Source organism: Gasterosteus aculeatus, chromosome 9, assembly GCF_964276395.1.
Source record: "Gasterosteus aculeatus chromosome 9, fGasAcu3.hap1.1, whole genome shotgun sequence".
NCBI classification, from domain to species: Eukaryota; Metazoa; Chordata; class Actinopteri; order Perciformes; family Gasterosteidae; genus Gasterosteus; species Gasterosteus aculeatus.
In genome coordinates, this window is record NC_135696.1 from 8,158,902 (window position 1) to 8,219,849 (window position 60,948).

Here is a 60,948-nt window from a genome sequence, read left to right on the forward strand (position 1 = left end):
GGCTCTTAATACAGTATTGTTTTTAAAATTCTGTTAGCAGTTACAGGCCAGATGTTTCCCAACGCATTTGATTTAAGCCAGGCTAAAACACTATTGTTCAGGATGTAAAAATAATTAAAATATATATTTTATTTGACATGCACATGCTTATTTCTAAAGATCCCACACGGAATAACTTTATCCATTGTTCACCGGTGCGTGGTCATTTTACATATTATTAATTACATGAGGATTCCTTTGCTGGGAGCCATAGACTACCTTTTCCCTCCCTTTATCAGTCCATGGGAGCACCGTGTCGTCTTAAACTACAATCTGCACTTCACATCTATCACTCAAATCATGCACCATCACCCAACCAAACTGCTATAACTCAATACTACTTAGCAGGACGCTTCATCCCCCGCACCTCGGTGCTCAGGTTCATCCCAGGTCCGTGCACTGTTTGCTGGGAAGCTTCCCTGAGGATGTCCAGGTCCAATCTCCAGCTTGCCATTGATGAATATAGTTTGGCAAACGGGCCTCTGAGGTCGTGTGTGGGAACTGCAGGCTGGACGGAAAGCAACGCACTGGCTCGTTTTCTCCGGAAAGATGAGTGTGGGGTTCTCTTAAAGCCGGGTCGGTCTCGAAAGGGGATTTTTAGTTTGGAAACAAAGTGTCAAAACGTGACCGGAAATTTATCACAATTAGATTTGGTTGATGTGAATTTTAGTATCCGCCACTGAGGGTGATTAAAGGTCAGCTCTGGTTTCTGAAGCGCTGAAAGTGCTGCTGCTGTGAACTCTGGATATAAGGGACGAGGAGGAATGATGCAAAATCTTCACTGAGATAAGGTTGGAACTGTAGAAATCGCAAAAGGTTCATGTTGGAAATTACACAGCTGTGTACTTCTGCAGAATAAACATGCAAGCAAGCTGAACTCCAAAAGGACATCAAGTCTGTCTGGGCTGTTGTCCAGCTGTTTTTAAAGTATGCAGGTCAATCAATAATGTGAGTCAGTGCGTTGATTATAGGTCATTCAATATATTTTCTCTTTTTTTTAAATAATTTCAAATAAGTTATTGCCAACTGTTTTACGGAAAATGTATTATAATTTAGTTCCCCCCCAAAACCTCTTGACCATTTGGTTCATATTCAGCACACGTCAAAAAACAAGTTTCTAATTTCACGTTGTTTTGTTGATAAAATGACACAGTTAATAAAGAAAGGGAGAAAAGTTCCAGTGAAAGAGTTTTGAGTAGCAGCTCTCCACAAAATGTCCCCAATGACGGATGTGGTGGATGCTGTGTGAATGATGCTTGACTGTAAACTACCAGAAGGTCGGACTTTAGTTCAATACATTTAGTGTAAAGATGACATCCCCCATCCCATAATGCCAATCGCTCTTACTCGGGCACATACAACATGAACAAAAACAGAAAAGTTCCCATGAACTCAGACCACATCCCTCTCTCCCTCTGCCTCTTTACTACACAATGGGAACAAAAGGATTCCAACATCGCTTCACTTTAGCCTCAAAAAACACTTTTCAATATAAATATCCTGTCATTTGAACAGACGGAGGCTGAAGGAGAGGATCTGATGATCTGTGTAAGAATTCACCTAAAATCAAAATGCAAGACCAAAGAGTGCTAATCTGATAGTTTTGATTATGTATTAAAGTATAAAATGTATAAAAGTCTTATTAACGTTGCCAAAACACTTGCAAGGTGTTGAACCAAAAGTCGTGACGGCTTAATGAATGTATCCAGACATATAAAGTATTTGGTCCTTTGCAGAGTCCCCGTGCAGCACACACACACACACACACACACACACAGAAGGTGTGAGATCCAAACAAAATGTCCTTTCAATGAGAACAACATCACAGTGCAATGTTAAAGATGTGCATGTATTATGTGTGTAGATCCCTCAGCGTCTCCAAAGAGTCAATTACGTTATCTGAACAAAGTCCATCAGACATCTATTTATCTTGGTAAGTGTGACAAAGCAGACAGGGGAGTCGTAGTTAAACAGCTTCTTCAAAAACATACTCCTCTCCTGCAGCTGCCGTTGGCCAGAGGAAGCCTGAAGTGGAGTGATGGGAACTGAGGCCAAAGAGGAGCAGAGAGACATGTTTGACCATCGGCTGGGCTCAATTTAGAAGGAAGACATGAATCGTAGAAACATGTGTGACAAAGGTCTCCCATCTCAAAGCCTCCAGAACGTACAATCTTGTTACTTTCCTTCTTCCCTGAATTATTCCCGGACCCATTTGTTACATTTGACAGAAGCATATTTAAGGGCAGCATTGCCTCTTGATCTTCTACGTACCGCAAACATCGTAACATGTATGAACCTGTGGACGTGATAACAGGGCTACTATGTGCAACCCATCAAGTCAAACCTGCTTGTCTGTTGTTGAACGCTACCAGAGGAGATAGGGCCCTTGTGGAAAAGCAGCACTGGAGAATGTACAATGGCGGCTGTCACTCGATGAAGCAGCCGTCCAAACAGCACTGGTGTAGATTGTATCTAGATTAACGAGCCGTTCGCCGTGAAGCTGAAGAAAGATAAATGGGTGGTGCACTTTGTGAGGTAATATGTTGTTAGCTGAATTTCCTTGATGACCTTTCAGCAACCTGTTTAATGTGAACGAAAGAAAATGTCAAGTTAAATCTGCCCCATTCATTGAGACAAATATTATAAGACTTTAGGAAGCTGTTTGTTAGTGACACAAATTAAATTATTCCAGTTGTGGCCTTTTACAAGACACATTAGTGTATTTACATTTGTTAAATGTGCATGCGGCATAACAAGTAGTGTTAAGAGAGACTAAAGAGCAACTGGAAATGGCAATCCGTTTTATCCTGGTGCTTAAATAATTTGTGTACTTTTCCATCGCCGATTATGAATTTAAAGCCTTTCAGTCTGTACTATGTTCAGGACTATGCATTAGTAGTCCATTACATATACGTCTTATCTCACTGTGATGGATGAGTGTGTGATATTGTGGCTAGACTGTGGTTCTCACCACCATTGTTGGGTCTAACATTGAGTGTAATTTCACTCTTAACCTTTCAAGATCTACAGAGTCTGAAATGTTGGTCTATGACAGTAATCAAGCTGTGATTCAGTGTTGCAGCACAATCGGTTTATTTCTTTTATTTGGTGAGTTCAAGCCTTTGGAAACCAAGGAGAAGGTGTAATTGAATTAAAAAGGAGCAGCATGCACATATAAATGTGGTGGAAACGGCTGAAATTAGATTCCACTCCCAGTCGATGCAGCTCCTTTAACGGCGGCAAAATCCTGGTTTCTCAAATTCAAACTACATCAGAGTCAATACACTGTTTACACAGATTGACGTATCCGTCAAGTTTTAACACTTAGCAGAGGTCAATGCCACTTGACCCACCTAAGCTCCATTCAGGCTCCAACAAGTTTACTAACTCAGGATTTTCTGTCTCTAGTTACTGTCAAAGATGGAAGTGAATGGTAGATTCTACAGAACTGAGACAGAAACATAGACGACACACGCTGGCAGAGCGTCTTCAGTGAGAAGGAAGCATCGTGGATTCCTTCCTTCCTTGTCCGGCCTAAAGGCTCAAAAAAGACTATTACAATCGCAGTTGATGCAACAGAGGAATTAAAAAGGTTTGTGGTCGTCATAGACAGTAAACTGTTGCACTAAATAGTGACTGACTGCTTTTTGACACAAGAAGTTATTTTCCTTCCACTCCTTTGTTAATAAATGTCTGGACTTGAATCAGCAGGCGAGCTGAAACCTTATTTTTAGTCAGGTGATTGTTATTAGTGAACATCGTCTCTTTTTGATTTATGGATCGTTTTCTGAAAAAACACTTTGTACTGTCACATCCGTAGAAGATCATTGACTGTGTTAACATTCCTCATTGCATCGTCACGGGCCTTTAACGCGGTGACGGGAGCTTTGTTGGTGACAGCGGTCCCAGGAACACACGTGTTTTACTGCTGTGAACACGTACGCTAAGATAAGCCTTTTCCCACTTCTACAGTCAGTGCTGTCACACTGATCCTTCCTGTGATCACAGTCACTGATGAAGAACTACTGCAACGGATACATGTTTGCTTTACATTTTTTTTCATTTTAGATATATTTTAAATAGTAGTGGAGTAGTAGACTAAGCGTCAGAAGTTCGTGGTACAACTGCTTCATTTTATGTGATTTTGCATTGAATTCAACCTGATAAATAAACATTAATATAGAACACCTACTTGCTGACGGTCTTGTTTACTTATGATGGTCGTGTAGAAGCATTGGTATTGATATGACACAGTTTCATAACCGCAGTAACTTAAAGTAAGTGTACTTTGCTTCTTTCCACCTCGAAGCTCCAATTCACACCATAACTTGTGACTCGGGGGTAACCGGATACATCAATTTCTATATACTGTATATAAGTGTGTGAGTTCCTCCTTCAAAACATTTATAAGCTGAGTAATTAGTGCTACCTGACACACAGCCACATGATCATCCTGCACACAGATGTCCAGTGAAAGGTGTGTGTGCACAGACACGGTTGCAGCAGGCTGGTGGAGGTCAAACACTGAAGCCCGGTTCCTCTAAGATGTTAAACAGAAAGCTTCTGTGTTGCTACACAAATGCTTTATGACTGTATGTGTTCAAGTGGGAGAATCTCTCAGTGTACAGTGAACCTGGTAAATGCACATTAAACAGATTTATTTGTAGTCTGTGTAATCATAAATTTGCAGCCCTGGTTGCGGCGGTTTGGTCCCTCCATCTTTTTTCACATTTCACAGACACAACAAGTGACCAAATGATGACTAACTCCACTCAGAGGGTTTGTTTTCAAAAGCGAAGGGTCAAACGTAGGGTTGTGAAGGCTAAATTCCTTCCTCCAAGTTCATTGCTGGACTGGCCGAACGTCATATTTGAAACCAGGATCAGTCATGAATCCACGTGTCAGCATATAGACTGTGAAAGGATACGAGAACAGCTTTATTAAATGTCTCTCAGCCATGTACAAATGGCTCCAGATAGAAGGAAAGGATGACGGAACATGATTCATTCTGGACAAGTGAGCAATCGCATGGATCCCCACCTCCCCTGAACACAATGAAGCCTACACATGCACGTTTGGTCCAACACTAAGCAGAAGTGACCCTCTGCCTTTAAGGGCCTCACTCCCACCACATCTTTCAGATGCGTTCTCGCACCGGGTAAACTAGGACTCTTACAACGACAGAAAACACTTCACTAGTGCTAAATTGTTACCCATAACATTTTTCCAGCGTCGTGCTAAAAGCCGTGATCAGCTTGGGGGCTGCGTTAGCGTTATCTCCCCTCCCCCTCGGCCTAATAATAATTATTATTATTTCTACTCAATTAGAGCTCAATCTGATACTCAGAACGCCCCTTTCTAGCTCCACACCTAATACAGAAATAGAAAGAATGAAGGCTCGTTAATTACTCACTTAGCACTGTAATAGGGAACGTCATCAGAAGGACAGATGGCTGCAGCGAGTTCTCTCTGCAAAGTACAAATCCACTGGGTGTGATGCTGCAGAAACATGTCTCAAACAAACAATCACATTAATAATAAGAAGTGTAGAACATCTTGAAGCCTTCTTGAAGTGCAATATCGCAGTTCCCATGAGGCCTTTAACATCTTGCATTCGTCATTGGAGCAAAGCCATCATTAACTGTCATGGTATTTGGTCATGCGGTATTGATTTTGTCCTGTTTTGCAGACGTTTGTGTTTAAACAGAAAACCAAGATGACATAAAAATGGAAACCAGCTGAGCTCCCTGCACAGTTGGCACTTTAAAGCACACATAAACCTTGTGGCGCTGCTAATAAATTGAGCAGCAGTGATTAACGGAGAGGTGTAATTGTGATCTGCGGCTCCTCAGAGAAAACAGTCAGTGAAGCCAGAGCTTTGATAAAAGCAGGACATAAAGATGAAGTTACGCAGATGAAACCACGAGATATGTTTTAGCCTCTGAATAAATACTCGCGTTCAATTCAAAGGCAGCCCAGTGGCGGTCTGGAGTTAGTCTTTGAGATGTTGGAAACACCTAAACAGACAGCTGGTTCTGGAGGCAGTAATCCATCATCATCCCATCCGTCATGTTCCAAAGACGTTTATTCAAACAGATTATGATGTGGCTGTTAATCAAAAGTAATATCTATTGCAAAAATGCTATTTATATAACATTCAACTTCTAACGCTCGCAGGGTGGGTATACAAATGTATTGTAGCTACGTTAAATGTTTATTGTATCCATTAATTCTCTTCATTTTTATCAGAAAGTCTCTGCTTGGTCATTTATTTGTTTTCACCAATGTGATCTTGTCACTAATGCATTTATTTTGCCTCGCGGCAAGAAGCCCTCTGCGTCTTTTTGCAAAGTCCGAATGGAGAAAGTCTAACATTGTAAAACATTTTAACATGTGAAACACAGCTGGGTGGAAGCCAATACATGTGTGTTATGTATTTTAAGGGCGAGTAGACTCAGAGTACAGGATTGATTTCTATGTTTTCATTGGTGCATATCACCTGAATTGCTGTGTTTTTGTAGGCTTGGAGTAATTCATATCTACATTGGGAGCAGTCCTCTCTTATAAGTTTGTCCCGCTTATGAAGCCATGAGGCGCAGAACCGTGATGCCGCCAGCCGGCATCTGACTCCAGCTGCTCCTAAAGTACTGTTAATAAGAGACTCCTGGAAAGAGGAGCGAGCATTGGGAGTCTTCGCCAGATCGCACATTCTCTTCCTTTGAGCTGCGGACCTAACATCATGATCCACTGACGTAGCCTTTTATTTTCGTGAGGGACATCAGGTGACTCCCCTTGGTGAGAGTCCTGTGTTTGTTAGTGTCTTAATACCAAACCTATGTTTCTTTTTACAAGTGTCTAATTATGACGCAGATTGTTTTACATGGGAGTTACATGAAAACCTGGTGCATCTCTACGGGCGCTGAAGGGTGCGGTCGGCTTCTGCCCAAACATACAAACACAATCGGACACAGCTAGTAGAGAGATGCAGGTCCGATGTACGGCGGCCTGAGGGTGTGTGAGGGTGTGTGAGGGTGCATGAGGGTGTGTGAGGGTGTGTGAGGGTGTGTGAGGGTGCATGAGGGTGTGTGAGGGCAGGTTGGTTCCATCAGTGACGGCCTGTAGATCTTTAGCAGGGCAGAACAGCCATACTAAGGCAGACAGACAATGGATGCATTGATGGAAGGAGCAGCCACGGGGGATTTGTTGGCCTTTAAATGCCCGTGAAGGCGACATGGTGGTGATTTAGATATGAGGAACTTTTGCACAACTCACTATCTCTCTTATTGTCTTAATTGACGTTGCAGTGACACACTCTTATACATCTTTTTTCAGTTTCCGTCCTAGAATTCCACATTATCAAAATAATGGCAAGCCAAGAGGGAGCAATATATTCAGACTTTGAAATAAGCCACCGGGCTTCTCTTATTGCCACGGTTAGATTTCGTGCAGTGTTAAATATACTAAATAAACGCGCCCCAGTGTTTGTCCTGCCTACCTCATTCCACTGAAAACAGGCCACACAAAACCTTCAACACACACACACAGACACACACACATCCAATCACGCTCAAACACAAACACACTAAAATTAACACGTTCACTTAAATCCCCACCGGAAGCCCTCATTAATTCAAACACACCCTGAATACCCCGCGTGACTGCAGTGAGATAAAAGATAAGATAAAAAACATTAGTTAAATCACAATGGTCCAGAAGTACATACATTTGATTGACTTGATAAACATGTGTGAGTTCTGAACGAGGGCCTAGCGGACGCTGCTTCGGAGGGCCGTTGGTTTAAACGTCGTTCTTATTCAGTACGCAATGTACATTCAACACAATGTGCCACAACCGCTTTTGTGTTCTGGAGGCTGCTCGGTTTTTTGTTTGTTGCTCCTTTCAAATCCTTGTCCTCCTGCGAGAGCAACGCTACCCAGAGACCTCCTCGACTGCGGAGTACGGTGTCATGATGTCTCTGCCCTTTTGATAAATGACTGTCTGGAGCGGGTTCCCTCTCTGCAGTGTGTCCTCTTGATTACCGCCCAAATACTCAGCAGCTGGCTATCAACAATTCCTGTCCCCAGAAATCCCCCGTCGGACTTCTTTTTTTTGTTGGTTAATTATTGCAAAACCAAAACGTGCATATTTTCTATCCCGACGGCTTGGCCTCAAAATAATTTTGAAAAGGAAACAAGATGAGTTATCAAGATAACATGGCAGTTTTTCCTCAGTCTGATCATTTTAATATTTCTTCAACTTAATTTCCCACCGCATTGACATTTGCGTGCGCCTGGTTGTTCACAGCGGTGTCTTTTGGTGTCTTTTCTGTGCCGCTTTGGCTTCTCTCTCAATAAGCTTCCTTAATTCATGACTCATGGGTTTATTCAAAGTGCTTGACTTTTCAAAACGTGCTTCACCACGACGGCGGACAGTGAGTCAGTGGCAGACAAGATCAGATCTGAACCATAAATCAGACAGAACAGACAACAACCCAAAGAGGTGGAGCGCCACGTCCGCCTAGAATAAATAGACAGATCTGAGCGGTGGAGTGTGTGTTAACGCCCTGCATGGTTTGCTTTACAGTCACTGCTCCACCTAAAAGCTCACAGACACCAATCTTGTGTTGGTGGAAGTAGATCTGTCCCACGGATCGTCTGTAGAGAGTTGCTTCTCTGTATCAAAGAGAGACTATGTACGAGCACCTGCTATTTTATGATTGCTATGTAAGACTTCGGCTTCGGTCAGTAGCCAATTGTTTTTGATCTAAATGAGTCTCAAGGTTTTTCAGCTTCTTGAAAACACCGGCGGATAAAAGCATAAATGAGCTGAAGATGGCGGCAGCATTCTCAGTTAGCAGCCGTCCCACCTCATTCATGTGAATCTATTACAAATCTCTGTACATTTGTTTTCCGTCCAGGACACCTGGACTAAAAAAGATCCAAGAAACGCTATCTGACAGCCATCGTAGGCTATAAATCATCCTAAACGGTATTGTTCTTCTAAAGTGAAACAGATTCCTGCGGCTAAATCACTTCCATATGACATACTGTGTGTAATAAGGACACACACACACACACATGTACGCGTGAATAGGTGCTCAGTAAATGCTGCACGTCCTTTTCAAACTAAACCACCACCTCACAGATGCAAACACACATGGCAGACAGTGGCGTTGGAGACCGGCTGGCGTTCAGATTGAGGTCAGCGTTGTTTGATTTCCTTCAGGTGATGGATCGTTCACCGCCGCATGGACGCGCTCCATCCAACTGTTCACGTCTCCGGATGAATCCAACGTAGCTGGATTTCATTCTTTATCCACTCAGCACCTGACAGAGTGCTCTAACAGCCATCGGACGTGTGCAGAGCTGAGGAAATCCATCACGGTCAAATCTCTCACTGTGTTGCTCGTGTCCAAGAATCCACTTCCCTCTGTATGAAATGTCTCCTAGGCCCCGGTAGGATGGGGCATGCTCCTCTGCGATGTTGAACATTCAGTTCAGTGCACATTGCAGTTTGTAGCTTGAGAGGAAGAAGTTGGCCCGGACTTGTATTAAATCGTTTTTTGGCAGGCGTCTTGATCAACGTAGAAATGAAAGTATTCTTATCTGTTTTCCACAGAGAACAATTGTTTGAAGCCAGTTGCTATATAATATTATAAAACACACATATACATATTCAAATGCAGGAGTGTGTCAGGTATTTGGCTGATACTCCCTTATATATTGAAACTTAATCCCGTGCTTTAGGCTGGAGCTGAACACATTTTGGCCCGTTCTTGTTTTGAGGAAGACCCCCGCGGAGTTTCCACAAAGACTTAATATTGTCCCAATAAGATGTTTATTGCTCTGTATAAGAAGCTTAAGCGTAAATCCTTGGTGCAATATTAAAGTAAATACTAAATGCAAAGGATAAAGACACGCAGGTTTATCTTTCAGCTTTGAATGAGCTATTAAACCAAATATGCACTTTTAAGTGCTTTTTCTGGTTGTCTTTATTACAACAATAACTCACTCGTACATCCTACACATTCTCATGAGCGCCTCTCCTCTCCATTGCGACAGCAACTTCAGTCGTTACATCACCGCCAAGAGCCGCTTCGCCCCGCTCGCTGCTCCTAAACCCTCTTCGATTCATTTCGAGTTCCAGTGGGTGTAAAGCAGACTTTGTGATTGGCTCACACATACAGGGTGGTAATTAGCAGCTTGCAGAAGGGCTTTCCATTAAGAGGGCTAAACTTGACCTCTGACCTCTTGGGAACTGTTAATAACACTGCTGTTAGTACCCCCGTGGGGTTAAAAGCTCAGTTAGTTGATAGTTGTGATGACCACACGGTGGGGGTCAGAGGTCAGAGGTAAAAGGAAATGAGGTATCGGGAAGCCCATACATGGTGTTTCCCCTGTATGTTTTGTAACTCAACGATCATGTGGGAAATTTAAAGGCTTCTGACGCTATCAAAATGTTCACCGTCAGACGTAATGCTACACATGTCATTTAGGAAAGCCATGCTGTGTTAAATAAGGATTTTGGTATCAGGGATTGTGATGCCAGATGTTTCAAATCTGACATTTTTGGAAAGAAAGCAAGAAAACACTGGATTCTTGCAGAACATTTTCACATTGTTTAAGAAATTGACTTGAGATAGTTTTAAGACACCTGAGTATGTCAGTATGTAACTACTTAAATGGGCGGTTATTTTAGACTCAAAGGATATGTTCATACTATAATTAACGTATTTAGGGTATTTTTTCCAACATCAGTTACCAGTTACCAGCAGTTTATAGTTGCCTGTCTTCGTTTTCAGAAAACTGTTATCACATTATCTTCTCCGTTCCTCCCCGAACCTAAACATGTGGCTGCATGTGCAAACACACATGTTAACACACTCATTTGCCGACGTGCCTGACACACACGTCACCCTCCCGGGTCACCAGCCATCACTCATCACCTCATGTGAAGAAGTTCAGCGTAACTTTCTCAACATAAAAAAGGAACTTTCTCCCTTCTTTCTGGGATCATCTTTAATAACGTCTTCATTCAGCCGGTCTTTAACACTTCCGAAGCCTGAAGGCTAAATAAGCTTCAACGTGGAAACAGTCCAATCCAAAAGTCCTCCCATCTTTTATTTTTTTTAGCATTTCTCGGACTCTGCACTGATTCCTGCCCATGAACAGGATGGCTGTAAGTGCTCTTTCTGAGTAACAGAGGACATTGGGGCCGCAGTGCTTGTTTTATTCTGTGTATCAAGTTTCCTCTACTGAGCGAGAAACAAAGCAACACGTCCTCCGCCCTGCAGCAGCAGCAAGGGGAAGTGAATCATTTTATTGATGTAAGTTGTGTGTTTCACACTTCCATCAAATAATCATTCACAGAGTGGGAAGCCGGCTCACTTAAAAGCTTATTCAAATGCAGGATTTTTTTGTGAAGTTCAGTTGCTTCTGCGTTTTTCTCTTCGGGACCAAAGCGTGGCCCCTGTGTTTGAGGTGACTGAGTGAGAGATTGATAAATGAGCGCTGCGTGGATTCGCCAGCTGAACGACTCCCGAGTTAAAGGTTTTAAAATCATTCACCACGGTCGGTGGCCTACACACGTATCACACTTGGATCATCTAGATAACAGATCCATTAGCACCACTTTGACACTATTTATTTATACACTATTTCCTCCTTTCATTTGTGGTAAACAAAGGTGCTTAATGTTCGTCCAAGTGCAACATCTGGGCGCTGAGAGGCGACGGGGACGATGGCCAGGGAATGAAAGCACAGGGTGGGTGAATGTGCCCAATATTGTACATTAAAAGCAAAAACATAATAACAAAAGACTTTTTTCAGTGAAACCCGGGATTTTGGTTTACAAAAAAAAGGAAGCAAATAATTTTGTGGCATAACAAGCCATGTGAATCTGTCTGGGCTTCTTCTTAATTAACCTTGCTGACAAGCCGACGGTGTCGTGCAGCCGTGTGAGGACGTAAACACACGGAGCGTCTCCCCCCCTCTGTCCTCCCGAGTCCATCCGGAGACCCACGGCTCGCCACTTCTCCTGCAGCTCATTGGGCTGACACCAGAGGAGCGTTGATCCCCACTTGTTCTGGTTCACCGATGCCTGGAATTCCCCTGTCAACAGGAAAAGCATCCTCTCCGTCCTCTGAGACGGCTAAAAGCCCGTCTGTTTTAAGAAGGGGCGGGGGTCTCGTAAAGCTGTCGGCCCTGACGGTGTCCTTTTACCTACCTGGCTTTAGCCTCGGCTCGGAGCATTCCCGGACGCTCTTAAATGGCCTCAAAACCATCAGAGGTTTACGGCGACCAATAAAAGCTCTGCTGCGGTTCGGAAGCTCCCTAACTCATCTCACGTCTTAAACCCCAAACCCCCGGTTCACTGTTCCTGGTACAGAGGATTAGAAGAGACCCCAGTAAACTCCCCACACTTTTTCCACCAGTCCCCATTCATTCATTCATGTTGTCTAACTTATATGTGATGTGACGACCTCAGCTTTTCTGTTTTTCTGTTTCATTGCAAACTGTCAACACTCGCGTTGTGTAAACCGATTATTATCTGAAGTTTATGAGGTTCTGTTGTTAGGGTCCGGATTTTATTCCAATGACATCTTTTTTTATGATATTTTGTAAATATGTTTATTCACAGTCCTATTCCAACACTTTCTGCTACAAAATCGTCTAAATTACATTTCGCTCGAAAAGCGAACATGCGATTAACATAAAAATTTCAAACATATTTCTATCTGGCAAATATGTTTAAAGTAATACGCTATGATTATGTTAGCTTTATAGGTGGTGGCATGCTGATTTTTGTTACCTTCAAACAGTCAACCTAGTTGTTTCCCACGGTCCTGTCTTCATGCTAAGCTAAGCTAAGCTAACCATAAACTGTAGCTTCATATCGTACAGACACCAGAGTCAATATTCCCATTTGGAAAGAAAGCGAAATAACCTGTTTCCCAAAACAGCGAACATTCCTCTGTTGCAAAATACTGAGTTTATTTCTATGTGTATATTTTTCTGTCCGAATTCCAACTAAGTATAATAGACAAAGACGGAATAAAGGCAAAGAATGGCTTTTCCCAGAGGTTAAATTTAACGGTTGAGGATGTGTTTTATCAGATGGTTGACTTGGTGATGAGAACGATTCAGAAGCTCCAAACATTAGTATTGAGATCGTCACACGGCATCTAAACAATGTCTCGTTTTCTGTACTAGAAACAGCTGGAAAAATACGCAGCCTCATTTTAAATGAAAGACTCATGTCAAGTGAAGCTCCAATGGAAAGAGTAAAGACGGGGTATGTTGCTGTACTCCCGTGAAGTTTTCTCCATGAAAGACAAACAGTAATTTTCCCTCAGAGAATTTCTCCCTCTTTGGTTCTTTGTCTCTGTCTTTCTCGCTCGGTTTCAGTCAGCTTTTCTAAACACATAAAAAATCCTTTCCTGACCACATGGCAACATGGTCTTTCTTGACTCTCTTGACTTTCTCTATTTTACGTCTTTTGGTGGTCAAGATTTACAGCGGCTGACCTTTCCTTGCTAATAATGTCCATCAAAGCAAACATGCTTCACTATTTTCTTACATGCACAGCCACAAATTGGAGGTGACAGTTTTAGACGAGATCGCTAAACGTGGTCAGGTCCATAAAACCAGCGGCTGGGGGTCAGTGACACGGGTTTACATGGCGGTGCCCGGTTATAGTTTACCTGACAGATGGCTCAACAGTTATGGCTCAACTAACATGCATCCCTCTTATATGTAATGTCGCCTTCAGTATTTTTGATGGATGGGTCTTGGAATCGGGTGGAGGAGAGTTTGTGTCTGCATTTATTCATGGTTATTCATCTGGAGCTAGAATTATTCTCCTTTACTGAACTGTGTGTATATATTTAAAACATTTTTTTAATCCTCTAGGTTTGCTGTATGTATTTAATTGATATACTGAAATTTTATTTTGATTTACAAAATTATCATTTTGGATGTTTAAATCTTGACTATTTTGTAATTATATACATTTATATTTCCCAAATCTTTTGTTGCAGATTAGTTCAGTCATGATCAAACTTCTCCTCCACAGACTTGCATTTAGTCTCAGCTGCATTTATCATATTTATAATCATATTTCATGTGTCAGCTTCATGGAGTAGATCACTTGATTCAGCCACTACCACACAGGTGCATGAAGCCACAACTACACCCAAACTGGACAGTTTGAGTTTTGTAGGGTTTGAAAATGAGACACTTCTCTTGAAAAATGATTCCACAGGAAGTCCAAAAAGAAACTGTAATGGAAAACAGCTCAATCTAAAACTTTCCGACCACAGATCATTTGCTGTCAAAGTGAAAGATGCACTTTTCTGCACTTCTTTCTTACTCTCTCAATAAGGGTTAATGTGTTATTATAACAAGCGTTTATGCTGCAACATAACTCAGGATCTATTGGTGGAAGTGGGACAGTTTCTACACTTACTCCGTGTGAGGCCTGAAATAATTAAACGATAGCCGGCTGGTGCTGAAATAGGAAGTCACTTCATTGAAAAACAAGTTAATTCTCCTCAAAGCAGACGTCGATGTTCTGGGCTTTTAGTTAAGCTGCATGCAATTGAATGTTTTAATGAACTTGTTTCACTCGTTCATTCCTTATCCTCTGCACAGCTGTACAAATAAGTACTGGACTCCTCTGAGGGACTAATTATTTCAAATTGTATTCAATCTCCCCGAGAAACAGAGGGCGGATCGGTCCTGGAGGTGGAGAGATTCAGTGGTTTCTGTCCCAACATTTATTTATGCAACAAGCTTGTGCCTTTTTTAATTGTGCACACATACGACACAATGACCTGATTTATTTCATAAATAAGCATAAAATACGTTGTGTGTCATCCTCCTGCTGGTCTTGTTTAACCTAGTCGTTCCACTTCTAACAGTCACTGTCTCTGGTTTGGTTCAAGTCTTGATACACAAGTTAACACTAAAAAGCAAGTATGGCAGACTTGGCAAATTTGATCATAAACAGATGTGAAAAACCTTTGAGGTGAAACATTAATTAAGTTAAATCGGGTGAGAATTCATGAGAATTTAACAATAATTTGTTGCACTTGCATCAATATACATTAGTCATAAACAAAGCCGCAGCGAGGATCATCCAGCTGGTAGGGATGCTGAGGTCAGACGTATTCCCCCTGGTGTCCAGACACTAGTGTTGGCGGTACTGTGAACTGGAGGTGTCTGTGGGAACGGAGGGTCGCGGCTGATCTGACTGCTGGCAGCAGCAGAGAGGAGAACAGTCTAAAGATTGACATCCATCCATCGTGTGATCGACCCCGATCAGCGGATGGAGCGAGGCTGATGAGTGGACAGGAAGGCCCAGCTTGTCTTCCTGACAGAACTTTTGCTTTGGCTTTATTTATTTGAACATATTTCCAAATTGGGGGACAGGAAATAGGTTGTTTGAATAGGACCGTGGGTGTTTTGTAAGAGGAAGGATACATAGATGCATCCTTGGAAATTTGGTAAACGAAGGATTCAGTCCTCGGTAGAATTTGGTTGAAGGGGCTTCTTGGCAATGAGGAAGCATCCTGGAAGTTTGGATGTTGAAAGATTGTCAGACTATGAGAAACACCCACTGTGTCAAACCAAAAGCATCCATTAATGAATCATAAAATGTGCAGTGTCACATTGAATCAAACCAGGACAGAATAAGGATGCAAACTTGAATAAATCATCCACTTAGTCAGTCAAATTACTAACTAAATACTTACTTACCCGGTGTATACATCCATATCCTATACACACATTATCCTTCAAATGTGGGACTTAAAACCATATATTTGAGTCGTCCTTGTGAAATAACTCACTTATTCTAAATGTATAACTAAGAAGGACAGAAAAAACATCTGCAGCAGCTCAGCTTTCAGAGCTACATACTTCAAAAGGACGTACATTTGATTTTGCATTTCAATGCGAAACATATATTAAAAGCACAGGCTGCTCTGCTGCTGATGAAATACCCCGTCCATGAAACCCAGCTGCCTCTGGTGCCACGATACCCTCAGAACACAATCCACTCAACCATTGACTAAATCCATGATAAACAACTGCCATCGCCGTAGTAACACTTTCCCTAAATGCTCGTGTGTGTCCCAGGGCTGACCTTTTACTCCCTCTAAGTGGACCATAACTCTCTACTTAAAGTCATCTGGTCCGGTTTACAGCCTGCAGGGGCTTTGCCTGCATCGCTCTCCGCACCAAAGCAAGCCGCTCTGGAACACGTATTAATTGTGCGCATTAGGGACGACACGAAAGAGGTGACAAAGTGAAAGCGACAAAGTCAGAAAATCAATGAACATGTGGGTTTTGTTATTATAATGAAGCTCAAATTCTACAAAACATAAATCAGGCCTGACAATTATTGTTGGATAGCAAATGAAAGGCCTTTGTTGAACAACGGCGATTGGTGAAGACATTTTAAATCTTTCAGCTGTGTTGAAATTTTGAGGTTTGGTTTTGAGAGAAAAAGAGCCATGAAAGGAGATCCAGGCCGGTGTTGCCTTTCCCCAAAGTGATTGTGGGGATCATTGTCTGCCAGCACAGTAAGGACACTCGCATGGACTCGCTGACAGGATGTGACAGAGCTGTCCACCTGAAAGAGACACAGATTAATGTACACGTTGGAGAGTTGATGGAGGGAGAGAAATAAAGAGAGAAGCAATATTGAAAGACAGATTGGGGGAAAGGGAAGTGAATAACAGCCCTGAGAAGAGCGGTTTGAGAGCCGATGAGGACTATTTATGAGGTGATGAGTTTGTCTATAAATCTCTCTTGCGAGGAATGACATGTAGTTTTTTGAGCAAAAGCAGATAAAGGGAATTTGAGACCAAGTTAAGACTGGGACCAGAGCATTGGAGTACAAATCAGTGATAAACTGTCTGGTCTCATATAGTCCATATGCAATTAGTCAATCAAATCATCCAGATTTATTTCTATGCAATTCTATTTGTTATACTGTTCCTCAGCAAGCACATTTAAATAAGAAACACAAAGCACTTAATAGACTTCTTCTATTCTCTTGTACAGAGTTAGATGTGATTTACACCAGATTTATGAAGCTACAAACAGCAGCTGGTTGCTTAGTTTAGTATTAGACTGTAAACACAGGTAAGAAAGACTGCCTTTTCCCGCACACAACAGGAATATCAACCGAGTGAAATCCCCCCATTTCTTTAGATGCTCTTCGCCTTCTCGTGGCCCAGGTCCTGAGGTACGACTGGGACGCTGGTCCTTAAACGTTGCAGCAGATGTGTTACAGAGCCCATTTTCTTAACAGAAGCCACACTTTGTGCATTTTTACTGCAGCCCAAAGCTCGCCGTAATCTTTCAGGTTTACCTTTGACGGGAGAGAGGTCACAAAAGGACATCTGTGCATTGAAGACACAGTTTGAGACCCCGAAGCCAAAGCGTGTTTTGTAGATTTACGGATGAGCTGCTTTGATTCCGATTGGCATTTCTGAGGTGCAAGACTGAGAGGTTTGTGAATTAGAAACAAGGCAGCCAGGGGAAGAATAAAGATATATCCTTCTAAAGACTGAATGGAGGTGGCCTTAGCCGGCCTTTGGACTCTGCTGTTGCTCAAGATGTTCTTAACGACATTCATCAAAAGCCTCAACGTCCCCAAAAGGCTCATTCACAGTCCGACGCTCAAAGGTTGACCGCGGATTCAGACACGTGAAAACGCTCCTCCCTCCCTCAATGGAAGCTTCTCGGGCTTTTGTGGGTCGGCCACTGGAACGAGATGTGTTTTGAATGACGGCTGTCCGTTTGTGTGAAGTGAAAATGTGGAATGAAAAGGAGGGCAAAGGAGGACCCCTGTTTGCGATTTGCCTGGAGACTTCACAAAACTAACATCCTGTAGAGTGGTTTCTAAAGAGGCCAGGGTTTTTGTCTGTGCAAGTCACGGGGTTAACGCTGTTCTGGAAGAAACTGGGTTCCAGTTGGTTCCTCTATGTGGTGAAGTGGTCCTTGTTGACTCGGTGTGTTTGTGTGTCGGTGTCCGTGCATTTTCCTGGTGCGCTCATGCAGGTGCATGGACATCTTGACAATCAATCGACGTGTGTGTTCGTGTTTGTGCAAGAATTGAACCTGGTCCCGTAATAACTACCCAACAGTTGGTCAAATGAAGGCTATGACACACAGTTGTGTGGCTATTAAGTACTTTCAGCCTGAAATACATGTGTGCGACAATAGCATGAATTTAAATGCAACTTTCGTTTACTCACGGTGGACAGGAGAGTGAGAGCAAATTTAGCGTTTTTGCTACAACCAATTGTATTGAATTTAGAGAAGCCACTGTTTCCATATCATTTAGTTTTTGCTTGAATTTAAATCTGTGCAGAGATGTTTCCACCGAATGTATGTTTTGTGAAAACTTCACCGTTATGTCCTTTGAGAATTTAATTTGCACAAGTTTGAAGCTCTGTCATCGCCATGGTAATACCAACCGTTAGAGAAATACGTATCGTTTGCCTAAAGTACTGATGCAGTGGGCAGGTGCGTCCATTAAGTTATCGAAGAGAAAAAAAGGGCAGCGATGGGAGAACAGAGCGGAGGCTCATGACGGGGGCATTTAGCTCTAAGCATACTGGCCTTTACGAGGTGTGAAGAAGGAGGCTATAGAGGACTATAGGAGTATAGAGCCTATATGCCAACAGACCCCTTAATCCTCAGATTGGAGGCATGACAAGACTGCCAACGAGTTCAAACTCAAACAGTGTGATTGAGACGTTTAGATTTGGTTTTTGTTTGGGTGTCTGGCATTAGCTGCTTTGGGTGTAAATGCTGTGTTTAAGTACAACGTGTACGCCTGGGGGAGTTTTCTCTGACCGAGGGCATTTGGGGAGTTCATTTCCAAAACACTGGAAATCCTTTAAGTAAAATATCTGCAGTCGTTTAAAAACAGGAAGGTTTCAGGAACAGTTCTACAGTTCTAATGTGCATAACACAAATATTTTTTTTTTTAATGTATCACCTTGCAACAGTTGGTATTTTTTAATTGATTCATTTAGTTTTCCCTTCAGTAGCACAGCGTGAGATGTTTCACCTGGAGCAGTTTGTGTTGTGTAAGATACGCGAGTGTTTTCAATTAAAGCCACAAATGGTTTTGGCACAGCAAGGAGATTAAATAAATCCTTTTGGACACACAATAACAGTGTCGGTTCATTTATTCACCGTAATGTAGTGGATCCATCTCCAGTGCAGCGGCTGCATAAATTCCATATTCCCAAAGCAGCATTTGAATGCTAATCACTGAAGCTCTGGGCTGATTAAAGCAAACATTAGAGAAAGGGAGAAATCTGCTGTTTACGTAGGAAGTGCCTCAGTTATCTTGTACAGAATCAGAACGTCTGGTTGAGTTATACTATATACTATATATATAGTATATTGTATACTATATACTATGACTACCTGCTTGTGTGTGAATGCTTCCTGGGTGGGTTCAATGTGATATATTTTTTTATATCTTGGGGGGTTGCTTTAAATACCCTTGTTTCTATTGTAAAAAAATAAAATGATCAACTTGATCTTTGTAACCATTATGGATTAGGAACTGGTGTTTCAGACTTTACAAGGCCAGTTATCTGATACTGTAAGTGAAAACCAGCACGGCTTTAATTTTTATGCCCTCATGATGACAGAGGAAGAGGAAGTGAAGGGGAAGTGATGGAGGAAAGATTGGTGCCAAGTGGATTGACCCCCAGGCGTCGTGATTAAGGCCAAGAGGTGGGTTCTGGTCTGAGGTAATTAAAGGATTATAAAAGGATCTAAAGGGTTATAACGGACAGGTCTGGAGAAGATTAACCCACGCCGCTCCACATTCCACACCAGTTTACACACTGGAGAGACTTGACGTTTGTTTAGCTGACCTGCAGATAACTTTCAATCACGGCTTTGTTGTTTCCATTTCAGACACCAGCATATTCATGGCTGTTTATGGCTATTCAAAAAAGCCTCATATTTATGAAATTAGAAGGTGCCACTTTAGTTTTATTTTAGAAAACTGCTGTCTGCCAGTGAGAGTCATGTATTCAGGATGTAGGAACAATTCAACAACTTTGTGACCATTAGGCTTTAGACGTGTCTCTCATAAAGGATTTTGCTTCATAGTTGTCATCTCTTTTACGGTCAAGCTCAAATTTAGAGTAAAAATGAGGCACACCAGCGGCCTCATGCCTGCGTTACCCCGGGTGCCCCCAGATCGCTAACTCCGCCCCTTGTACCTGAATCCTCCTCCTTGCTGAAGACAGGTCCAGTGGGTTGACTCAGAGCTGCACAACCCGGATAGTCGCAGCCGCCAACACGAACAGCTCTCTCCCTGCACCCCTCCACCTCTCTCTCTCTTTGCTCTCCTTGAAGGGCCGAGGCTTTACCCCACAATTGAGGCCCCTGATGCATTCACTGTCCATCCCTCTTATGACTTTACAGCATTTAATTCCGCTTATCGTTGTTGAAAGCCCCCTTGAACCTGTCAGTCCTGCCCTACGCTCCTACTCTCTCTGCCTTTCTGTATTTCTTTTCTTTCACTCTCTCTGACACACACACACACACACACACACACACACACACACACACACACACACACACACACAACCAATAAGACGTGTGTTGTAGTCATTCATCAATAGCTAATCTCACTTGTCTGGTTTAAGGTGTTTTGGGGCCACGTGCACAAAATGAAAAATAGCTTATGGGTAGGGTGAAAGACAGACCACTGTGTGTGTATACGTGTGTGTTTGTGAGTTTCCGCACTGGTGACCAGAGGTCTAAATTACATAAATATTTGGTCACATAAAGGCCGTTAGCAGTGGCTTATGAATCAGAAAGGTCGTTTAACAGGAGTGTAAATAAACAATAAAGCGAGCCCTGGCGCCCCGCCGAGCTGCCTCTCCTCCCATAACTCAGTCTGGGCTCTGCCTGTGTGGACGGACGGGTTCTGCTCTGCACCCGGGCGACGGCTCACACTGTTGTGCCTGTTGACCCGCTCCGCTTTGCTGAGTCGGACGGAACGGCAAATTGGCCGAAGGTGGGTGTTTGGCCAGCGGCTTGTGGCGCAGCTCGCTGCAAGTTTTCTCAGAGGGGGTTTTCCTTTACAAGGTTGGTCGTGAGGAAAGAGTCAAAGTTTATGATGCATGGACGATGCCGTCATAAACGTCGACCAGACGGAGTGTGTGTGCGCGCTTTTGTGTGTTGAACTTGTACAAAAAGCAAGGGTTGTGAAACACTTATAATCACCTGAGGATTTCAGATCGGGGTGCTTTATGAAAAGACATGATGACCTGAATTCCATTCATCGAACCAAACATCTGCACAGATGAACTGGAGCAGAGATTCAAGCTCAGGTTAATAAAACGGCCGCGATGTCACTGTTGAGACCAACGCCCTCAACTTCCCTTTTCTTTATTGAATTTCCGCACCACTGTAGAATACGTTTATTCCATTTGATGTTTTGAATTCTTATTGCCAGCGATACAATATATTGCACTTCATAAACCATTGAGTCATGCTTCACTCTCCCACGTCGCCTTCCTCTACGCGCTCTAATGCACTTCGTCTTGACAAAACAGTTTTTCAGGGCATTACTTTCCCTGCAGCAGCAGAAGATGCAGGGTCTTGCTCGAGGGCACTTCAGCCGGGTAGACCTTTACTGATACTGGTTTTCACGCAGCTAAACCCCAAACATTTGTGCACCTACTCAGCATGAATTATAATAACTTTGTGGATTCTCTGACTTCCATTAAGTTTCCCTGTCAAGTGACAGTGTGTCAGCCCCTCGTGCACTTTGCGGCCTCACGGAGCAGGAAATGGAGCACATTTATCTTTCGAAGTAAACATCTCTGGCCGCAGCTGGATGCAATGGAACATATATTTCATAATTGAAATAGAAGTCAGTAACGTTCTTACCGCGCTGCAGTCCGACGCTGTAACTAAAACGGTGAAAAGAACACTTTCCATCCTAAATCCTACAACAACAACAAGTAGTTTACCGCTCAGAATGCAAACCCTCTTCTCAGCTGGACCGTGTGATCCTGGCAGCTATTTTCTTTTTCCATTCTCCGGTCATCTGTGTAGCTGGTGTCCACGGAGCTACGGTGCTCCCGTGCAAACCTCCGACATGCTCTCCTTTTGTTTGCCGCTGCACGGTTGATGTGGTGACCTCGCAAACCTGGCGGTTATTGTCTCACGCCGTTAAGTGCCTGCTGATTGTGGGCAGAGCTGAGTGGTGATAATGTCTACCAGATTCTCCTGCTGTCTCACACGTTGCGCATACGTGCAGGAGCACGTAGGCATGCATTTCAGCACACACACACACACATGTACACACCGGCAGATCTTTGCTCTCGATCCCCACGGCAAACAGTTTAGTGATTCACTGACGCTTCAGAATGTTTTCAGACGGCGGAGGAAGCCACGTCAACGCGCAGATGACATGTTGACGTGCAGATGTTGAAACATGTGTTTGTTTTGGAGGTTGTTTGGAGCAGATCCATCCCCTAATTATCCTGACTTTCTTATAATGTTCGTATGTGTAGCACCCGTATCACCACTCTGTGAGTCACTCACGTGAGAATGGGGGGTGCTTGGGTTCGATGTATCGTAAAACCTTTTAGCAAGAAGCTATTTAAAAAATAAATGAGACCCAGAGATGGATGTTCTTTTAACAAAAGTAAAATAAATAGGGCAACGCCCTTGTTTATTTAAATACAATAATTAATTTCCCCCAAAACCCAATATTACCAAATAGAGAAAAATAAATAACCAAAACTTCCCCAAAACATAAATAATAAACTCCAAATTCAGTGATACAAACCCAATAGTATCAAGGACGTTACATCAAAATATATGTTCGAAATGGTCCCGTTCCTCAACTCGGAGAATACCAGAGTTCAACAATAACAACAAAAACTTTCCCCTCCAAGTGTCATGAAACAAGTATCAGCCGATGCGGTGTGGGGCCCAATCACCACACACAGCCACACATGTTCCAGTTACTCACGGCAACGATATGTACGGAAAGAAAACACGTTGCAGACCTGTTTGGTCTGGCAAAACATTGAGAGCGCCGAAATCACTTTCAAAACATTGAGAGCGTGGAAACTCGGGTCCGCGATGCGAGTCACCGACACGTCCGCCCGGCCACGCCCACCGTGGCTAGCTAGCTCGGCTCCCCCGATGGCGACCTCCGCTGCTTCTCCCCCGCTCTGTCCGACGGGGTTTCAGCTTTGGTTTCTCCTCCGTTTCCAGGCTCACAAACACACCGAGTCCGCGGTCCACTCCTTCCAGCCTCCCGCGCCGGTTTATTCTGCCTTCTTGTCTCCTGCTAGCGTCTTTTTCTCTTCCCCAAAAACGCCGACGTCCCGTCTCTTCACGACTTCTTCTCTCCTCCTCGAACCCCCAAAACTTCCAGAACTTTCCAGTCACGTGTCTTCCCCGTTGTTTTCCCAACCAATCACCATTGGCTATACAGCGCGAATACACCACTGACCAATAATACGGTAACAAACAGTAAGTACTAAAAGACTAACGGCCTAAAGCCTCTGGAGATAGTATTTAACTAAACATGAATTTAACATTAGTATTCATCACTATGACAAACATTACTCCATGCACAACAAATAAACATCTCCCCACTTAGAAATCAGGTGTCCCCTATTATGTATTTAATGTAAAATAAACATTTACTTTTTCTTTTTATAGGCAGGCACCTAGTTTTGAAAGTATGATTATAGTCCTAAGGTCACCAGGGGACTACATATGGCTGACCCGAGCCTCCACTTTGCCTTGATATCCCTGCAATTTGCGTTGCTATTATACTGCTCTCAACAAGAGACATTTATTCAATTTCCCACTAAATAAAACGCACACACACGCACACACACAGACACACACCGACACACACTCACACATGCATGCTTCTCACCCTGTAACCTCAGCCTCCACAACGGTGAGTCCAGCTGTCAACAGATGGCCGATCCCACACGCTGAGTGTTGATTTAGTCGAAGATGTGAAAACAAACCAGGTGTCCTCTCTCCTTCCTGTCTCTCCTGCAGCTTCTCAAACCCGGCTTGAGCAGATATTATGTTGTCTTTTGAAGGGAATTGTGGCTTTATTTATTAGTATTTATTTATTAAGTGCAAATTAAAGTTTTATTTGTCTTCCAAAAAGAGCAAAACAGCCAGTTAATCTCACGTCTGCTCCGACCGAATCTGATGCTTCACCTCTTTACCCATTTTAGTGCTGTAACAGCTGCAGATAATCAATGTATACTGAGACAAATGTGAGGACACGCAGTTAAGTCCTGCACCATGAATCTGATAAGCAATGCTGACCATAGCGGCAGACGTCTGTCACACTATTCTCCTGTCGGAAGTTGAGATGCACACAACCAGATCCCGTTGAGGCCTGAGTGAGGCCAGAAGCAGACTTCTCTCTGGGGATTCATGCATGCTGCACAAACACCGTTGTATTAAGTTTCATTAGCGGAGCTTTAATTGCCTGCTGCAGGCTGGAAAGATACAGAGCGATACTGACTGCTGAGTGCAAACACATACAAAATACACAAACTTGCACACACTCACAGTCCCACACACACACACACACACACACACACACACACACACACACACCTGTGTGTCTTAAAGCGTCTTTAATCTTTTCTTGCACTCTTTTTTTTCTTTTCTTTCTCAGTTTCCATTGAAGCCACCTTTCAACCATCTGCTCTTCCATTCAGCAGGGTCCTCGGTCCCGGGCTTGGCACCGAAGGTCAGAGAGTGTGTGTGTGTCAGCGGACAATGACCCAGTCGAACAATCCCCCCACCACCCCACACACACACAGACACACACACACGAACTTCAAACACTGCGACTTTACACCGCGACCAGTCCGTCGGCATCTTTCAAGACGGGTGTTAGGTGCTCGGGGAGGCGAGAGAGGAGGATGGAATTTAGGTGTGTGTGTTTTTGAGTGGATGTTAAGTGTGTGTGCCTCACATCCAGTCATCTATCCATGAATGTTTCATGCACAAGAGGATCAGACTCTTAAAAAGCAGCACAGATGAGCATCCGATCGATACAAACAGTCCAGAAGTGTCAAAGTCTGCCCGTCTCCTGCGGAGTAACACTAGCCTTTACTCTCATTGATTTCTACAGGGCAGATCGCTACGGGTGGCTGAGCTGTAGAATATTTCAGGTCTGTTTTTTTAGTTCCTTCATGGCTCAGTAGTAACCATCAAGGTATTAGAGAATTGTTTTTATTCTTCACAGGGATGAAGATAAAAACCTACGAGCAATCCGTGCCGCTGTTGGAGAGAGCAACATGTGGACTTTGATCTGTCGTGTCACATTTACTGTGAGGATTAATAACTCTCTTCCATCTGGGAACAATCTTGCAAGGTCTGCCATGGGCGGGTGAAGCTCTCCTCCTGTTTTCCCTCCGACGAGAGAGAAGGAGATGGAGGAGAGAGAATGTCTTGTCATGTTGTAACGGGCCGCTCTTAAATTGGGGATATCGAGAGGAGGGGACGCGTGTTGCCAGTCAGTGCGTCTGCAGTAAAAGCTGAGCGGCAAAAGAATATTTGAGGAGGAGCCCGTTTTTTTATCTTGAAATGAAACTTATCTCAATGTCTAATAGGGAAATATTTATTGTAGTAGATCCTGTGATTGAGATTAAGCGTGGGATTAAAAGGGGGGATGTTTAAAATAAAACGCAGCAAGATTTACAGTCAAAATACTTTTTCTTTATAACTAACGCCTTGTTTTGAAGTTCAAAACCTCTCATCTATATTGGAACCAGTATCGTCACATTAGTCATTCTTGTTTCTGCAGCCTAAAAACATTTGCTACTATATGGTTGATCATTTCAATGATATTATATCCTCCTCTGTCTGTATTTTTACAGCAGTAACTTTTTATATTTAACTTATTTTTTATAATTATAAACAGGTCATCGTTAAAAGCACATGCAGGGTGGAGAACAGCTTGGTTTTGGTAATTAGAAATAAGTTGTAAATTGAGAAGCTCATCTCATTCCTCAAGAACGGCACCCTGTGATGTCACCGTGATGAAGAAGTATTCTGTAGTTTGTTGTTTACTGCAGCTGCTGCTGATGACATGTGGAATCATCTATGGTCCTGACATGTCTTTGGATCCACAACGCTGTACATCGACAGCGATCCTTATGGTGGGATTCTTAGGTGATCGCCGTACTGACACCAGGTGAAACTAACAACTATCAACTCCACACTCGCTGAATCAGCAAACAGAACCAACAGGCGGTTCCTTACCGTACGTAGGAAAGTCATACTGTTGTTTCTCATTTTTATGTCAACATTGGCTTTCTTGATTATTGCACAAAATGTTGATAACTTTTGGGGCTGAAAGAAGTCGTTCGGCAGTCTAGAGTTGAATATATAAGCGTGTCTGTTTCAAATGAGGCGCACAGTAAAAAGTGCTTGTGTGTGTTGGTTGCTGACGGGCAAAATAATATTAACAAGCATTGACTTTGTAGATGTAAAATAGCCCCCCAAGGTGATCCTAATGCCTCCAAACCAGATTGCTGATTCTACCCCTTATGATTCGCGGACCCCACTCAAGTGTGTATCCCCTCTCTTGCCGCTTGTCAGAGTGACTTCAGTGAGTTTCCTGAACTGCTGCTGAAGGCCCAAGCTTACTGTGGTCACCAGTGACCGTTAGATCAAGAGGAATCTGGCTGTTAATAATAACGTTCATTGTGTCTAAGCATAAATAGTGTTACCGATGGCACAGAAAGCAAAAAGTACACTAAATGCATGGCTATGGATGGCTTGCAAATAAATGCGTTGGATGTGTGCGTGGATGCATGGTGTCAAGCTGTGGGTATTGTGTGTCTGTGCGTGCATCATGCAGTCTGGCCGGCCTGACTTGGTGCACTTAAACTTTCCCTCTGTTGGCAGGACGGCCGCTGAGTTCCACTAGATCCCCTCGACTCCCGCTGGGTGTTCTCTGCCGACGGGGAGAACCGGCTCTAATTCTCTGTAAACAAGCCTGTGCGTTTGTAGATGGACGGAATAAATGACTGGTAACATTAGACGAGGCAGAGCCCAGCGTGGATGGGAAAGGAAAACATGCAAGGGGATGAGGGGCGAGAGAGAAGACAAGTGAAGAGAGAAAATCGGGGGAAACGGGGCAACTGAGAAGTGGAGCAGCTGGTCATGAAACGGGAATCAAAAAGACGAGGCCGTTCAGGACGTCTCACGTAGTCATCGGCCTCCACTTGCTGCCTGACGCTCGTCTGAGTGAGACGATTGACACAAATGGATTCAAGATGGTGCTGGTGATATACCACACAAACGTTTTCTCATACATAGTGTGAACTGATTGATGACCCTGACCCTTCAGAACTAGCTGGATTTGATGCATTTGCTGAGAAGTTTGAAATTGAACAGATTCCTTTTTCATTTTCTTACGTGTTTTCAGTTTACACAAAATAAATTCACAATTTTCATGTCAATTTACTGTCCTCATCCCCGATTATGATGTTAGAGCTTTGAGTAAGATCCGGTTGTATTTAGAATCTTGGGGGGTTTTCTTAGATATCGTAGTTATTTTGCCAACCTTTTATGAGTAAACAATATTAACAAAGACGCAAATGTACATGATGTGCAGCGTGAGTCAACTTTCTGAAAATGCATTCAAAATGCTTATGCTATGCTAAGAGGCAGAAAAACTACATGGATTTTGATGATAAAATGTAGTGTAAAAGCATTGTAGTACAAGTACAGTCCATTTACTCTTTACTGTCAACAAATTTATCCAAATTCTTATGGTTGGTAATAGAGGTTTTGGAGTGTTCGTCATGTACTTTACTCCAGTGGTCCCCAACCACCGGAACCGGTGCGCGGGCAACTTGGTACATGGGGCACTGAAAAAAATAAAGTTATTTTTTCATTTTTATTATTTTTTTAACATTTCTGTTTTTTGCTAAATGAACAGATTCTCTCCCAATAACATGCACATTTTCCCCTTTGACACAAGCATCTATTTGACCAGTCTGCAAAATATTGTTTAACATGAAACCGGCAAAAAGGTTGGGGACCGCTGCTTTGGACCCTTACACAACACTAAATATAATATTTTTTCCTAGAGTTGGTTAATCAAATGTTCCATCTTAGTTAGTAGTGCTGATAGAAGAAATGGTCCAGTCTCACATACAGAAGAAATTCAGTTATTTTGAACTATTCTGCCACATGCAGATTCCATCCAGTGCCACTAGGAACAGGTATGATGTTAAAACTAGACATGGGGGGGCACAGTAAAGCATCCCCAGCGTGGGCCTTTGTTAATATCCAACCATGGCAACAGTCCTAACCTAATTTCAGCCCAGTCCTGTTTGACTGGATTGAAGTGGATTGGAATGACACAAGACTCTTCTGGCTGTTGAAACGCAAACACTGTCCACTATTGTGTCTTTAATAGTTTGAAAAGAGAAAGTCCTGCTTGAGCCCCACCTGCCAGACTTGTGACTTCTGGCCAAGCTGAGAGCAGAGAGACGGACCCACTCTGATACTGCTCGATATGCCGGGGTCATGACCTCGGCTCTGTTCAGGCCCTCTGAGGGCCTGGCATCAGCTCTGGACTCCATCCACGGCGCTGCTTTGCATGTATGTGCGTCAATCTGTGTGTGGTGTTTAAATGAAAGTGATGTGTGTGCCAAAGCCAACAGTTTTGGTCCCGATGTGCCAGACGCACACATCCCATTAAGCCTTCGGAGCCCGTAAGTCATTTACATTACAAAGGCAGCACCCTTTCTCATTTGTCTGGTCAGGTTGTATAAAGTGAATTGCCTCAGAGCTGAACAAAATGCGGATTTAGCTCGATATGCTGAGTTGTTAGGATCATACAATGCCCGAGCCAAATCAAGCTCAGCAGAGGAATATGTTCTGTAAAACCCGGCCATGTAACCTGGTGTTTTCAATTGCTCTCCTTTTCTCTCTGACTCCTCTTGGCCTCCGTCAGATTTGGCTTGAAGACAAATTTGGGCCAAATTGAACTTGTCACTTTGAAACAGAGCTCTCAATCAAGCATCGCCTCGGGGCTTCTGGGGGACGAGGGGCAAACGGCGGCTGCCATTAGTGAGTCTTTTCTACCAAGAATCTCAGACGTGATGTCACGAAAACATGTCACATCCAGATGAATCTAAAATGAGAACACCCACATGTTCTATGTAGCATGATGTCAGTGCACACTCATGCATCTGCAGACACACATTATGGACTATCTGATCGATCTGTGAAATAACATAAATATATTGCAAACCAGCAGTGGATCCATTTCACTTGTTTCTACATTCCAACATTCATGCTCATTTTGTCGTCCCGAATATCTGCATCTAACATTTTTTTCCTTTTTTTTTTAATGATCGTTTCTCATGCAGCTTGCCAAAGTTCTCTGCAAATGAATTCTGTTTACTGAACTGTTTCCTGAACCAAAACCTCTGTCCTCTATCTCGAGTTCCCAAAACTGAAAACCTTTATTGTGTAAAAATGCTATCTTTGAAAAGGATGAATTCAGAAATGACTCAATGCATTCATCTGCCTCAATATTTAAGACTTTGTGAATTTTCAGTAAACTTTTTCATGTCCTTTATTTTCACCAGCAGCCGTTTACAAACAACAGACGCACACAGTAATATACAGAAACAGGCCGCGGCCCCTGAGCGCTCACAGGACATCCCATCCAATTAGAGTTAGAGTTGTGATGACCATCCCTTCCTATGGCCCTCTGCTAAGAGGCCACAACTGCCTCACATTAAAACAACACAAGTCTTGCACACTTGAATCTGCCACCAAAGGGCACCAGCACTCCGCTCCGCCCTCACTTTTCTCAGCATCCCATAATATATACACACATGTTCTGCCTCATACAGAAGCTCGCACCATGGCAACAGGGTCAGATAAAAACCATGCTCTTGACAAATATATGAAAGACGAGAGGGATTCAATGTGCTTGTCAAGCAGGAAATGAGGAGCGAGAAGGGGAGCGCAGGGGAGGGGCGGCCATTTTTTTGCCTTTTGTTTGGAAAAGCATCCATTGAGTGGCATTTGGTGTCATGCCAGATGCTCTCCTCCACAGACAGGCACAAAGTAAACTGGATTAGTCGCTGAGGGGCCTTTCTCCCGTAACTGACAGCCAAGGAGAGCTGGAAACTTCAAACGCATTCAGGACGTTTCCACCTAAAGACCAGACACTTATTCAAATGGAAATGTCTTTATCATCACCCTCAGCCGGCGTCCACAGCTTCCTGACTGTATGTGCTGTACACGTGAATGGCCGAGAGGCCGACTCAATGAGGAGCGCTCTCCACGTTTTGTTCAGCCGAGACCTCTCCGCTGGTCAATCCTTGTTTCCGCTGGACTGCTGCACCTTTGAGTGCTCATATAACTCTGTGCTGCTTTCTGTAGTTTACTTCATTTAAACACTTGCATTGTCTGCGCCGAAGTACATTTATTTTATGTCATTGTTTCTCTTTCCTTTTAGTGCTGCAAATGTCAACTTGTTAGGAAGCTAATCTAATTAGCTCCAAAATTATAAAGAAATTAAACTTAAAATTGTTAACCCGTACTATATGTTATGTACTAAATGCTTGAAAATTAAGTTATATTTGAAATGTACCCTAATGGCTCTTTAGTACCTAGTATCTTACATGTTTTATAGGGGGAAAAAAGTATAATTTAAAGGTGCCATTTTATTTCCACCATAACTTTAGTCTATGACATTTAATTGTAATTAAAATATTACAAAAGAGGAGGGCTAACTAACTGACTAACCAAATATCAACATTTCTAGACATTGCCAATATTTTTGAAAAAAGAATGTGTGTGTGTGCCGCGAGCAGATCAAAACCTGTTATATATAATTATCATTATTGCACATGATGCCTGTTTTAAACAGCATCCCACTAAATTATACAGTGACCCTTTTTCAAATACATAATGAATGAATCCACATTGATGCTGTGGTCCATACAGAAAAATTATTTTGTCACAAGGATTGTCACAGGCGATTTAATGAATCACTGATGGAAAATAATTAGTATTTTAATCGGAATCTGACTTGTTAACAGAATATTTGATTCATTACCCATTAACAGGTTTATCATATCGCCACATTTACCCTCAACCAGAAGTGTGTGTGTGTGTGTGTGTGTGTGTGTGTGTGTGTGTTCTGCTTGAGACGCCAGCTGCTGAGGATCAGGCAAAAACGTGCCAACTGATAACAGCCACATCACACACATGTCCGACACACACAGCCCCCTCTTTAACCACCACACACACCGTAAACCCCCAAAACCTCCTGTTTATCCTGTTTACAGAACCCCGCTTCAAATTACCACCATCAACACACACACACACACACACACACACACACACACACACAATGTTAGTTGTTTTAAAATCTAGACTCATAAGACTGTAAATCTCTCACGGCTCGACCGTAAGTAGAAGAGTTTGTCATAGTTTGAACCCTTTTTATGATCCGGCTGATACATTTGGTGCTCTTGAGAATTCCTCCACGCGTTGATTAATGTGTGTTTACGTGGCGCGTTGTGAGCCCCTCGTGCAGCCCCGGCTGTGATTGTGACCTACTGTTTATTTTAGCCCAGAGGAGGGAAACCTTTCATCTGCCCTGCCACCATAAAATAAAACTGTGCTCCAGACTCAAACTGCTGGACAAACACAATAAACTCACGGCCGCAAAGCAATCCGCACACAGAGATCCCGACAGGAAAGTCGGGATCTTCCGTCGCGTGGGAGATTACCCAAAAGATTAGTCTGTGTTTATTGGGTTTCATTTCTACATGGAGGGGCATTAAATAACATTGGGTCTGTGCGGGTTTGGTTTAAGTGCTATGACCCACCTGCCGATGAAAGGTGATTCTTGATTCCTGAGGTGGACATAATGTGCCGATAACACAAGTGTATATTATTTCAGAAAGGTTTTAACTTTAATGTACTTCTATTCTTTTGTGCAATTCCACTACAGAAGACCAATAGAATGCAGGAAAGGAGCTTTTCTTCTTTCATTGAAAACCCCATCAGTTGTTTATCAACCACATCCTGATACGTCCTGTTGTGATCAAGGTTTTGCTTTACAAGAGACGTCGCGTTTATAGTATAAATGAAAACCTTTATTGCACCTCATATAACCTTTATTTGGCGCAATTACTCAATTCGAATAGGAAGCCGCTGCACGTGTGGAACTGATGCGGACCATCCCTCACAGCACGTACCCGTCTGCTCTCCATCGCGTCCCTCATCGAGGCGGCCATTTGTGAGAGCTCGTCTATCAGGACTGGTCCAGAACAAAGAACTGGCAGCCTGTAACTCTACACGGGGACGTGAAACGCTGACCTTTGACCCCACGTGTGATACAAGTGGCAGTGTTGTCCCACAGGTCAGCGGTAAACGTGCCAAACACATTCCCGGCCGCCATTGCTGCCGCGCTCCTGCGACGTGTTAGCACTGGAGCGACTAAAACACTTGTGACATTTGTTTTTGTGTCTCAGTAAATACAACTCTGAAAGCTGTGATGATTAGACTGACAAGGTTTTTGCTGGTTGGGGAGTTTAAGGGTTATCTGAGATAACTTGTAAATGTTAGTGTTTGCATGAAACATTAAACGTTAAACATCTCGTCATAGAACGTCGGATCCAAGGAGGAAATCCAAACATTTCACGTCGAGGGTGTGCAGCACAGAGGATTAGCTTCATTGTGAAGCACAGCGTTTTAATGAGATCAATCCTTTCAAGCACACATCGGTCTCCCAGGCGGCATTGAGAAACTGGCAATGTGGTCCGAGGCTGAAGTGCAATCTTTTTTATACTTTATAATAATGGGTTGAGTGGCATTGTGTGAAAAATAGGATTTTAACAAACCGAACGTCCTGGTCACTCTGGGTTTTTTTAACGTTTTGTCCTCTTATGCTCAAAAAACTGATCGCAATTTTGGTACCAAATGAAATTGCTCATTTTGACGTCGTTGCCTATTTTTTGAAAAGCCAGGATTCAAGAGGACAAACTCTTCAATGTCTTCGCTCTTGACAAATCGCATTGCACACTGGACGCTTTATGATGGCCAATTCCATAATATCCTCAATCATTCATGTGCCACTTGGGCCACAAAACAATAAAACATCGAATGTGTAAAAGTAAATTCCCCAAATGAATTTAACGTTTGTCTCCTCATAGCTCAGTTTCATCTCCCTGCTGTTAACTATATTGCTCCGCGCTCTGGCTAACAGTAAACACCCTCTCAGGTTTACGGCGTGCAGCAGCCCGGCACGCCGCCATGGTGCGGGCCTGTAAACTGCAGGGGACGAGGAGGAGTGTATGAATTGACAGGCAGTGTTTAGCGGTGAATGGTTGTATTACTGTTGCCAGTGGTTGGGGGGCTGCAGAGGAGGGTGGGCGGGTCGAATCACACCCGAGAGCTCTGACTGGGAAGGCGTCAAGTTCTGGCATGAAGACCTGTTTCAGTTTACCAGCTGCAGGATTCAATGAAGCAGAAAGGACGGGAAAGGAGGCTAAAACCTGTGTAATTGTCAACATGTCTTTAGTCACACACATGCACAGACAAGCACACACATGCTCTAACTAACGGCACAGAAACATCTACACACATCTGTGTCCCTTTACATTGTTGCTCACCGGATGTGTCCATTTTTCCAGATGGAGGTTGAAGTTCTCCGTCAGTGAGAAAAAGTGCGTCAGAAACATGTGGGAACTTCTGAGTCCCTGAAGGCATCGATTCACCTCCCACCTGTTATAACACCCGCGCTGTCTTCGCTGCATGTTTGTCACGTCTCCAGCAGATGTCGTCTAAAGTCACATAGTCACGCGATAACATGGGAAGGATCAAATAAACACTTTTGTTAATAACAATATATGTAGTTTTACCACCAACACTCACTGCCTTCATCCATTACTCCTTGTGTGTTTAGCTTAACATTTGAGTGAGCGTGTTTGTTTGTCTGCAAGCTAAATATGGACATGTATTTACTCTAATATTGAACTGTTCTTTTAATGACATCACTTTAGCTTTTGCAGTTGAGTGATTACGAAAATACCCAATTTTTGGGGTTAATATCCTGCGTCAGCAGGAATGATTTTTTAATGTTAGAATATTTCACTTTCGCAGTCATCATATAAACATTGCAAAATCTATTCTCTATTTATTATTTATTTATTTATTAAGTTTTCATAATGGAAATGTTGAATGAGTCATGATGCCGTGTAGATTCACAGAGGGGGAAAGATCCAAATGCAGTTTGCTTATGTGAATTAAAACCATCTAGAGATGATGGTTGGATTGACTTGACGCTGCCAACCTCATATCTGGTCAGATACACAGGTTTCCAAAAGGTTTCTTACAGTATAAAAGAATATTAAACCGTCATGAATGAATAGATCATGGGAAGCTTTGGAGAATTCAATCCAGATTTGTTTCTCATTTTCATTCGTTATTTAACAAACATCACAGAAGCTTTGTCTCCAAATATCCGCTTGTTTTACATAAACCTGGCCTGGTGACTCACATTTCCACACGACTCTCCCTTTTATTCAACATGTTTCTCCATTTAATGATACAGATTCGGCAGAGTCTAAACAGCCCTTCAATCGTGCCATTAAAGAGGAGACAGTGAAACTGACATGAAGTCCAGAGGAGCCCAATAAAGACATGAACCAGGCGTCATGGATATGAGGCGAGACGGATGACATAAGAAAGCTGAAGTATACAACAATATTAGTGTAACAGCAGGGAGCTCTGGCTCTGGAAAGTAAGCACTGCCTGTGTGTGTGTGTGTGTGTGTGTGTGTGTGTGTGTGTGTGTGTGTGTGTGTGTGTGTGGGCCTGTTTTACCGGCCTTGTGGGGACACATACCTGTTGAAAGAGACAGACATTGTGGGGACTTGCCCTCCTTGTGGGGACAAAATGCACGTCTCCATAATATACATCAGTCCATTTTAGGTTGTGGACCTAACGTTTAATACAAGAGCACAGGTTATGATTTAGGCCTAAAGTTCAATAAGGCTCAATAAGTCTCTTAGAAATGATTTAATGTCAATTCAACATCCTCAGAAAATGACATTAACACATCGGTGTGTGTGTGTGTGTGTGTGTGTAGAGTGCATGTGGGGGTGAAGGGGTGGGGGGGGGCAGAATTCCCCTCAGACTTTCTCCTTGATTCCCAGCCAGCAGATTTACAATCGAGGAAGTCTCCATGCTGAACTCACTGCTGCTCCCTCCTTGTCCTCCCCTCCTCTCATGCTGGGACCCTGCCCCCTCCCTCCTGAGAAAATGGGACTCCCTTCTCCCTCCCTCACTCTCTCTCTCTCCCATCTGAAGACTTAACACAGTGCAGAGCAGAGCTGGCAGTCACAGTTGCGCCCTGGATTGTAGCAGAGAGCGAGCATCCCTCTCAGCCTGTTTGCCCCCCACCATGGATGTCAAGCTGCTGGCGCTGATGGCCCTGATGGCCGTAGCCACACATGTACCGACCTCCAACGGTGAGTCCGGCAGAGGGACGGGAGCCTGTGGGCCGGGTTTGTAGTGCTGCAAAGGCGTTGCTGGTTTTGGTCACGTTGGAGGGTTTTTAACTGAGTGTTGGTCGATAAAACGTTGCTCTGTTTTGTGTCTCCACATTGAGGCATTTGGCATTCGGATTATTTCAATCTTGGCTGTGTGTGAAGTAACGTTCCTGGAATCTCAATTTAGATTCCCTTTGACTTCATGTTTGAACTTCTTGTTCATTCATTAAAAGCTTAACTTGAGACGATATCAGCACGTCTTTTGATTGGTTTGATGGTTGATGAGTTTCATTCGTTGCAGGAATAGATTGTTGCACTCATGGGTGTCTAAGTCAAGCATTTTGTGACCCTGCTGTAATTTTGTTTTATAACATCTGAAGGTTCCAAAGAGCAGACTTTTATTCTAAATCGATCCATCACTCATTCATTTATTGAATAAATAATTATATGATGAATATCTGAAACAATTATACAATGAATCAATAACATTTTAACAGAAAAACAATCTGCGACTAGTTTGATGATTGATTGATAGATTGATTGTGTAATAATTCTTGAAAGGAGAAGAAACGAGAACAGACGCATTTTGCTTTTTTTGTTGTTTTTATCCGCAACAAGTATGTGGCTCTTTGGAAAAAAACTTGACGATGACAAATAGCAGTTCTGGGAATTTCTGAATTATTTCTGGCAAAATGATTAATTGAGAAAACAACCAGCAAGTTAATAACTGATGACAGTAATTAGTTAGTTATTTAAATACTTTAATTGCAAAACTTGATTGATAGTACATCATTGTAAATACATCATATTGATTGTAATTAGCAATCTACATTATCAGGAATCACGAATCGGGAACATTTATTGCCAAAGTATGTTAGACATTCAAGGAATTTGACATGGCGGGTGGTGCAACGAGACAATGAGACATTGCACAAGACAAATCACACATCTACAATCTCACATCTCTTTTTCTAAATGTATTATTTACATGATGCATCTGGTTGCAAATTTCCCAGGGATGTTATCCGTCAGTATTTTGGACTAAATGACTTTGGGTACCACAGGAGGGGAGAGTAGTTTCCACCGTGACCTCACATTAATCTCCCGCATGTTACCCTTGGTAGGAGACAACCAGGGTGTTGAAGCGTCTGGCCTGCGTTATGCTAAGCTTGTTGTTTCAGCGCCGGTAAGACCCCCCAATTGCACATTAAAGAGTTAGGTATAAATGTGTGTATTTGTCTTTTCCCTTTGCTTTCTTTTAATTAGTTTATAATCAGGGATAAACAATGCGGCGGTGATAGCAGTGGATGCTCGCTTCTGGGCCCGTTGCTGCGTGCTGCATAATGACCCCTTAGTTTGCATGAGAAAAGAACCTACAAGAGTGTGAATCATTAGGCTAATATTAGTGAGGATTTAGCCATTTGTGGCAGGACGTTCGGTGTTTCATTACAAACATGCATATCAATGGGAATATGTTTAACCCCGGAACAAAGGTCGGTTAGCAACACGACTCACTTGACTTAATTTATTGGAGTTTGGAATTTACTGATTAACATATTTCTGTTGTTGTACACACTCCGTAGCCCCAGTCAACCATTTCCCCCCCCGTTTCATGACCCCCTAGAGATTCCTCTAATATAAACTTCTATTCCACTTTGGTTTCCCACCCGCTTTTCAATTTCGCAACGGTCATCCTTAAAAAAAATGCAAGTTAAGTTCACTACAATTGGTTGCTTAGTGCATCTAGTTGGAGTTATTCGTGTGCATCTGGGGTCCTCCGGGCCCCAAAAGAGGCCCGCGGGTGATGGTTGTAATCATTTTAAGAATGTACTTGGGGAGACTTTCTCAAAGGCTGTTGATGCCGTCGGAGCCGCAGAGTGCTCTTTCATAAAAGGGGCAAATATTGGAAAGTGAATGAGGAGGACCCTTCTCCATCAGAGAGGCGACTCTCAATGCTCTCGGAGTGACAAGCTGAAATTCTGCGTGTGCGTTTGAGTGTGTGACGGCTCCGAAAGGTCTAATCTCTTTTTAATGAAAATGTTGTTCAGTGCAATAGCAGGAAGTATATGATATATATATATATATATATCTATATATATATAGATAAATATATAAACGTATATGCTCCCTAGTCCTGTTACAGTAGATAAAAGTGAAGAGAAGTAGAAGCTACTGTGTTATCATCTCTTATATTCATTTTAATCAATTTAAGTTAAGGAAATTTGTAAGTTCTTGACAGAGAAACAACATAAAACATTTACTTCATCTTCTGAACCGCTTAATTATCAACCATTGATGTCATGAGTTTGGGAAATTTGGGAAATGCCATAATGAGCAAAAAGGTGTTGAATATTATCAAAAACTTTTAAATAACCCAAATAGTTTGCTGAAGTATTTTACTGATGTATTACACAGTGTTAACATGCATGTTTAATGCAGCATGTGTGTTTGAGTGTGTGTGTGTGCGTATTAGCCACATAAATCTGTTCAATCAATTAACTGCAGTTAAAAGTGAATCAAAATATATTTGATGAAAACTGCAGTTTTGTTCTGTTCAATGTAGTATTAAGTGTAGTGTAGTGTAGTGCTGAACGCCACACAGTTTCCTTTCCATTTTGTCCACTTTTTTAATTGCACTTTTTTAATTTTCCGTCATGTAGTTTGACCTCTTTTTGTTTTTGCAGCAAAGCCCATCAGTCTGGTGGAGCGGTGCTGGTGTCGTTCCACCCTCAACACGGTTCCTCAGAGGTCCATCAAGGAACTCAAGTTCCTACACACACCAAACTGTCCCTTTCAAGTCATGTAAGTCAATGCTTGAAAAAAATGTATTTCCTGATGTGTGATTTGATTTGATATCTCTGCTGTGCCTGTGTGAGTGCGAGAGATCTCCCCCTGCAGACAACTTTATGCTGATATGAATAGAAAATGTTCATTTAATAGGAGTAGGGGGCAGGAAATGTGCAAAATGATGACATGAGAGCTTAAGCTTTACATACGTATTTACATGTTTGCTACAGAAATACTTCACACAGAAGCATAATTAAGGTTAATTAATATATTATTAAATGTTTTACCAAAAAAACATCAGGAATCAAATATTTTTTTTAAAAGGCGACACACGCAGGCATAATCTATGCACGCACATGTCATTCAACAGAACATTTGAGTATCAAGTATCAAGCATCAAAGCATTCAAAATGCAGTGAAATTAGAGAGTTAAAAAGATGCTGTTAATACAACATCATTTCACCTTTTATGCTGAGTTTACTCCATTTACTTTCTATTTTATTTTTGATAAATACACCATTTTAAAGTCCGATATGAGCCTCTTGTTTCCTTCATCCTCTACTTTTAAAATGTATTTTAAATTTCCTTTACTCTTTACCAGTACGTTTAAACACGGTCAACTACAAATAAATAGGTGAATACAGTGCCTACATGGTGAGAGTGGATGTGTGAGTGTACAGTTATTAATATTCTGCTATTCTTTTGCTAATGAGAGAGCCGAGTTTAAAGAAACATGATCCGCCCAGAAAGAAGAAAGCAGTAATGGCTTGAGCTTAAGTGAGACATTTATGTTTAGCAAAGGAAGCAATATCTAAGGGTCAAAGCGATTACCTTTGTGTTTCTGCTGACCCCGTGTCCCTTGTCGACGTTTTTTTAAAAACATATTTCTTTTTTTTTTTCCCGCTTCAACTTGCGCACCACGCGGTAGTGTCACCAGCCTGCAACACATTAAGTAAAAGGGCCTCATTCATCTGTTCGCTATAGAAAAACGGGGCGGCAGAAGCCTCACGGCCAAAAGGCCGAGGGGCTTCTGCCAGAATGGGAGGCGGGCTAATGACCGTTAGAAAGGCTTGAGCGGATGGCAAAAGGTCAAAGAGGACACGCAGCGCTTCAGCCGGGACACAAACTCTCTGTAACCTCCCTGCAGAAAACTGCCAGCGGAGTCAAGAAGTCATTCAGACGTGGAGCTCGCAGAGTTGCTCTGATATCTCTATTGAGGCAGATGAAAGAAAGCCAGTAACATTATACCACGCTGCCCCCCCGCCCCCCGACCCCACCCCTCCGCCCCGTGTCCCACCGTGCGCCCTCATCCTACCCCCTTCCACCTCTCCACCCGTCCCAGCATGCTGTTGGTATTAACTTGCTGTGATGTAATTACTACCTGCTGCTTGTGGAACTCAAATTCCAGCCAAGTCAATTAGGGTTTAGGCCCTCGGTCGGTCGTGCAGACAAGCAGACAGATAAGCAGGATGAAGGGAGACACTTCAAAACAGCAGCGAGCTGAGCGGACCAGCCGGGCCTCCCCTAATAAAATAAAAGAGGAAGGGAGAACGGGACACCCCCCGAAAGAAAAAGCAAACACAGATCCTGTTACTTTGCCGTCAGGTCGAGGGATTTGCGGCCGATCTACTCTTTTAAGTCCGCGTGCCATTTGCTGGCTCGTGTGCATCTAAATGGGGCGAGGAATAGGGGAGGTGGCGTATTAAAGGGGTGGCAAGGGACTGTGGAGGAGTGTGTGTGTGTGGGGGGGCTGAAATTGAATCAGAGAGAAGTGGCGAGGGCAGCGAGGAGGCACAGAGGAATGCGTTTAATTTGCAGAGCCGTGTGATAGAGAGACGGAGGCAGCAGGAGGAGGGACAGTAAGGCGAGACACCTCCTGAGTTGTTAACTCTCATACACGACCTTTTGCCATCGAGGTGTGAGATCCACATGTTTGAAGAGGGGGAGGGGTAAGTGGGAGGAAGGGGGGGGACTCCACTTTGCCCCAACAGATCTGACACTCACCAAGCAGCAGCATCTGATAACAGAACAAATCCTCTCCTAAATATTTGGCTCAGCTGTCCATTAACAGGTCATCGCTCTCTCGAGCGCACAAGTCCTGCTTTCAGCCTTATGCTGCAAATTAGACCCTGAAGAGAACGAGGCAACCGACATCAGAGGTGTAAAATCTAGTTTTCGTAGGAGAATTTCTGTTTTCACTTTTTGACAAAAAAGGAAAAGGGAGGACATATTGTTTCTTGAAATACTTGAAAAGTACTTTGTAAAACACCTAATGAATAACATTGTAAGACAAGGCGTGGTTACGGATAGATTACCATGACTTAAATTAAGTACAAACGTCCTTTACACTCATTAAACGCAATTTCTTTCACTTTTCTTAAAGAAATGTGTTCATACCTTGAGATTCAGGATCCCAGGTGTGTTTTAAACCAGCCCGTCCGAAACGCTCTCCACTACAAACTGCATTAGAACTACGGCTTCACGCTGTTCAGTGTGCAGGGACAGCTTTCAGGCCACACGGTACTCAGCGGAATGGAAACGAGCTGTGATCTTTCAGGGTGACAGGCCGTCATGTGCAGTAATCCAGCTCTTCAGCTCGGACTTTAGAGCTTAGCTGAGGTGTTTCTGAGCTTATATCTGATTTTATCCTGACATATTGGCCTCATTTTAACATGATAAGCCTTTTACTTGTTGAGCACAAATTTGACCATCAATAGAACAGATATGTCTATTTTATTATGGCCGTAAAATAATCTGGATTCCTTTTTAGTTTAAAAGAGAAAATTCAGGTTAGCTTTAGATTTAGCAGCACTAGTGTCATTTTTTTTACCTTTGGTATTAAGACTGAAAGCTTGTTAGTAGTTAATAATCCTCTGGTTTACACGTACTGCACGCAAGGGAGGACGTATTATGAAGGGAAAAGTGAATAAAAAACATATGGACGGTTCATTTGTCAATTTATTTAATGTTTTTCAGAAGCTGTCACCTGACATTTGAGAGGCTTTAATGGTCATACAGGACGTCATGTTTAATCATTCCATTTTCAACGATTCTACTGATTCTAACTCTCTGGTCCAGCAAAAGAATAGAAGCAATGGCCGTATTCTCTTTTCAAGCTAACGTACAAGTTATCCATCTGTGTCTCTCTCCAGGGTGAAGAAATCTAGAAGACGCAACAACAAGAAAAACTAAACACAAGGGAGCACGCGTGTGCGTCGTCTGGCATGGCATCCCCCCCCCCCCCCATATGAACCTGTATGCCTCCCTGTCACTGCTATGGATGTATGTAAACACGCTGTATGTACCCGTCCACCTCTCTGGACCGCTTGCAGAACCAGCACTTCACTGCCAAACTGTGCCATGTCGAGCACCGACCCAGATCCTCCTGGACACACGCGCAGTCACCTCCGACTCCCCGTGTCAGCACCAAGTGCATTTACACCTGGAGGCGACGGGACGCGTGTCGATGTCAGAGATGGTGTGTGTCCGAGTGCTGGGCACGGGAGAGAAAGTGTGTGTTTGAATGTGCAACATATGAACTAACTCTTAATGTGCGTCAGTATATCATATTTTCTTACTTAACACAGCCGTAGAGGAGGAATTTGAGCTTTCACTCTGACACAATGCTTTGTGGGTAATGCCATCTTCACGCTATGGTCTCCGACAAGGAATAACAGTCGTGATTTTACGTATGCATGTAGGTATCTTCATACGTAAATGTCAATCATTACAGAATTGTTACATTCACAAACATAAGGGCTAAGTTATATTGACTACTGTTATTTCAACATAGTTCTACCTTTTTTAATGTAGATCTCCTGAGAAGAAAAAAAAAACCTACCCGAAATAGAGGAGTTGAATGAGAAGTTCACACTGATGATAAGCGAAGGTGGCATTACTCCATAACGGAGAGGTCAAAGGGCAGCAACAAAGCCTGTGCAGTGGGTCCCTTCACAGCACTGACCAGTCAGGGTGGCCGTGCTTCAGCAGTGTGGTGCATTTCCTTTGCTTCAGCATCGGGAACCAAACAGAGTGAAGCGACACTCACTGCAGAGCCGCCAGCACTGACCCTGTGGTGCATTATACTCAGTACAAAGGGTGAGAGCCATTGACATAATTTTACTTCACTGTTTATTATATGCAAAACTCAATACGGGATGTTGTAACAGCTATGTCTTATATGAAATACAATTATGTTTTTTACCACTCATGAAATATTTGAAGTGCTGTTTTTAAAAGTCTGATATTTAAAATGAAATACAAAGCTGATTTTATGTGAAGGCCATAGTGTCCTGATAAATACTATGAGGAAATGAAACGCTTATCAATGCATCATTTTTTATTATCGAATCTGTAAACAGAAACCAAATATCTAATCGGTAAAACGTGTAACATGAAGAAGCCGGTGAAAGCATTGCTTTCCTATTCATTAATTGTTATGAAAAGTCAGCTCAGGATTGTCATTATTCTTCATTTGTTCAACTCATTGAAGGGACTAAATGTAAATGGAGATCAGAACTTCACAGGAATTCAACTGCAGTATGTTCATACCAGCACCTCTCCTTGGTAGGAAGAAAAAGCTAAAACCATCCAACAGATGAATGATAAATGTAACAGTGGGAGTGTTAAGAACGATTTTGATTAGTCTTTTTATATACATTTGAGCCACTTTATTATCAGATGTGTAATTTTAAGTGTAACTATTTTATTTTTATATTGTGCATAATCTTACTAAACAGGTTTTTAATGCAATGTACAGTAGGAAGTAGCTACTAAATGAAGGCCAGCTCACAAAATGTAAGAAACAGTATTAAGCTTCATTTTTAAGATGTCATGCATTCATCAACATGAAATACTTTTAGACACATATATTTTAACAATGTTGTGGAAAAAGGATCAGGCAATCAAGTCAAATATCAATCCTCTTTTTTGTTTCTGTATCGTTTCCATAGCAACTATTCAGCTGTTACGGTCAACACACTGATTGAAAACAAAAGTCACTGTCATTGTTTCACATGTTGCAGGAAACCACTCGGCCCCCATTGATCACTTGACGTCCTATAGTTTTACAGAGGTTGATGTATCATGTGTAAATAGAGCCACTGAGCCAAAAACGATCCCAGCGACCAACATGTGCTTTTAATCTGGACACTCCCAGCACCCCAGGGGGCTTTCTCTTAAACTCTCACTCAACTGCTGCCATGTCGCAACTTTTTTTGTAATGTAAGTCCTGTTGTTTGTGCTCATTTCCGAGGGGTATTTTTTGTTCTATTTCACACGGTCTGTTTGCTGCTTGCCTGATCACAGGTGATACTCATATCAATTTGCAGCTAATGGTGCAATAATTCTGTACTTGTCTTTAATTTTCCATTAAACTAATAGAAGTTAATGGTCACTCGTTTTACACGATTATAATCATTTGTTTAAATCTTGCTGAAAAGTGTTCCAAACGCACTGATATGCAATGATAAAATTCTAATTGTATTAATTCATTCATTACAAAACTGCCATATACTTCCAAAATACTTTGAAGACTTCCATCGAGAAGAATATAATGTTGTTATTTCTGTAAACCTTTCTAACATAATAGTTATCTCAATAAAGGGAACACATCTATTGCATTATGTGAGAACGAATGTAATAAGTTCATTATATGTGTGATTACATTCAATCGCATTGAACTGTCGCTGATGAGAATATTTAGTGTGACTAAATAATGAACCACAATTACAATCTCCTTTGTGAAAATCAGCATTTCCAGAACATGTTTGTGTGTATCACTTGGACCAAATACAAATTCAGGTTCACATTGATCGTATATTAATAAATTACCCAAAATGCGTGCATGTCTTCTACCTGGGACACAGAGACAATGTGACATATATTTCTTTTGAGGCAGCTTCTGACAAACATCCTTCATACATGTGCGATGTGTATTGTCACTCTTTATAGACCAAAAGGTGCTATTTTCACTGTGATATTCAAGCTCTTCTTAAATAAAGTATTATGGAATGAAGTCAGTCGCATGTCTGTATTTCATCCATTTAAAACCCTCTTTATTTGTGTAGCTCATTGATTTAAAGCAACATTTACAGGGCAAAAGGTTTAAAAAGTCATTTCTGTCTTGTTAGCATGTAACACATCCAGCAGACATGGAGCAACATGAGCATCCCTCCGGCGTGGCGTTTGGGTCCAGTATTCAACTTCCTTTTAGCTGAAACTAAAGAGTTAGATGATGTGAGACTTTTCTTCACCACACACCGGTTTATTTTGGCTCTCAATCAAACCTGTTTTATTCATACAGCCAAATATCACAATATTCACTTGGGATAAGAACTCCACAGAAAACCTTTCAACCAGTGCCACCGTCACCGATGGCACTGGGAGGAACCACTGCCACGTTACAGACAGACGCGCAGCAACCGTCATGTGTACAAAGAGACAGTATAAAGTATAGACAATCCCAATGAAAGGACGTATACATATGTTGTGACAATATATGAATGAAATGAATTCAGGATGTAACGCCTGAGGAATGCGACCTCCTCTCTGCATTCTGTTTGGCTCAGTGTTTTTTTTAAGGGGATGTTGGTAAGAGCCGCCCACTCGATGTGGTTAGCCTCTCTCCCTGGAGCTATATTTATACTTCATTAATCCGCAACAGCACAGATAACAAATGCATGTTTTTGTCATCAAAAATAAAACAAGAAACGTCTTTAATGCAAAGACTGTCATGAAGGAATGAGTTCTCATACAACCTGCTTTCCACACAGAACTGAATCACAGGAGAGCAGAGTCGCTGCTGTAGGTTCAATAGTCCAGTTTATACTTAACGGCTCCAACAACCACTGTGAGCCCTGATGAATTAACATTTTCTATCCAGGAACCAAAACATACTCGGCAAATATTTTTCCCAGGAAAGCGTCGTGTAATGGCAAGTAACATCCCCTTATGATATTCCAACACCTGAGCTTTCAGAAGTGTCCATTCGTGCTGCTTCATCGCAGCAGCAGGGAGCCTGCGAAGCGTTCTAACGCTGCCAGCTCTAATAAAGTGCAACTATGTGGATCGGATTCATTTCATGGCGCAGCTCTTACCTCTGACCTGCGCGTGGACACACACACAGAACATGAGACGTGGTTTTGGACATGGACCAAGCAGTTTAGAGGAGTTGCATATTTGGCCTCTTTGGGCACATTAACAAACGGTACTTGGATTTCTATTCTGTGCTTACTCAGGTGAGACCGCACTAAGAGGTATGGAATGTTTATCAGTATCTATCAGTATTAGTTTATCATCAGAGAGCAATTCAGAGGTTTTTACCAGAGCGAAGCCTGAGGTCAGTGTGTGAAATGTTCTTATATAATAAATAATAAAACTAGATAAAATACAACAAGCCTGTTGTGACCACTAAACCTCCATTGGTAGTTTGAGTCAGAATGAGACGTGCACTTTCCACTGGAGAACGTTATATGGATAAATGAGGAAGTGTGTTCTGCCACGGCGCAGTTATTACTACACGGTGTAACAGGTCAAATTGTGTGTGTACTTTTAGTCAGCACGTTGAGGACAAAAACTGATCTCTTTTACTGATCGGTTATACAATGGATCATTTTTAGTCATTGATCTTTCATTAAGATCTAAATGAATGGTATCAATCTTGTCGAAGCTCGATTGTTTCAATTTTTCTTTTTTTAATAAAATCCCCTCTCTAAGGTTCGACATTGTACTGGAACACAATGTCGTGATGGACTGAGAGACTCATGACTCCGTTTGCGATCGTTGTTCCAGACCGACTGTGCACCTGCACCCAACGTAATGGTCAACTAAACGGCCAATATGCTGCACCAAGTAGTGAAATACAGACCACGCGAGAACAACGCGGCTTCACCCGGCACAAAGCAGCCTTCACCTCAAATCAGCTGAGACAGAGAGCATAACCAGGTTGGACAACTAATTGGCCGGCTGATTTGGTCTTGGAGGTTGTGGGTAATCCAGTGTGATTTGAGGCTCTCGACCATACATCTTTGAACAACTTAATACCAGCCGGCTGAATGGAAGTTAATGGGAAACACGTTGGCTGAACATGTGGCAAAACCACACAGGGACGTGTGTGTCGGTGGGTGTGTGCTTGTTACAATATCTTTGTGAGGGCCGTGTAATTGTAAGACCTTCAGAGTGGGGACATTTGTAGAAAGTGGGGACACATCTTCAAAGACATGTTTGGGAGTTCTTAATTGACACGGGGCTTCAGAATGATTCATGTCAATGGGTGAGAGAGTACAAGGTTGCATGTGGTTTGCTCGCAGTCATTTCTCAGGTTTTCTGAAAGAAATTCACAGAATAAAGAGAAAGCACAGGGAAGGAGATACTAACACGATGCTTCCTGTTCAGAGTATGTGAACATGCACTCGAGGCTGAAAGTTCAAAAGAACACACACAGACACAAACGCTATAAAAAGACCCGTGGCATACAGGAACGCGTGGTCCTATATATCCTGCATAGATGCTTCATGCTGTAAAGCAAGATTACGCGTGATGTGAACATGCAAATTCCTGTTGATGTGCAAATTTAAAAGTGCCATGCCGAGCACAACAGCAAAAGCATGAGGAGGATTGAACTGTGTATTTGCTTTTTCAACACAAACTGCAATAATTAGCATGCCGCCTACCTAGAACTCTTAGAACAAATGACTTCCAAAGCCAAGGGGCACGTCTTTAGATGTTTTATGGGGTAACAGGTTATGCTGGGACTGAAACATCCAGTGGGTGAGAGACAGATATACAGCTGTAGGTGCAGACTGGTAATACACTCAAGTATATGAAGTCATAATAAAAAGGCATAACCCACCTCATCCAGCAGTTGACCGCGCCGTGATTCCTTCAGCAACATGTGTTTAGATCCCGAATGACTGTGTGGTCATTCTGAACACACCATCAACAATCTGCTCCACAAAAAGACAAACGAGTTTGGAGCTGCCTGCAGGGATCGGCCTTTATAAATGAAACGGAGCCGAGGACAATGCCGTCGACGAGGGACGGAAACAAAGATAAAACAGTTTGTATTTCCACCCGTTGAAAAACACATATCCCACAAGACACTTCTTTATCAAACCGACAGCTGCTAGCGTGGTAAGACCAGGCAAAGGGAGGGGTGGAATGTGTTTAAATCCATCATGGCCGAGCGTTGGACGTGTCCCTAACCCTGCAGCAAAGACAGAGGTCACGGGTAACGCTGTTGGAAACAGCTTGATCACTGTTTCCATACAAACGCATCCCTTATGTTTGCCCGAGAGACGAGGCAGAGCAAAACATGCAAAAGAGGCAGAGAAAGGGAGGCAAATATCATCATTTATTGGTAATGAATCCTACTTGTTCCGCAGCAAAGAAAAGAATGCAATACATATTTTTATTCGTTCGCATTTGCTTTCAAAGAAAAAAAAAAGAGGGGAAATGTCATCATTCACGGCTCATTTTGGAGTCACAAACAAAAGGCTTTCTATGATCCCCATTTAATGAGTCATTCCGCTGTGATGCAGGAGCAAGCAGATTGTGTCCTGGTTGCCTGGTTATCTGACTCCTCTACAGGCATCATTAGCTTGTTGGAGAGTTGACTTCCTGGCTATTTCCTTTTGTGAGGAAGGCGTTGCCTGCTAAACCCCTCTGACCGACCTGCAGAAGGGAGCGCGCTCTTTCACAGTTTGTTCACCAGCTGAAATGCTCCTAAAGCCGTCTTGATAGTTTCACGTGAGAAAATGATTAGATATGCAATGCTTTAATAAAATTGCTAGTATTGCAAAAATGAGGTTAATGATAAAAAATAAAACTAGCCAACTGTGGAGAAAATATTATAAAAAATATATTTTTTTAGCTGCATCTCAATCAACAGCTTAAAAGGAATTTGCGCAATAAGACATCAGTAATAATAAAGTTGACATATAAGTTATAGCACTTTAACACAGACCTATTTTGATAAAGTTAATCTGTTTTGCAGGACTGTTACTTTTATTTGTTTTTAACATCAGAATACTATTTTTTACAAATCATTTTTTTTAAATATGTGAAATAACCTTCGTGTGTGATTATATTACTTTTCTTCAGTATTGTTTCAATAATTGACTTTGTCAATGAATTGCTTTTTCATCTCAATTAGTAATAATGAACATACTGACCTTATTTTCATTGTAATATGACTTTTGAAACGTGTGTTCTTACATTAAATGATAACTTTTCCACTGTTCTAGGGATTAATACCGAGTATTAGTATGTGACAGAAGCTTGAATGTAAGACCAAACCTGTTATGACGTCTTGTACAGCAGAACTCCACATCGTAACCATTTAAGAGGCAGCCCTTTGAAATCAACATTTCTCTGAAGTCTCATGAGCCATGCAGAGCAGAGTTCAGGCATGTCCGCCAACATTTCTCTGAAGCACATCGTAATTTGCTCCCCAGTCTGAGACAACATCTATTACAGGCGCTGCTGTCGCTCAACCTCCTCATTGTTTACCATTATTCTCGGGGTATTATTGTTTTAACTCTCTACTGTGTCATCTATCGAATCTTTTTCACACGTCTTCAACCCTTTCAGGTGACGGAGGAGAGCGTGTGAATTTTCTCCACAGCGCCGAAGGAATCCTTTCATCACAGAGCGGCTGTTGGAGAGCCAACATAACAAGGGCCGTGCTACTGAAACATTTCCCTTTGCAACAGCAGGAAATAATAAAAAGGACTTTTTCTGTGTCTACAGAACAACTAGCACCATATTCAAACAAGTAAAACATTTTATTTATTCAAAGAAAATGTATATTTTAATACATTAATACCAATTTGTAGTTCGGTCTTAGATCCGATTAACTGGCAATGAAAAATGAATGAGAACGTTACCAAATGTGTCCGTGCACTTTGAAGACGGTACTAACAAGCCGAGCCCTCCTATGCAAGAAGTTCCTACGGCTTTGGTCCAAAAGTAAAACACAAACAAAATCCCAACACATATATTTCCTCTCAGTGTGGTTATTGGAGCAAGACATCCAATTATATTGGACTGGACTGGCTGAACCGCGAGAGGTTAAGTTCTTCTCATACCCAGATCGTGAACTTTACTTTACATGTGAAAAGGGCAAGGTGAAATCCTCTCATGTGTTTCATATGTTTCTGTGTCAAACGGCCTCATTTCGTAGGTGTGACGTAAAATACAGTGCGTTGATACATGAGCAAGACACAAACACTCAAGGTAGTGAGCAGATGTAAACACATGTAACCAAACTCCCTTTGGAAACTTCAGGTAACTGACAACAGATATTCAATCATGTGCAATCAAAGTTCAACACAAACCTATGCGAGCACAGGGTTTTAGGCTCAGCTGTGAGTCGAGAGGAAGGGTCACGCTGTGTATCTGCCAAGTATTCAGAGGTATGTTGCTTATTCCTTTGTGAACACTATATATGCAAACGTAAATGCTCAACCTGCACGTCTCGCCTTCTGCTAACGCTCTTTTGTGAGTTGCAATCCAGGCGAAGTGTTTTCTCGGACAAGGCCCGTCCTTTTCTGGACGATCCTGTTGATGAAGCGGTTTTACTTTGCAGGGTGTTAAACACGTCGGGAGAGAATATTGAGACCCCGATTAGATATATTGTCATTTCCAGATAACTTCTTGTTTTAACTGTATAGTTTTTCTTCACAGTTCATCAAATACGTACATAACCTCACCCGTCCTCATATAACTGACGCCCCCCACATGCTCTCAGCTACGAGGACATTCTTCGTGTTTCGTTTCCTTTACAACATTAGAACATTAGTAGGCCAAAAGCTGCTGTTTGCAGAGCAGTGAGAAACGTGTGCGTCGCTCTGAAACGTCTTTTAAACAATTTTGTTCCGTGGACGTGTAAAATACATTATGGGTTCAATACCATTGTACCAGTTTTTACCAGCGATATTGTTCTTGTGATTAAATATGACCATGGGTGTGTATTTCAGTATCGTGGCTCCATTCATGCTGCCTTCATACTGTGGTGGTGCACGCGCTCAACTCTCAGTCAACCTACTCCGAGTTGATTGATCCAACTCTGAAACACCGTTGTGAAACCCAAAACTCTGAGTTTACCAACTTGGGGTAAATCAACTCAGAGTTTAGGGTTTGACTCAGAGTTTGTTAAACCTCGTACTTGAAACGGACCCCAGGGCCATTGTCCGGTCGTGACATCCACTACTTAACAGTGGCGGGAAAAGTGCTCTACAGAAGTAAAGGCAATCACAAACAATAAAAGGGACCCATTGCCATTTGTATTGATGTAAAGCATGCTTTATGAAGAGCTTCCCTTGTCATTGTTGTACACTCATCAAGTTATAGAACTTCATACACTGTAGTTTAATCTATAACAACGCATAATGCTTCATAAAATTATGTTTTTATGTAAAATCTTACTCTTAAAATAGCTGCTTAGTCAAACCTAAAACAAGTGCTGTGGCATATTAAAAACTACTCAAGCAAACAAACTGATCTCAAAGTTGTATTTAGAATTATACAATCTATTATTTTATTCTTTCCTATTAACCAGGTGGCCATCAGATGGAAGCAATACTCAAATTAACTCAACCAAGATTAGTTGAAATGCCAATAAACTACTTATGAAAGGTAAAGAGATCATGAAATCAATATTCATCTGCCTGCAAAGATGAATGTACACAACTTATTTGTTATTTAAGTTTAAGGGTAAAATCCCCTGAAAGAGACGTTCCTAAAAAGTGTCCCTTTTTAAGAGGGAATTTCTTGAAGTCACATGCAGAGACAGACGAATGGAAGTCATCCAATGACAAACTAATGCAACGACTCCTTGGACACGATGACAGCACCCCCGGTGGGTTTAATGGGGTGGTTTCTTATTCAGAGCCATAAGCTCAACATTCAAATGACTCATCTGGGAGTAATAATCACGATGGACACCAAGCGTCACCTGATGAAACGATTATTACATTACATTACATTACATTACATGTCATTTAGCTGACGCTTTTATCCAAAGCGACGTACAATAAGTGCATTCAACCATAGGGTACAAACTCAGGAGAACAAGAAACAAGAAAGTGCAATTTCCTCAAAAAAGCCAATTTACAATTTGCTATAGATGAGTGACGTTACAAGTACAATTTAAGTGCTTCAATTTGTTAGTCTTTAGTCGAGGTAGAGTCTGAAGAGGTGTGTCTTTAGTTTGCGCCGGAAGATGTGAAGGCTCTCTGTGGTCCTGATGTCTTCAGAGAGCTCGTTCCACCATTTGGGAGCAAGGACAGCGAAGAGTCGAGACCTAGTCGAGTGTTTTGCTCTCAGTGAGGGAGGGACGAGTAGTTTTGCAGATGCAGAGCGGAGAGTACGGGTTGGGATGTAGGGTTTGACCATGTCCTGGATGTAAGCTGGACCCGATCCATTCACAGCATGGTACGTGAGCACCAATGTTTTGAACTGGATGCGGGCAGCCACCGGTAGCCAGTGAAGAGAGCGGAGGAGTGGAGTAGTGTGGGAGAATTTAGGAAGGTTGAAGACCAGTCGAGCTGCTGCATTCTGAATGAGCTGCAGAGGTCGAATGGCGGTGGCAGGGAGACCTGCCAGGAGGGAGTTGCAGTAGTCCAGGGGGGAGATGACAAGAGCCTGAATCAGTCAGATAACGGTAGTAAACAAGTTCATCGCGTTTTCCAGTTGTTCTGTTTCAGTTCAAACTCAGAACCTGTACAGAAAATATTCATATACTCCAGTATTAGTAGTAGTACCATTATTAATTGTGATGTAATCACTTTTATTGCTCCTTTCATTGAAAGCAAAATTAACCTTTCACCAACATAGATAACACAAAGAGTTCTAGTCAGTCACAGGTATAATATATAGTTCATGCTGACTAATATTCAACTGTGAGGCTGAAGAGATGCACATGCACTTTTTCTTAAGTTACTTATTTTCAGGGGCCAAGGGATTAAGCCTGGATGAATTTAGCTTGGACTTGGTTGCACGAAAGCAGGTTGAATTAAACTCAGTCATGTAACCATGGTGATTTATTCTCTGCAGCTTGCCTGCTCCAGACCAGGCTAACAGCCAGGCCAGATTAATCCTGGAGACTCGTGTGTTAAATCAGCTGCCGCTCTGATCTGAAACAAACGTGTTTAACACTGACATGCGCAGTGAGGAATGAACGATTGTAAACGTGATGAGGCCGATATATAAAGTCCCATTCACAGGTGTTTCTTCCTGCATCATGATGCCAGTTTCTGAACCACGTGCTTTCAGACTTGAGAGGATGTTTCGGGACAGATCAGACCAGCGCGAAGCTCTCACATTCCCACAGATGTTCTGTACAGCACTGCACTTTTTTGCAAGCGACAATGTGTTTATATGCCGAAACTGTAAATAAAGGCACTATTTGCCGTACTGTCAGTGTATAAATGGGTGATTGTGTTTGATGTACTGTAGCATGTAGCACGTATGAAGAGGGCAGTTTCTGCAGGTGGAACAGAGTCAGTAGCTGTCCCTCCCGGAATCCCTTCCATCACAGGCCTCCCTTGGTTTAAAACAAGGGCCAATTCCTCAGCTGGGGTGAAGCCTGGTGCCCCCCCAGTGACAGACAAATGAGCCTTTTTCTTAACTGCTTCAATCAGTTTAGATAAAATATGTAAGCAGGCATCAAGTTATTTTTACACCATTTGCCAACTAGGCACTTACCAGCCTGCAAAATGTTTTTATAGTTTATCTTGACCTGTTGCCAGGATCTTTTCCAGTCTTGTTTGTTCTGTATGAACATTAATTGTAGAAAGATATTTAGAATTAAACGCACCTTATAGAGGTTTGTGCAAAAAACATATTCTTGCATTGTGAATAAGGGTTTGAAATTAGGCGTGGTCTTTAGGGTAAATTTCCAGAGGAAGATTAATTCCCTCTGCTCACTTTTAAGGCAAAGTAGGCTAAATAATAATACTACTATAGAGAAAAATCTAATTTGTAGAAATAACTTGAAACTGAAGGGAGTCATGACAACGGAATGACATCATGACAGAGAACATGACAGAGAACATGACAAAGCATTGCCATGACAACGGGATGACATCATCATCTTCTCCACAAATAGATTGCAGTTCTGAGCACAGAACAGAGCACTGCACTCTTTTTCGAGAGAGAAGTACTCAGCGACGTTTGTCCTTAACAAGACTTAAGTAGACTTTTGAAAGATTTATCACCATTTTTCAAAGACCACATTGAGTCGTTAACCGGCAAACATTTCAAGGATTTCAGCCTTTTTACAGGCAACCCACCAGCCTTTTTAAAGATACCATCATTCTTTTTAAAGACTACACAAGTGTTATTTAACATGTCCCGTGGAAACAACCAGAGACCTGGAGCTGGCGCTTCAGGGTTTGGGACTCCTCCGACCGGATACAATGTGAACATGGCACTCTCTCGTGCCCAGAATGAAGTGCACTCCCTGAAAAGGCAAGTGTGCAATTTCGTTGCTCAAGCTGAAGCTGCAAAGTACAATTGGTTCCACCAGTTAAAAGGCAAAGATCTGGCCTATGAGAAGATGGTTTCCAAGTACAAAAAGAAGTTTTCAGACCTTACCAGGGAGAACAAGGGTTTATCTCTGAAGCTCAGAGAGACCACAGAACAACTTGCTGTCAAAAGTGCTGAACTCACGGTCAACAACGAGACCTGGCAGCAGAAGTATGAAGATCTGGAGAAAAAGACATCCAAGGAACTGGATTACCAACAACAGTCCTTGGAGTCTAACGTAACAGGGTTACTCTCCACCAACGCTTCTCTACCAGAGAAGCTGCACAAGCAGCAGGCCGACAACCACCAGTTGGAAGCAGAACACAAACTTCTGAAGACCAAGACAGAGGCTCTGGCTGAGACTATCAGGGAGAACGAGGGTTTATCTCTGAAGCTCACCGAGACCACAGAACAACTTTCTGTCAAAAGTGCTGAACTCAGAGTCAACAACCAGACCTGGCAGCAGAAGTATGAAGATCTGGAGAAAAAGACATCCAAGGAACTGGATTACCAACAACAGTCCTTGGAGTCTAACGTAACAGGGTTACTCTCCACCAACGCTTCTCTACTAGAGGAGCTGCACAAGCAGCAGGCCGACAACCACCAGTTGGAAGCAGAACACAAACTTCTGAAGACCAAGACAGAGGCTCTGGCTGAGACTATCAGGGAGAACGAGGGTTTATCTCTGAAGCTCACCGAGACCACAGAACAACTTTCTGTCAAAAGTGCTGAACTCAGAGTCAACAACCAGACCTGGCAGCAGAAGTATGAAGATCTGGAGAAAAAGACATCCAAGGAACTGGATTACCAACAACAGTCCTTGAAGTCTGAAGTAACAGGCTTACTCTCCACCAACGTTTCTCTACTAGAGGAGCTGCACAAGCAGCAGACCAACAACCGCCAGTTGGTAGCAGAACACAAACTGCTGAAGACCAAGACAGAGGCTCTAGCTGAGACTATCAGGGAGAACGAGGGTTTATCTCTGAAGCTCACCGAGACCACAGAACAACTTTCTGTCAAAAGTGCTGAACTCACGGTCAACAACCAGACCTGCCAGCAGTTGGAAGCAGAACACAAACTGCTGAAGATCGAGAGGGATTCTCTGGCTGCTTCACAAAAGAGCCTAAAGCAGAGCTACCACGAGATGGTCACAAAGAGTGAGTTGTGCCAGTACTCAAAGATCCAACAGATGGAGGTAAATCAGAACCTTATCGCCAGGATCCAAGATTTAGAGGACGACAAAACAGTCCTTGAGAACATCTGCCTCGACTTTAAAAAAAAGAAAAGAGGCATTTTTGGGAGACGGTTGCAAGACCGGGAGACGGAGATGGACAAAATGAGACGCAAGATGCAGAACAAGGAGACAAAGAAACAGAAGAGAGAAGAGAAGAAAAAGGAGACCATCCAGGACGTCAACATCAACGTGCCTGAGACTGGACACCAGTAAGAACACCATCCTTCATCTACCACTCCGTCCTACCTCATCCATCTACCCCCCTTCCACCCGCGCTTCACAGCGCTCAAGACCCCTCCACACACACACACACACACACACACACACACACACACACACACTCACACATACACGCTCACACATACACACCGCCCCCTTCACAGCGCTGAAGACCCCCCCCACACACACACACACACATCGCCCCCTTCACAGCACTGAAGACCCCCCCCCCAAACACACACACACCGCCGCCTTCACAGCACTGAAGACCCCCCCCCCCACACACACACACACACCGCCGCCTTCACAGCACTGAAGACCCCCCCACACACACACACACACACACACACCGCCACCCTTCACAGCGCTGAAGACCCCCCCCCACACACACACACACACGCACACACACACATACACACCGCCCCCTTCACAGCGCTGAAGACCCTCCTCCCCCCCCCCACACACACACACACACTCACACACACACCCGCCTTCACAGCACTAAAGACCCCCCCCCCCCCCCCCACACACACACCGCTCCCTTTACAGCGCTAAAGACCCCCCCCCCCCCCCCACACACACACACACCGCCGCCTTCACAGCGCTGAAGACCCCCCCCACACACACAGACCCCCACCCACACACACACACACCGCTCCCTTTACAGCGCTAAAGACCCCCCCCCCCCCCCACACACACACACACACCGCCGCCTTCACAGCGCTGAAGACCCCCCCCACACACACAGACCCCCACCCACACACACACACACACACACACCCTGTGGGTTTTCCCTCCATCTATGGGTTTCCCACATAAAAAAAAAAACTATCTCCTCTGCGAATCGCCACCTTAACGTGGTGGAGGAGTTTGAGTGGCTCAGTGATCCTGTGATCTGTGTTGTTGGTGGAACGAGCACCTTGTACGGTGGACAACAGGTCTCAGGGGAGAGTCCAGACTAAGAGCGATTCAAAAACCCTAATGTTTAATCAAACACTAATACAATGGCTTTACAGCCTAATAGTGTTAGCCAGCCACAGGACAGCCAAAAGGGTTCTTAAATGGTTCTTTAGAAGACAGTGTGGTTCTACAAAGAACCAACACCTTCTAAAGAACCATTTTATCTATTAGATGGTTCTACATGTTTTCATCTGGTTCTTTGAGATATTAAAAGGTTCTTAATTTATGTTTGAGTTAAAGCTCAACGCTAGTTAGCTAACGTTAAATTGTTAGCGTAATAGATTTCGTGCTAAAATATATTTGATGTTGGCTAAACGTTAAACTAAGCTTCTGCCTGTCTGATTTATTTAAGATATAACTAATTAACTAACACGGGGTTATGCTACTGCGTACTGTTTACTAGATGTAAAATGTCTAACGTTAATTACTATTAATTAAGCTATCAACTATTCTTTATTAAATCTTTTACACCAATTTAAAAAAGGATGCTCTTGATACATGCCCCTTAAATCAGATGCCAGCCAGAGGTCAGGCGAATGGTCTGCTTCTTCAGGCAGAACTTCTGGTAGCCGTCACTCGAGAGGGACACGGGGGGTTTGTGGCCGCTTGTCCGGTTTGCACCCAGAACAAGGCCTCCCACCAGTCCGAGTTACTACGTCCCCCTCCGGTGCCTCGACGGCCTTGTTCATACATATAATTACGTTTATATATGTGTATCAGTGACGGCTGGTCCGCCAATCAGTTTCAGTAAACATCCCTGTGTGATTCAATGGAAAATGGGTATCGAACACGCATTATTACTTTGCAGTTAAATATTTAAGATTTCTTCCAACAGTTTAACATAATAAGAACATCTTACTCAAACAATTCATTATATCAATGAACATATAAATATAACTAATATATATATAAAACAATATTTAGAATATGATAACTACCATGACTATTATAAATATCCAATATGAATGCGTGTGTGTGTGTGTGTGTGTGTGTGCATGCGTGTGTGTGGTAGATGTTGTGCAAACATAAACCAACTCACCTCCTGTATTTGAAGCGCTTTTGAACAACAAAGACTAACAACAAAGTTTCAGAGAACACAGGACACAAACAGAACAACTATCAGAAAATCTCTCACATATTGAGGAGATTGCAGGCGGGGTAAGGTTGGTCTTAAGGGGACTTCAGAAGGCCACAGGAGGCCACTAAACCCAAATAAAGAACGCCCGTGCTTTCCCCAGCCATTCAGTCCTTGCTCTGTCTTCACTAGATGGTCTGATAACCTCTCGTAAACAGCTGGTAGATCCATAAGTTGGAGCAGACAGAGACAGCAATAGTCGTGGCCCACTGACGCCACACATGGAGCACTTTGATTGGGGAGGACCAGATTAGGATGGGAACAGCCAGAGTTTAAGGTCACAGCGCCTCTGGTGGAGAAATACGGCTTTTTGTATTTGAGGGATGCATCGTGTGTCCAACAAGTCATTTGTTCCAAGAGAGGGCTGTTCTCCTTCTTTTTAATTTTTTATAAATCTTTAACTTCTGAAGAATTATTCAAGATATGTTACATTGCACACTGTTTGGAACTTTTTTGTTCCACTGTTTGGAACTTTTTGGTGGCCAGTGGTTAACGATGATTGAGGCATCAATAGCAGGCGTTGGTACAGGCCAAAGGAATGGATTCAAGTATATTCTAGCAATCCACAATTTTTATTGGATTATAATGGGGGGTATTTGTTAGAAATGAAATGTACATATTTTTGATTAACTTGTCAACAATCAGTCAAGTGATGATTTGACTTTATCTTCTTGAAATAGAATCTAAGGGATCTCAACCACAGACTTTTCACTGGTATTTTACAGCCGGTCTCTAATTCTTTTAATGTGATTAATTATGGTAAATATAGAGGGAGAATTACTCAAATTTGTGCAATTTTCTTTTTTACGCATAACTGAAAGCCACAGAACTTCAAGCTGCTTCTCTTGTCCAAGGCCTCTACCCAGGCCAATTACGTCCTCTGATGTCCCAATACAAAATGCGGACATTAAATGTGGGTAGCATTTGGTAAAAATGCAGGGGGGTGGGGGGCTCTGTGAATCCACGCATGCATATATGTGTTTAGCATATCATTTGCCAATTGTGTGTGTGTGTCTGTTGACAGCTCTGTCAACGCAGCATGAATGTTCACATCACATTTTATCTGCTGATAAAAGGGAACTATCCCCTCGGACCCGAATGCTAGGTGTTAAAACGTCATTAGTCTTAATTAGATATCATTGTAATTATTCATTTTCAAATAAGCAGTTCCGAATGCCGCCATCTGGTCTGGCAACTGCTGCCGCACATGATACAAAAGCCCAAAATACAGAGCAAATACTCAAGCTGTCCGTATTGAAAAGAAGCGCTGCAGCCTGAAAGGATCCTCTGGCACAAACAGCCGACCAGCCCGACCTGCTGCTTAGCAGCGCTGCAGTTTACACATTCAAAATCCCCGAATTGTTTTGAAATTCTAATGAGCGGCAAGTCAAAAGGCCCATACTGATAACATGGGTGTGAATAAAAACAAAAACTATGGACACAAAGCTAAGAACAGGAAATAAAGCGGGTTGTGCGCTGCAGCAGTCGTTCCATGGGGCTCTTCCAAAGTAAGTATGAACTTCTGACACGAGCCTTTTCAGGAAGCCAATCTCAACCTACCAAATACAAATAGATACATTTGTGAATATATTCCATAGCTTTCTCTCTGTCATTACTTGTTTGTGAAGTATCAAGTATACTGTGAGAAATGTGGGATAATTGCTGAGTAAACTTTGGCTATGAGAGGATGTGATGGGCCGTCTCAGCTGGACTCCACATGGTGCTGTTTCTGGACAGTGTGGTGCCCTAAACGAGACCTCCGCTTGGGCCCCTCAGGGGACTGGTTTATTTATTATGATTCATTATGAAGGCAATTATGGTAACTTCATTATCTAAATAGTAACTTCAGTCTGCTTTTTGTCTGACTCCTGTCATCATCATCATCGCATTCTGTGCATTAGTACCTTCTAATGTACACTTGCGCGGTTTTATAGTCACTAAATCGCATCCATCAATCCATCTTCAAAGCCGCACATCCCCCGTGCAGGGCTGCGAGGGGACTGGAGTCATTATGTCAGTTCATTTTTACAACATGATATAGAAATTCATACTTCCTACGCTTAAACAGATGAGTCAGATTACGTTTATGAACATGACACATGGGCTGTTATGTTACATTTTAGTATTCATTGTCTTTGTATAATTGGCATAAGTATTGGCCACATTGAATGCTGTTCATCATGGGTGTCAAATCTCACTTTCAGGCCTCTAGAAGCTTTAAATTAACCTCATTGTTTAAAATATTCATGCATGTTTTGCTTAACCGTGTAGAACAAAGTACAACAGTCGGATTGCCTTCATGAGAGTGTGTGCTGTTATCCCCTTTTGTACAATTGATTTTCTCATCACTATGAATGAATAAAAAAACATAGAACTACAGTAATTGTCTATGAGAGCTTAATAGATGCAGACCACAATCTTAACTCAATCCACAAAGCCCGTCAAGCATAGAGCCTATCAATATTTAATGTGTCGGGATTATACTAACTTTGACGAAGCGCGTTGGTGGGTAACTACAAACATACCAACCAAGCCTGAAGAAGATCTGACATACAGAGACTCCTTGCTTCATAGGTACATTTATTGTCCCTAAATTTCAAATTCCATTCCAGTGTGTGTACTGCAACAGACTGGGCAAATTCAATTCAAGTCCAATGAAATGTTGGACGTGTTAATGCAAAACCACTTTATTCACACACAGACTCAAATCCACCGACAGCAGATTTATCACGTCCAGGTCCCCGTCAGCCCACTGCGGATACTGGAATAACGATCTCAAGACTCAGGAGGTTCAAGCTGTTACAGATTAAATTAGAGCGACTTTTAAGGGGAAGTGATTCTGTTGACAGTACGAACACATGCACTGCAGAAATGTATATTTGTCTTCATTTACAATGAGTAACTATGCAAGTGATTCATCATTCCACACGCCTGTCAGAAGTCTTTGTGACTTTTCCTGATTGAGCTCACTGATGTACGGTCAATAAAAAGTCCTGTTCACTGTTTCACAGAGACAGCAAAGAGCTGCTGAGCGAGCACACGGCCTGTGGACTCTTCATCCCATCAGCCCGTGTGCTTAAAACTACAACATGCTAAAAACCCATCTGGGATGGGAACATGGGCAACATTACACATCTGAGAAACTTCAGCATATTAACAGTTTCATTGTTAGCATCCCTTGTCACACCAATGTCATTAAGTGTGTTTGAGACCACAAACTAAGTGAATACAGGATACTAAAAGAACTGGTAGGTCATTACCGGAGGACACCTCACATCCCCGTTGCAGCTTTAAACGTGTTTTAATTTGTGTTCACGCCTTGTTTCCGCTGCATGTAAATTGGCCCAATTACAGTGAAAAAATATTTCCATTGGCCAAAATAATAAAAGATAGTACATGTTTTAAACCACGAAGCTTCTCCACCAATTAAACAGCTGAT

General features: G+C 42.6%; 1 protein-coding gene and 1 long non-coding RNA gene across 2 annotated transcripts; both read left to right on the forward strand.

Annotated features, from left to right (window-relative positions):
- Positions 1-25,222: 25,222 nt before the first annotated feature.
- Positions 25,223-28,006, forward strand: LOC144411581 (uncharacterized). The gene is made up of 3 exons (XR_013468766.1): positions 25,223-25,273; positions 25,348-26,367; positions 27,015-28,006. It is a non-coding gene; the product is annotated as an uncharacterized LOC144411581 (long non-coding RNA).
- Positions 28,007-35,445: 7,439 nt separating this feature from the next.
- LOC144383411 (stromal cell-derived factor 1-like) lies at positions 35,446-44,488 on the forward strand. Its single transcript, XM_078080675.1, has 3 exons — positions 35,446-35,625; positions 38,331-38,448; positions 41,586-44,488. The coding sequence occupies exons 1-3, from the start codon at positions 35,559-35,561 to the stop codon at positions 41,623-41,625; spliced, it is 225 nt and encodes a 74-aa protein (XP_077936801.1). The 5' UTR covers positions 35,446-35,558; the 3' UTR covers positions 41,626-44,488.
- The last annotated feature ends 16,460 nt before the right edge of the window (positions 44,489-60,948 follow it).

What these genes read in the sequence shown, in the direction of transcription:
- LOC144383411 (XM_078080675.1), top strand. Translation starts at nt 35,559, where the DNA reads ATGGATGTCAAGCTGCTGGCGCTGATGGCCCTGATGGCCGTAGCCACA. An exon ending in ACATGTACCGACCTCCAACG is followed by an intron (nt 35,626 to 38,330) that starts GTGAGTCCGGCA and finishes TTGTTTTTGCAG; the next exon opens with CAAAGCCCATCAGTCTGGTG. An exon ending in AACTGTCCCTTTCAAGTCAT is followed by an intron (nt 38,449 to 41,585) that starts GTAAGTCAATGC and finishes GTCTCTCTCCAG; the next exon opens with GGTGAAGAAATCTAGAAGAC.